Source organism: Phyllobates terribilis, unplaced genomic scaffold, assembly GCF_046119375.1.
Source record: "Phyllobates terribilis strain yellow unplaced genomic scaffold, ASM4611937v1 Scaffold_267__1_contigs__length_2608826, whole genome shotgun sequence".
NCBI lineage: Eukaryota > Metazoa > Chordata > Amphibia > Anura > Dendrobatidae > Phyllobates > Phyllobates terribilis.
Genome location: NW_027363027.1, coordinates 1,460,127 through 1,532,215, shown reverse-complemented (window position 1 = coordinate 1,532,215; position 72,089 = coordinate 1,460,127).

Here is a 72,089-nt window from a genome sequence, read left to right as displayed (position 1 = left end):
CGCACAGGCAGCGTCACTGTCCGGTCCTCAGTAATACGATTCGCTGATTGGTCGGAATCAGCGATATTGTCGCCGCGACCAATCAGCGATTTTGGTGCCAAATTTAAACACCGCTCTGCTGATTGCGCCTGGTCGGCCGCATACAGAATCTAGAATACCCGATGCGTTAGAATCGGGACACCATCTAGTACTGTATATAAAGAGCTGTGGGAGCCATCACACTATATATAGAGACCTGTGAAAAGCTAATGTGTTGATCCAGAGGAAGTCAAAAAACCCCATGAGGCAGATGCTGCTTGCCCAAAATTAGGCGAAAAATTCCTTCCCGACTCCACATATGGCAATCAGACTAGTTCCCTGGATCAACGTCCCATAACAAAATCTAGTATGAATAACCTGTAATGTTATTCAAGAAAGTCACACAGGATCTTCTTGAACTTTTTTTAGAGAATTAAGTATTACAAGGTCATGTGGTAGAGAGTTCCATAACTCACACAATAAAACATTGCCATCTAACTTCCTTTAGACAAAGCGAATTAGGAGCTTGATGCTAGAGTAGTTGAATTAAAACTGAAAAAAATTATTAACACTGCAAAAAAGAGGAACAGTATTTATTCTCCAGCCCAGGTCTCAAAACTAATGCACTAATCAGGATGAAGCAAACCATATAATAGCAGGTGCAGCTTGTGATGATATAACCCCCAACGGGTGGGGTATAGCCTCAGGGGGATCAGGTGCAGAGGATGGGGGTTGTGGTGATGCAGTGTAGACGGCAATCAGAGACAGAGTCGGGTTATGCAGTTTAGGATGTTTACTCACTGCTGATGTTGTACTGGTCACTCCAGCTTCGAGTGACCTCCCGAGCCGTGCTGCGTCCACCAGGTTCTGGATCCAGCCAACCCCCAAATAAGTCCGGAGCGTGACCCTGAGCTCTCCTTCTGTCCTTTCCTCTGGCCGTCCCCACTAGAGATCCACCCAGGTTCAGCTCCCTCGGGCCTTCTGTTGGGAGACCCTTGGCCTTGGGTTCCCTGACCCTCCACGTGGTGTGCCTTCGTGGTGGATGTGGTGGGTGGCCGTGGCAAACGCTGCCCACGGCCTCCGGTCTCTGGCTGGGGTGTGTTTTGCCCCCACCAGCTTGGGTTCCGGTACCCTGTGCCGACTCTTCACCCGGGGATTTAAGTTGGGTTCTTGGAGTCCTTTTCTTCTGTTTCCCCCTCTGGGTCTCTCTTTCTCCTCTCTCACTCTGGGTCTCTCTTCTCCTCCGCTCGCTGACTTTCTCTCTGCAACTGACCCTGTTCTTAGTTGGTGCCCACCTTATATACACCCTCTATGTGTGAGCTCAGGTGACCAGCACCCAATGAGCTCCTATCTTTACCCAGGCTGCTCCCCCTATCTGCCCCTACACTACTTGGGATGTTCCACCCCCCTCCCACTCCAGCCAGGAACAGACTCGGTCGTACCTGCACATTTCTAAGTGGGAGTACTGTCGGTCTGCTCCTCGGAAATGGGATGTGTGTAGTGCATGCAGCCTACCGAGCTCAGATCCACACTCCATCCTTACCCGGGAGTGGAATATCACACCTCTGGGTTGAGGTGCAATACCCCTGTAGCAGCCGAATCCTCAGGGTGCTACATAAACCCCCTGTCTTCTTAAGAATAAGGCTGCGAAAAACCTTCTCTTTATTGATAGTAGAGAAACCTCCATACAGTAGATGCGGAAAACATACGATGAACCCAGTATTGTACCACATAGATAGGGCTCTTACCGGCTAAGCTTGGAGCAGGCTGTGTGCACAGAGCCCAAGATACAAAACTGTAGGGATGTGGGCTGTCTTACCCTGTTCCTGCCCCTGAAGACAACAAACACCTCATGTGAACACTCTCTTGCGGTTTTATATGTAAAAGTGATATGTGTCTTATGTAATGTATAATGGTGATGTAACAGCATGTGAAGTGTTAATGCATAATGTGAGTATAGCATAAGATAAGCTTAGGATACCATAAGACATAAGTATAACATAAACCCTAAAATACAAATTTTATTAAATCTCTTTAAAATCGGGACATGCGGCATAAAGATGATCCGCATCAATATTGCACTTTATCAAGATAAGTTCCTTTTATTGTTTAGTCTTGTGATCATTTATGTCATTGATACCTCTATGGGTGATTAATTCCAGGGCTGGCTAGGGTTATCCAGGGATAGCCGCCGTGGAGCGGGGCGCCACAGTGTCAACATTAACTAGGGTGTCACCCTCCACTATAAGGCAGGTAATCAGCATCTAGGGTGTTGAACAGGGCTGATTGTAGCCTTTGTTTGGATGCCCGAATGTATCCTTTGGCTTGGAGGTCCAAAGATATTAGGAACGTTCTTGGGTGTTTTTATAAATTTGCACATTGTCACTTTATTCACTGTTGTCACTTTAATCATTTAGTACACACTGAGGATTGATTGTTTGATGTGATATCTGTACCAGTTTCTGGTAGACTGTCAGATCTTTGGTCTATGTAAGTACGAATAAGGGACTTTTAGGGTCTAGGGGCAGCTGCCGTTCAGCAAGGGTGCCATTGTCATCTATATGTAGGATGCCCATCTCCGTTGACATGCAGGTTCAGGCTAGGGTATCTATAGGGTGAGTTTTATTGAAGTACAGTGGGTACGGAAAGTATTCAGACCCCTTTAAATTTTTCACTCTTTGTTTCATTGCAGCCATTTGGTAAATTCTAAAAAGTTCATTTTTTTTCTCATTAAAGTACACTGTGCACCCCATCTTGACTGAAAAAAAACAGAAATGTAGAAATTTTTTCAAATTTATTAAAAAAGAAAAACTGAAATATCACATGGTCATAAGTATTCAGACCCTTTGCTCATATTTAAGTCACATGCTGTCCATTTCCTTGTGATCCTCCTTGAGATGGTTCTACTCTTTCATTGGAGTCCAGCTGTGTTTAATTAAACTGATAGGACTTGATTTGGAAAGGCACACACCTATCTATGTAAGACCTCACAGCTCACAGTGCATGTCAGACCCTTTGCTCAGTATTGAGTAGAAGCCCCCTTTTGAGCTAGTTCATCCATGAGTCTTCTTGGGAATGATGCAACAAGTTTTTCACACCTGGATTTGGGGTTCCTCTGCCATTCTTCCTTGCAGATCCTCTCCAGTTCTGTCAGATTGGATGGTGAACGTTGGTGGACAGCCATTTTCAGGTCTCTCCAGAGATGTTCAATTGGGTTTAGGTCAGGGCTCTGGCTGGGCCAGTCAAGAATGGTCACAGAGTTGTTGTGAAGCCACTCCTTTGTTATTTTAACTGTGTGCTTAGGGTCATTGTCTTGTTGGAAGGTGAACCTTCGGCCAAGTCTGAGGTCCAGAGCACTCTGGAAGAGGTTTTCATCCAGGATATCTGTATACTTGGCCGCATTCATGTTTCTTTCAATTGCAACCAGCCGTCCTGTCCCTGCAGCTGAAAAACACCCCCATGATGCTGCCACCACCATGTTTCACTGTTGGGATTGTATTGGGCAGGTGACGAGCAGTGCCTTGTTTTCTCCACACATACCGCTTAGAATTATCACCAAAAAGTTCTATCTTCGTCTCATCAGACCAAAGAATCTTATTTCTCATAGACTAGGAGTCCTTCATGTGTTTTTAAGCAAACTCTGTGCGGGCTTTCATATGTGTTGCACTGAGGAGAGGCTTCCGTTGGGCCACTCTGCCATAAAGGCTCGACTTGTGGAGGGCTGCAGTGATAGTTGACTTTATGCAACTTTCTCCCATCTCTCTACTGCATCTCTGGAGTTCAGCCACAGTGATCTTGGGGTTCTTCTTTACCTCTCTCACCAAGGCTCTTCTCCCACGATTGCTCAGTTTAGCTGGACGGCCAGGTCTAGGAAGACTTCTGGTGGTCCCAAACTTCTTCCATTTAAGGATTATGGAGGCCACTGTGTTCTTAGGACCCTTGACTAATGCAGAAATTCTTTTGTAAACTTGGCCAGATCTGTGCCTTGCCACAATTCTGTCTCTAAGCTCCTTGGGCAGTGTCAGGATGCCAGGTTTAATTTTACTTTGCCAATAGTTTTTCCCTTAGCCAAGATGGCTTCCATTGCCTCACTGGGGTCATGTGTTTCCTGCCTGTGGACCTACTTAAACTGCATGTGTTGCAATCATGCCTTGCCTGAGTATTGTGTGCTTGTAGCTTGCTACTCACCTGTGCTAGCCCTCTGAATAGAGTCTTGCTGACCTTGTGTTTACTCCTAGTCATCTGCTGAAAGGATTGCTGCCTGAATCCTCTGCTAAGGGGACTTCTGCTGAAAGGAACCGCTGGCTGTTGTTCACTCACGCTGGGATCTCTGAACTTTTGTCTTCCTGAAGCAAACTTCTCCTGGATCTCTACACCTCTGGTATAGTCACCATCTTGCTCTGTGTTTAAATACCCGGCTCCAGCTCTGCTTAAGACATCGCTGTTTCCTCCGCTGCACCTCCTGCATTCTTCAATATCCAGATCCATATTCCAGTTTGTCTTCTCTTCTGCACTACGTGAGTCCACAATCAACTGAGGAATGCCTACGTCTGCTTACTATCCTTATTTCTGTTTGCATATTACTGTACCTAAGTAAACTTGGACTATCGTTAACGTTTACATACCCTAATAGTAATGAAGGCCGTGCCTTACAGATTAGGTTCTAAGAAGTATTGTTTGGAATGAACTTACCTTCATAAACTGTTTGCTGTGATCTTTTGCACTTGAGTTTAAAATAGACTTTCACACTACTCTTGTCTCAGTCTCTGCTTTTGGCCCACGCCATTGGACTTCAGGGTATCTACTAACATCGTAACAGGCAGTTCCTTTGAGCTCATGATTCTCATTTGGTCTGACATGCACTGTGAGCTGTGAGGTCTTATATAGACAGGTGTGTGCCTTTCCAAATCAAGTCCTATCAGTTTAATTAAACACAGCTGGACTCCAATGAAAGAGTAGAACCATCTCAAGGAGGATCACAAGGAAATGGACAGCATGTGACTTAAATATGAGCAAAGGGTCTGAATACTTATGACCATGTGATATTTCAGTTTTCCTTTTTTAATAAATTTGCAAAAATTTCTACATTTCTGTTTTTTTTCAGTCAAGATGGGGTGCACAGTGTACTTTAATGAGAAAAAAAAAAGAACTTTTTAGAATTTACCAAATGGCTGCAATGAAACAAGGAGTGAAAAATGTAAAGGGGTCTGAATGCTTTCCGTACCCACTGTATATAGTACTCAATGGGTGTGGCCTGCCTCTGATTGAGAAGTGCCTCTTCCCGCAGTCTGAATAAGGGTCTATCGTTAGGGGTGTGACTAATTTGTTTTCACTTAGGGTGATATATGTCCCGCTTTTAATGAGATTTAATAACATTTGTATTTTAGGGTTTCTATTATAATTCTGGGATTTCCTAATTTGTTTATAGAATTTTTGAATTGCATAACACATAGGATAAGGATAATAGGTTTAGTATATGAGATAGGAAATAGTTATTGATAGAACTAGTGCAGTGGATGGGCACTAGTGTTACTAAAAAGAGGGGCACTTCCTGATAGTGTGCGCCATGTCCCATGATTTGGGAATCTTACAGACCATATTGCACTATCATTAACCCCTTCCCGACCCGTTTCACACCGTCTGTGACATGGAATTCAGTTAGTTCCCGACCCGTGTCACAGCGTCTGTGACATGGAGGGATCGCTCCCCTGCAGTGCCTGCGAGCAGGGTCGCTCAGGTGTCACAGTTGCTACTGCAACTGTGACACCTGTAGTTGACCCCACAGGTGGTGGATTAACCCTCCCGTGCCTAAAACCCCCCCAATTGGCAGTTTCACTTTCACTTTAGTGAAACTGACAATCGGAATGAATTAAATATTTCACCAATGGAAATTGGTGAAATATTTACTATCTGGGCATGGATTGATGCATATAGCATGAGCCATTGGCTGGGGGGAGTGTCACCTCTGTCCCCCCCTCCCCCCAGATCTGATTGGGGGGCTAGCGTCACATGGACACTAGCCCCAATCAGATGTGGAGGGAGTTGTTCACGATGGCTGAAACTCCCCAGCTCCATCCCGTCCCTGGATCGTCTGCTGCCGCCGTGGATCGTCCTGCTGCCGCCGCCATGGATTGTCCTGCTGCCGCCGCCGTGGATCGTCCTGCTGCCGCCGCCGCCGTGGATCGTCTGCTGCCGCCGCTGATCCGCCACCGCTGATCCGCAGCAGGTAGTATTGCCCCCACTTCCCCCCGACCCCCCCCACCTCCACTACCCCCTCCCAATTTCTTACCTGCACCCCGACCTCCGCTCCCAATATCTTCCACGTCTTCATCCACCGGCTGCTGCTCTCCTTCTGACAGCCGGTGGACTGTGATCACAGGCAGCAGCAGGCTCAGTGTAAATGCCCTGCGCCTGTGATCACACCCACCATCCCCCAGTCCCAGTGATCTCACCCACCATCTCCCCCTCCCAGTGATAACCCCCCGTCCCAATGATCACCCCCTCTCCCCAGTGAACACCCCCCCTCCCAATCATCACCCCCTCCCCCCAGTGATCACCCCCCCATCCGAGTGATCACCCCCCCTGCTGCTGCCAGCTACTGCCTGCCGGCTCCTACCCCCGCTTGCTGCTGCTGGCTCCTGCCCCCCTTTCTGCCCCCTTTTGCCCCAGTGATCACCCCCCCCTGCTGCTGCTGGCTCTTCCATCTCCTCAGCCCCCTCCTGCTCCCCGTGTGCCTGAGCGTGCCCCCTCCTGCGCCGCGTGTGCCTGAGCGTGCCCCCTCCTGCGCCGTGTGTGCCTGAGCGTGCCCCCTCCTGCGCCGCGTGTGCCTGAGTGTGCCCCCTCCTGCGCCCCATGTGCCTAAACATTGAAGCTCCCCCACAAGTGACCCCATTTTGGAAACTAGACCCCCCAAGGCACCTATCTAGATGCATAGTGAGCATTTGGTACCCCCAGGTGCTTCACAAATTGTTTCATAAAAATGAAAAAGTGGAAAAAATATATACTTTTTCATTTTTACGGATTAATTTGTGAATCACCTGGGGGTTCAAAATGCTCACCACCCATCTAGATAAGTTCCCTGGGGGGTATAGTTTCCAAAATGGGGTCACTTGTTGGAGAGCTCCAATGTTTAGACACACAGGGGCACTCCAAACGCAACATGGTGTCCGCTAACAATTTGAGCTGATTTTCCATTCAATTTGTTAGCAGACACCATGTCGCGTTTGGAGAGCCCCTGTGTGCCTAAACATTGGAGCTCCCCCACAAGTGACCCCATTTTGGAAACTAGACCCCCCAAGGCACCTATCTAGATGCATAATGAGCACTTGGAACCCCCAGGTGCTTCACAAATGTTGATGATTATGGCTTACAGCGAATGAAAACACAAAAGTCATTAACTCAGTAAATTAAAATAATTAACAAAAAACACCTGCAAAGACTATCTAAGCATTTAAAAAGGTCCCTTAGTCTGTTTCAGTAGGCTCCACAATCTTGGTGAAGACTGCTGACTTGACAGATGTCCAGAAGGCAGTCATTGACACACTCCACAAGGTCCCAGAGTTCCAATTTTCATTTGAAATCAAGGTCCCAGAGTCTGGAAGAAGAGTGGAGAGGCCACAATCCAAGCTGCTTGAGGTCTAGTGTGAAGTTTCCACAATCAGTGATGGTTTGGGGAGCCGTGTCATCTGCTGGTGTAGGTCCACTGTGTTTTTTCAACACCAAAGTCAGTGCAGCCGTCTACCAGGAAATTTTAGAGCACTTCATGCTTCCCTCCGCCACAGTATCATAGCTACCAGGGGGGCAAAGGGGGCGGTGGCCCCGGGCCCCGCGCTCTTAGGGGGCCCATCCAGGGCTACGCCAGTGTAACTGTATCTGGCATACCCCTGGTGCCAGCATCGGGCCCCACCGCCTGTCACCGCCGCAAGTTTACTGATGAGAGAGGGAGCGCGGATCTCTCTCCCATTAGTCCCTTCTGTGTCTGACGTCTCTGACATCATCACTTGGCGCCCGGCCCGCTGTGCTGAAGATGTGTGCGGGCTGGGTGCTCTGAGCAGTGAGGGAACCAGGAGGAGAGGTGAGTACTGTTTATTTATTTTTTGCCGGGAGGGGGGCGGCATTATATTACAGACTCTGCCTATGGGAAGGGGGAGGTGCATTATACTACAGACTCTGCCTATGGGGGAGCATTATCCTAAAGACTCTGCCCACAGAGAGGGGGGGGGCATTATACTAAAGACTCTGCCTATGGGGAGGGGGGGCATTATACTACAGACTGTCTATGGGGAGGGGGGGAGCATTATACTAAAGACTCTCTCTATGGGGGGGCATTATACTACAGGCTCTGCCTATGGGGGGCATTATACTACAGACTCTGTTTATGAGCAGGGGAGAGCAGTATACTACAGACTCTGCCTATGGGGGGGACATTGTACTACAGACTCTGCCTATAAGAGGGGGAGCATTATACTATGGACTCTGCCTATGAGATGGGGGGCATTATACCACAGACTCTGCCTATGAGGAGGGGGGGCCCATTATACTACAGACTCTGCCTATGAGATGGGGGGGCATTATACTACAGATTCTGCCTATGAGGAGGGGGGGGCATTATACTACAGACTCTGTCTATGAGGAGGGGGGAGCATTATACTACAGACTCTGCCTATGGGGGGGGGCATTATACTGCAGACAATGCCTATGGGGGGGCATTATACTACAGACTCTGCCTATGAGGAGGGGAGGAGCATTATACTACAGACTCTGCCTATGGGGGGGGGAGCATTATACTACAGACTCTGTCAATGGGGGGAGCATTTTACTACAGACTCTGCCTATGGGGGCGCATTATACTATACGAAGGACTATGGGGAGTGCATTATACTATATTGAGGACTATCTGGTGCATTATACTATATGTAGGCTATTTATACAGTGTGGGAGATAATGTGGGTTTTTTGAACAGTGTGGGGGCCATCATACAGTGTGGGAGATAATGTGGGGTCTTTGTATAGTGTGGAGGCCATCATACAGTGTTGGAGCCATCAGCTTGGGGGCTACTAAGGGGTCAGTATACTGTGTGGGGGTACTATACAGAGAGGGGGAATTATATCGTGAATAGGAGAACATCATACTGGTTAGAGCGGAGCTCTACATGGGGGGAGACTCAGGACATTATTAAATCTTAGGTGGGCACTTATTGTAATAGGAGAACTCAGGTTATCGTGACTGTCGAAGGGGCACTATTACTTTCTAGGGGGCACAATGCGGGCACTGTTTTCTAGGACACTTGCACACGGCATTACTTTATTTTAGAGGTTTGTTTTACCATCTAGAGGGCACACAGTAGGTGCAGTAATAGGGACACATTTTGCAGCAGAGGCTCAGTATTGGGGTATCAGCAGGATGAGAAGTTTGTGCAGGTTGGGGATAGATGTGGTCAGTGCCTGAAATGTAAGGAGTCAAATGTGTCTTTGTTGTGATCTCTGCAGACCTGAGACTCTGAGTCCTGGCTGGAGAAGTTGTCGTGTCGGTCTGGGCCAGAAGGAAAAGACGGGAAAAGTGAACAATTTAATCAGAAAGAACGTCCGCTGTAAGGTACTATATATAACTGAGGTGTGATCTCTTATATGTTCTGCAGGACTGGCATCTATCAATATATGTCACCATATGGCGGTAATATCAGTGCTGGTCTTTGTATAGAGATTATTTTTAGTAACAGCGCGGTCATCTGCTGAGGTTTTCCTACATCCACTATCTGGGTGCGCCGCTATAGTTGTAATCAGGGTTACCTGGTTAGAGGCCCACTCAGAAGTTTCGGCCCCCTGAACCAAAACCTTAGCTACGCCAAGCTTTTTGGAGATGGAAATTTCATTTTCCAGCAGCACTTGGCCCCTGTCCACACTGACAAAAGTACTAATACCTGGTTTACACACAACAGTATCACTGTGCTTGATTGGCAGCAAACTCGCCTAACCTTAACCCCATAAAGAATCTATGGGGTATTGTCAAGAGGAAAATGAGAGACACCAGACCCAACAATGCAGACGAGCTGAAGGCTTCTATCAAAGCCACCTGGGCTTCCATAACCCCTCAGCAGTGTCACAGGCTGATCCCTCCATGCCACATTGCCGCATTGATGCAGTAATTGATGTAAAAGGATCCCCGACCAAGTATTGAGGGCATTTATTGAACATACATTTCAGTAGGATAACATTTTGGATTTTGAAAACATTTTTCAAGCTGTTGTTATAAGGTATTCTAATTAATTGAAATAATGACTTTTGAGTTTTCATTGGCTGTAAGCCATAATCATCAACATTAACAGAAATAAACACGTGAAATAGATCACTCTGTGTGTAATGGCTCTATATTATATATGAGTTTCACTTTTTGTATTGAAGAACTGAAATAAATTAACTTTTCTGGTGATATTCTAATTTTGTGAGATGCACCTGTAGATGGGCTTGGCTGCACCCTGAATAAAAATAGCATGTAAAAAATATATATGATATATATGAGGTATTGGTCGATATTTTGGCCAAAATATACAAGCTCGCAACCTGCTCAAGGGTCCTCATAGTTGCGAGTCCCTACACTAACATTAAAAGCAAAGTCACAAAAACAAGGAATTAAAGTTCCCACCAAAATTCAAGAATTAACACAGCAAATACAGCAACAATAATTACAAGGATGCAGCAAACCCATATAATGAAGAAGTCAGCAACACAGGTGCAAAATATTGATGAGACAACCACTCACACCCTACCAATTCATGGAGGGGGTGATTGCTTAGTATTAAAACTGCACACAAATAAGCCTTGTATAGGGCACTGGTCACACATAGGTAGTGCACAATGTCTGGCTTACAGCCTATTAGTGAAGCCCAAACTATTAGATTAGGCAGGCTGCCCAGCACTTTTTAAGTGCACCCCATGAAGACAGACACCCTAGTTTACAAGGCCAACATTGATGGGTCTGGCTGCACCCTGAATAAAAATAACGTGCAAAAAATATATATGATATATATGAGGTATTAGTAAATATTTTGGCAAAAATACACAATCTCGCAACCCGCGTCAAAGGTCCTCATACTTGCGAGTCCCTACACTAACATTAAAGCAAAGACAAATTTATATTCCCACCAAAATTCAAGAATTAACACAGCAAGAAAAGGGCAACAGTGTTTACCTGCCTAGGTCTCAGTACTAATCATACCATATAATAACGATGACAGCAACACAGGTGCAAAATACTGATGTGACAACCACTCACATATTACCAATTAATGGAGGGGGGTGATTACATAGTATTAAACTGCACACAAAATTATATGGGATTGCTACATCCTAATAGTGCATTAGTTCTGAGATCTGGGCAGGTAAATGCTATATTAATAATTGATTTTTTGGGGAAAGTTAAATTCTCTTTTGTTGGCTTTACTTTTAATCTAACTGAAATAAACAAAAGCTTTTTACCTAAACATTAGGATCTGTGTAGAGCCATCAGCTCAAAAAGGCTTCCTCGGAGAGACTTGGCATAAGCAGCTCAAAAGGAACCCTGACCTTTACCATTACACCCCTGTACAGGAATGGAGACTAACCAAATGCTCTGGGTTGCATCTACAGAGTAGCTGCTGGCCAGAGGAGCGAGCTTGAGGCTATAACTCTAACTAAAGCTTTTTTATTACTAAATAATGGGTTCTGTCTAAGGCAATTGGCTCAAAAAGGCTTCCTCGGACAGACTTGGTGCAAGCTACTCCATTCTGCAGATCCCAATGGAACCCTGGCCTTTACCATTACACCACTGTACAGGGATAGATACTTACCATAGGCCCAGGGCTGCATCTACAGAGTAGCTGCTGGCTGGAGGAGCGAGCTTGAGGCTATAGTGGTTGATTCAACTCTAACTAAAGCTTTTTCTTCCCTAAATACTGGGATCTGTTTAAGGCTGTTGGCTCAAACAGACTTCCTCGGACAGACTTGGCGCAAGCTACTCCATTCTGCAGATCCCAAGGGAACCCTGGTTTTTACCGTTACACCCCTGTACAGGGATAGATACTTACCATAGGCCCAGGGTTGCATCTACAGAGTAGCTGCTGGCCGGAGGAGTGCGCTTGAGGCTTGAGTAGTTGAATCAATCCTAACTAAAGAAAAACCTATCTAGTGACACTTTCTTGTTAGGACCTGTCTGAGGCCTATGGCTCAAAAAAGCTTCTTTGGAAAGACTTGGCAAAAGCCAGTCTATCCTACAGGTTCCAAAGGAACTCTGGCCTTCACTTTTACAGCCCTGTACAGCGATAAAGACTTATTACAGGGCCTTGATTGCATCTACATAGTAGATGCTGACTGGAGGGGCAAGCTAGAATGGTTCAGCCAACCTTAACTATTGCTACTTTCTTAAATGTTAGGATATTTCTGAGGCCGTTGACTCAAATAGGCTTCCTTGGACAGACTTGGCTCAAAACACACCATTTCTGATGGTTCCAAATGAACCCTGGGCTTCACCTTTGAACCTCAATACAGGGACAGTTTCATAGTTTTAAGGTTGAAAGACACAAGTCCATCAAGTTCAACCTAAAAGCTAATGTGTTGATCCAGAGGAAGGCAAAAACCTCATGAGGCAGATGCTAATTTCCCCATATTAGGAGAAAAATTCCTTCCCGACTCCACATATGGCAATCAGACTAGTTCCCTGGATCAACGTCCCATAACAAAATCTAGTACGAATAACCTGCAATTCTATATTTTTCAAGAAAGGCACACACATGCCCTCCTTGAATTTTTTTTAGAAAATTAAGTATTTCAAGTTCGTGTGGTAGAGAGTTCCATAACCTCATTGCTCACACAATAAAAATTTGCCAACTAACTTCCTTTAGACAAAGTGAATTAGGATCTTTATGCTAGAGTAATTGAATTAACTCTAACTGAAATAGATTAATGCTTTTTTCCTAAATGTTGAAATTTGTTTAAATCCATCAGCTCAAAAAGGCTTTCTCGGACAGACTTGGCGCAAGCTACTCCATTCTGCAGATCCCAAGGGAACCCTGGCCTTTACCATTACACCACTGTACAGGGATAGATACTTACCATAGGCCCAGGGCTGCATCTACAGAGTAGCTGCTGGCCGGAGGAGCGAGCTTGAGGCTATAGTGGTTGATTCAACTCTAACTAAAGCTTTTTTTTCCCTAAATACTGGGATCTGTTTAAGGCTGTTGGGTCAAAAAGACTTCCTCGGACAGACTTGGCGCAAGCTACTCCATTCTGCAGATCCCAAGGGAACCCTGGTTTTTACCATTACACCCCTGTACAGGGATAGATACTTACCATAGGCCCAGGGTTGCATCTACAGAGTAGCTGCTGGCTGGAAGAGTGCGCTTGAGGCTTGAGTAGTTGAATCAATCCTAACTAAAGAAAAACCTATGTAATGCCACTTTCTTGTTAGGACCTGTCTGAGGCCTATGGCTCTAAAAAGCTTCTTTGGAAAGACTTGGCAAAAGCCAGTCTATCCTACAGGTTCCAAACGAACTCTTGCCTTCACTCTTACAGCCCTGTACAGCGATAAAGACTTATTACAGGGCCTTGATTGCATCTACATAGTAGATGCTGACTAGTGTTGAGCCACCCCCGTAGTGTTCGAGTTCGGTTCGGTTCGTCGAACACCCGTGTGTTCGCCGAACTGTTCGTCGAACTGTTCGTCGAACACCTTCGAACACCGTTAAAACCAATGGCAGGCAAACAAAAACACATAGAAACACATAGAAAACACCTTCAAAGGTGTCCAAAAGCTGACAAACTGCTCAGAAGACATAACTAACACATGGAAAAGTGACAAGTACATATAGTCATGCGAAAATAAAAGAGGTGGAGGAGTAAAAGGAGGGGGAGACACAGATATAGGCATGTCATGCCCTTCTAAAATCCAAAAAGTGAGAAGCCGACACGGCCAGTCCGCTCCTGCCCGTGCCACCTCCGTGTCGCCGGGTTTGTGCCAGAGCCGCGGTGAACCCTGATGGCCAGCCCCCCTCTCCCAATACTGGTGCCTGTCCGCTGGTGGATCGAGCGAGCCCCCCTGTGGTGGAGGCAGCTCTAAGCTTTTTAATTTAAATTGTCTCTCTAATTTGAATGAATACACTTTAAATCCATTTACAAGGATCTATTGGAGGGCAAGTCTCATGCCAGCAGCCGCGGTAATTCCAGCTCCAGTAGCGTCCACTAAAGCTGCTGCAGTTAAAAAGCTTTTATAAGGATCGAGCTCGGCTGTCCACCGCAAGGCATCCTACTGCCAGTCCCAGCCCCTATGCCTTGGGGTGCCTCCTGATGCTCTTCACTAAGTATCCCATGGTCCCGAAGCATTTCCTTTGAAAAAATTAAGTGTCTAAACTACAGGTGGTGTAGCTTGCTTAACAGCCGGGATAATCCGCTGACTAGCAGACACTGCTACTAGGCACAAAGTATTTCCTGGGCTAGATGCAGTTAAAAATTTGTAATTAGATACTCTTGTTGGATGCTGAGAAAGTATTCCATAGAGTCTCCTGGCACGCCATATATGATTCTCTTAAAAAGCTTGGGGTAGGGGTCTAGGGGACCCTTTTATAGCCAAAATCACGGCCCTGTATCGCAATACGTCACCTAGGCTGAAGATAAATGGAACTGTAGCACCCTGAGGGCTCGGTTGCTACAGACGTATTGCACCTCACCCAGAGGTGTGATATCTCACTCTCAGGTAAGGATGGAGTGTGGATCAGGACCCGACACCTGCATGCATTACACCACATTGCCGTGGGGCAGGGCGACCAATATGCCCCTGAGATGGGCACGACAGTCCCTGTCCCTGGCTGGAGTGGGGGGAGGGAACACTGAGGAAGGGGAACCCTGTAGTGCAGGAGCAGGGAGGAAGCAGTTCCTGGGTGCATTGAGAAGGGAGTATAAAAGGTGGGCACCATCTTAGTTCAGTGCAGAGAAGTCTGAGCAGAAGTGGCAGGGAGCAGGGGCTCTGCAAGAGCTCTGCTCCGGAGGCGGGCCTAGTAACAGAGGCCCAGGCCTGGAAGAGGGAGAAGGAAGGAAGAGGAGCGGAGAAGGCTCCAGGAACGAGGAATGAAGGGATCCCAGGGGTGCGGACGGGCGAGTCGCCACCGCACGCCCGAATCCACCTGCGTGGAGGGGTCAGGCCAAAGGGGGAGACCGGTCCCCGAACTAGTGGAGGCAGGAAACGACCCTCAGCTAGAAACCAGAGGCTCTGACATTTTATGTGGCGCAGCCCCTCGCTACACCCGCTAGGAAGGCACCACATAGGGTCAGGGAAACTGGCGCCAAGTTTACCAAGAGGAGGCCCGAGGCAGCCGGACAGAAGTGTTGGTAAGAAAGGCCAGACAAAGGACACACAAAGGGGGTCCTGTGAAGTGCTCCAAAGTTATCTGGGAGTTGTCTGAGCCCCTCACCTGGTGAGCACAGTACGACGTGGGCAGCCGTTACCTGCAGACGTGGTCTGGATAATAAGAACTGTGAGTAAAGGCCCTGGACTGCATCACTGACTCCGTGTCGTTACTGCTGCTGCCCTGCACCATCACCCCCATCCTCCGCATACACTGCCCTGAGGCTATACTCCTCCCGTGGGGAGTTATGCTACGCTCTGCTGCACCCACAACACCAGCCTCAGCGGTCTGCCCTGTAGCAGCGGTTCACTCTGACCGCAATCCACGGGTGGCGTAGTCGGACATTTAAACATCAAAACCACATAAATAGTTCCGCCACTGGTTTGACCGCCCTGAGCCACGGAACCGGGTCGCCGCCACGAAGACTACAACCACCAGCATCCACCAAAAAGGGTCTGGCTCCGGGTGTCCCAAGGCCCAGGGGGTGCGTCAGAACATTTTCATCACCTTTCACAATCACCAATGGGACAAGGCAGGGATGTCCTCTGTCCCCTCTCTTATACATCCTAGTGACGGAGCACCTGCTCTCATCAATTCGCCATAACCCCAATATTAGGTGGATTGAGGTGGGAGGCACCGAGTACAAGTGCTCTCTATTTGCTGATGATGTCCTAGTATATATCACTCAATCACATATATCCATCCCTGCTGTTATGGCTGAAATAGATCACTTTGTTACATGGTCAAATTTTAAAATCAATGCAGCGAAGTCTGAGGCCCTCGATGTCTCCCTCCCCAAATCCATATAGGATTCCATCCAGTCCAACTTTCCCTTTGCCTGTCCCTCACAGGGTATCAAATACTTAGGAATTCCTATTCATAGAGACCTCTCCCATCTATGTTATCTTAATTTTGGGCCCTTTATTGAACAACTCCATACAGACCACGGTTGGCAAGTTAGAACTGTAAGATTCACTACGTGAACCGCTGGTGTTTTGTGGAAAAGCACATGTACACTGCGTTCCAAATTATTATGCAAAAAGTGTTTAGGAGTGATAAGGGAAGAATTTGTTTGTTTGTCAGTTAAACTCATTGATGGTGATGTGTGTCAGGGCTCTTTATATCACTGTAAGCAATTGCAGACACCTGTGCTAATTAGTTTGGCAGGTGTGTCCAATGAAAGGCAAGACTACTTAAGAAGGCTCTCTCACATTATTAAGCAGCCTACATTTTCTGCCAAAATGGGAAAGAAAAAGGATGTGTCGGCTGCTGAGAAGCAACAAATTGTGGAGTGTTTAGGTCAAGGCATGACTACAATCAACATTGTGCGATGATCAGGATGAAGTGTCTTGGCAATCAAGAAGTATGTAGCTGATTCACAGTACACACGTGTGCGTGCTGATAAGGGCAAATTGAGGACTCTTTCCTACAGGCAATTACGTCAGGTTGAAAGAGCAGCGGCAAAAAAGCCTTGTCATAGCAGCAGACAAGTTTTTGAAGCTGCTTGTGCCTCCAACGTCCCCCGAACAACAAGATGCAGGGTCCTTCAGAGGTTTGCAGCTGTGCATACGCCATCCTGTCGACCTCCTCTATCCACTTCACACAAGCAGAAACGGCTCCAGTGGGCCAAACATTACATGAAGACTGATTTCAAAACTGTTTTGTTCACGGATGAGTGCCGTGAAGCGCTCGATGGTCCAGATGGATGGAGTGGAGGATGGCTGGTTGATGGACACCCCACGCAAACACGGCTACAGCGCCAACAAGGAGGAGGTGGAGTAATGTTTTGGGCTGGAATCATGGGGAGAGAGATTGTCGGCCCCTTTAGGATCCCTGAAGGCGCTAAAGATGAACTCCATAATGTATGTGGATTTTCTCAAACAGCACTTCCTGCCATGGTTCAAGAAGAAGAACCGTGTATTTCACAGCAAGATCATTTTTTTGCATGATAATGCACCATCTCATGCTGCACATAAAACATCTCCATCTCTGACTGATATGGGCATAAAAGGGGACAAACTTATGGTGTGACCCCCATGCTCCCCTGACCTCTACCCCATTCAGAACCTTTGGAGCATCATTAAAAGGAGTGTCTATGATGGCGGGAGGCAGTTCACATCTAAGCAACAGCTCTGGGAGGGTATTCTGTCCTCATGCAAAACAATTGAAGCAGAAACCATCCAAAACCTGACAAATTCAATGGACGAGAGAGTTCAGAAGCTCCTTTCGAACAAGGGGTCCTATGTGAAAATGTAACATCACCTAGAATAAAGTTTTGAGTTGAAAACTGTTTGATTTCAGTTTCTAATAACCTGCTAATGCTTATAATTTCAAAAATGACCATTTTTTTGGTCTTTATTAAAATGAAAAGGTTGATCGAAAAGTTTGGGGGATCTAAGAGTGTGGCAACCCAGTAGTCATGATTACTTCGAATTCTGACAATATGAGGGTCATGCTGCAGGTAGTGCAGCAAGAAGGCACTTATGTGTCTTGCGCATCTCGGAGCCCCAAAATTATTTTCCGGGCTAGATGCAGCTAAAAATTATTTTTAATTTTAAATCTGGTGGAGCTTATTATAGATGGCCTAATAGGATCATTGCTGCACACTGCTACAAAGCTCAAATTATTTTCCAGTCAAGATACAGATAAACATGATTAGTAATTTGAAAGCTTAAAACGTTTGGTAGGGTGATTTTAACCAATCATCAAGCTTTTACTCTCCCCAGGATGACACAGGGGTAGAAAAGTCGTTTCGGATCCATGATTTGTTCATCTTTATGAACGTGAGTCTGTCTACATTATCAGTGGAGAGCCGCGTGCGCTTATCTGTCAGCACACCACCAGCAGCGCTGAACACACGTTCAGACAGAACGCTGGCTGCGGGGCATGACAAGATCTCCAAGGCGTAAGTGGCTAGCTCCGGCCATTTATCCAGATTGGAAGCCCAAAAAGAGCAAGGGTCCAGTGACACAGTCCTGGCTTCAATGTTTACTTGGAGATACTCCTGTACCATCGTCTCTAGGCGTTGACTATGTGTCAGACTTCTTGTCTCCTGTGGCCTTGCAAAGGATGGGCTAAAAAAGTGGTGAAATGATTCCGCAAAATTGATGTTACCACCAGATACTGTGGTTCTGTTACGGTTTGAGTGCTGAACACTTGACGGTCCCACGGTCGGCAAGTTGGAACTGTGAGATTCACTACGTGCACCACTGGTATTTTGTGGAAAAGCACATGTAAGATTCTGCAACAGCCTCTGCAGATACTCCTGCATGCGTGCATCCCTTTCTATGGCAGGAATAATTTCTGCAAATTTACTTTTGTACCGGGGATCTAACAGTGTGGCAACCCAGTAGTCAGGATTATTTCTAATTCTCACAATTCGAGGGTCATGTTGCAGGTAGTGCAGCAAGAAGGCACTCATGTGTGTTGCGCATCCAGGAGCACCAAGTCCCTGTTGTGTTGGTGGCGAGGTAACAATCATGCTTCCTTCCTCTGTCCTCTCCCCCCAACCTCGCACAACAGAAATGTGATCAAGGTCTCCCTCATCTGATGAGTCTTCCATCAGTTCGTCCTCCACTTCTTCCTGGGCTCCTGCACCTTCCTCACTAGTTTGGCTGCTACCATGCGCCCTGGTAAAACCATCTCCCCCACCCTCACATGCCTGCCGCCTTGGTGCTGCCGACCGTCTGGACCTTGCAGATGTTAGCCCTTCCGCATACAACTCCTCCTCCTCTACTTCCTCCACCTCCTCTTGTGCCACCACCTGACTCCGAATTCTGTTTAACATGTGCTCCAGCATGTAAATCACCGGAATAGTCATGCTGATAATGGCATCGTCAGCACTAAACATCTTCGTCGCCATTTCAAAACTGTGCAGAAGGGTGCATAGCTCCCTGATCTGAGACCACTCCTCCAGCGTGATTTGCCCCACCTCTGAATCTCGTTGGCCCAGGCTATACGTCAGAACGTATTGCACCAGGGCTTGTCGGTGCTGCCACAGTCGCTGCAACATGTGCAGAGTTGAATTCCACCGGGTAGGCACATCGCATTTTAGCCGGTGAAGTGGCAGGCCCAACGACTTCTGTAGAGATGTAAGTCGCTGAGCTGCGGGATGCGAACGGCGGAAGTGAGCACACAGCGACCGTGCCCTCTGCAGAAGGCCATCTAGTCTGGGATAGTGGGCTAAAAATTGCTGGACAACCAGGTTCAACACGTGAGCCATACAAGGCACGTGTGTGACATTGCCCCGGCAAAGGGCCGCACCCAGGTTTGCAGCATTGTCGCACACGGCCTTCCCTCGTTTCAGGTCCAGTGGAGACAACCATTCATGAAATTGGTTCTCCAGAGCTGACCACAACTCCTCAGCTGTGTGACTCACATTTCCCAGACATTTCAATGTAAAAACCGCCTGATGACGTTGAGCCCTACTGCCAGCATAGTAAGGAGGTGTGCAGGATCCCTTCTGCGCAGTTAGAAAGCTTGTGGCATGACCAGACAGGCTTTGGGTGCAGGTGGAAGACCGAGAGGAGGTTGAGGAGGCAGAAGCAGTGGAGGAACTTTGACATAAAGAGGATTGACGCACAACTCGTGGGGACGGCAAGACTTGGACAGCAGCCCCTTGTTCTGCTGTCACCATAGTTACCCAGTGCCCAGTCAGCGACATGTAACGCCCCTGTCCATGCCTACTCGTCCAAGTGTCTGTGGTGAAATGCACCCTGTCACACACAGAGTTTCTCAAAGAAGCGGTGATGTTGTGTGCGACATGCTGGTGGAGCGCAGGCACACCTTTCTTTGAGAAGTAGTGCCGACTGGGCATCTGGTACTGGGGCACTGCGACGGACATAAGGTCTCGAAAATCCTCTGTGTCCACCAGGCGGAAAGGCAGCATTTCTGTAGCCAAGAGCTTGCAGATGGTGAAATTCAACCTCTTAGCTTTCTCATGGCTAGGAGGAAATGGTCTTTTACTTGTCCACATCTGAGGGACAGAGGGCTGGCTATTGTGCTTAGACGGGGTTGATAAGGGTGTCCCCGGCAAACTGCCGGTCTGTGAGGAAGATGCAGGCGGACATGTTAGGTTGCCTTGATCCAAAGGTGGTGCTATCGATGTCGGACAGCGCTCAACACCAGCTGGTGTTACCACCTCCAAAGAAAATGATGACCTGCCAATCACGCTGGCTGTTGTGGGTAAAGAGGTGGCAGGTCTGCGCCCCAAAACAGGTGTGACTGCTGTCCCCCCAGTCAGAGGATGAAGAGGCCGCGGATGCACAAGATATGGCAGACGGTGGTTGGCCCGGCCGGCTAGGCCGCATTGTAGCACACTGAGCTTCCCACTGCAACTTATGCTTCATGTCCATGTGCCGGTTCATGCATGAAGTACTCAAACTATGTATTTTTTGGCCTCTACTTAGCTTTTGCTGACAAATGTTACAGATAACACGAGTTGGGTCATCTTTATCGATCTGAAAAAATGCCCAGGCTATGCAAGGCTTAGCACCCATGCGACCTGAAGAGCCACCACGACTTGTGGTGAGAGGCAGAGTTGTGTTTGAGGATGCAGTTGTTGACCTGCTTCCAGTACTACGTCTCTGTCCAGGAAGGCGCAACCTGACCTCGTCGTCACTAGCATCTTCCTCCACCTCCTCTGCTGACCTCATCTCTTGGCTGACTGTGGGATCTCCAACCTCATCATCATCACCCTGTGCGTTATCACACCCGTCGTCCTCAGAGCCAACCTGTTCCTGCCCTGACAAAAAACTAAAGTTGTCGCTCCAATCAGGTATTTGAGTCTTATCATCGTCTTCCTCATTGTCTCCACCAACAGGAGTTACAGTTTGGGAATGAGGGTCTACATTATGGTCAGAACCTTCTGCGTCTGGTCCTGGATCCGACTCATAAAGATTCTGGACATCAGTGCAGATCATTTCCTCGTCTGGATTCACAGAAGCGCTGGAGTCGACCTCTGATTCCCAGGCTATAGTATGAGTAAACAGCTCTGCAGACTCAACCATCTGTTCTACCTCATACTCAGACGGGCAGCTGGAGATTTGGGAGCTGTGAGGAAGCAAGTGCGATTGGGGTGACACCTTTGAGGACTGGAGTATTTGTGATGTTGAAGTTGATGTGGAGGAGAGCCCACTTAAAGGAGCACTTGATATCCGTTGAAGCACCTGCTGTTTTTGTGCCTCATCTGGAATTTGTAGCGATTGGCGTGGCCGTAAGAAAGGGATCTTATCACATTGTCCGCTAAAAGAAGTAGACATTTTAGTTTGGCTGGAAGATGGTCTTTCTTCTGCAGATGTTACTGTTGCTTTAACACCTACCCCACGGACACAATCTTTTTTCCCCTCCCCAACACGCCTATTCCCCTTTCCACCAGCAGCAGGCCTTTTTCCACTCATTTTGGTGGTTAACTAATTAACAACTCTGGAGTTGTTTGCACAAAAAAACAATGGATGGGAACCGAGCAGAGCTGAGTGGCCAAACTGTGGTATTAGGCCAAAACTATTGGCTGGGTTAGATGCAGAAAAAAATTATATTCAATTTGCAACCTGATGGAGGTCAGTATAGATGGACTAATAGAGAAAGTCCCACACACTGCTAGAAGGCCAAATATTTTTTCAGAGGTAGATGCAGAAAAAAATATATTCAGTTTGCAACCTGATGGAGGTCTGTATAGATGGATTAATAGAACAAGTCCCACACACAGCTAGAAGCCCAATATTTTTTCAGAGGTAGATGCAGAAAAAAATATATTCAGTTTGCAACCTGATGGAGGTCTGTATAGATGGATTAATAGAACAAGTCCCACACACTGCTAGAAGCCCAATATTTTTTCAGAGGTAGATGCAGAAAAAAATATATTCAGTTTGCAACCTGATGGAGGTCAGTATAGATGGACTAATACAACAAGTCCCACACACAGCTAGAAGCCCAATATTTTTTCAGAGGTAGATGCAGAAAAAAATATATTCAGTTTGCAACCTGATGGAGGTCTGTATAGATGGATTAATAGAACAAGTCCCACACACAGCTAGAAGCCCAATATTTTTTCAGAGGTAGATGCAGAAAAAAATATATTCAGTTTGCAACCTGATGGAGGTCAGTATAGATGGACTAATACAACAAGTCCCACACACAGCTAGAAGCCCAATATTTTTTCAGAGGTAGATGAAGAAAAAAATATATTCAATTTGCAACCTGATGGAGGTCAGTATAGATGGACTAATACAACAAGTCCCACACACAGCTAGAAGCCCAATATTTTTTCAGAGCTAGATGCAGAAAAAAAATATATTCAATTTGCAACCTGATGGAGGTCAGTATAGATGCACTAATAGAATGATGCTATGCCCAAAAGATTTTACTTCACTAGGTGCAGTAAAAAATTGGTATTCTATACACAGGTGGTATATCTTGCAACACAGATAGGCTACTCCACTGACTAACACACTCTGCAATAGGCCAAAAAGGATTAGCTTTGCTAGATTCAGCCAAATGCTGTGAAAAAAACTTGCACAGCACTGGCACAGACCTGCCTGGCAAAAACTGATAGGAACTGATGTAACCTAGTCCTGAAAAGGACTCCAATTACAATTTGTCTTTACTCCCACAACCTATCTATTTAAGAGCACAGACCTCCCTGATAAAAGTCGTAGGAAATGCTGTAACCTAGTCCTTAAAAGGACTGCAATCACAACTATTCCCTACTCCCAAGCTATCTGTAGATTTGTGCGAAAATTGGCTTGAAATTAACAAGGTATAGCGCACACAGCAACAGCGGTGCCGTCTAACACGCAGCTGCAGCAGTGAGAAAATGGTGGCGACGGGGAAAATGGCTTGGTCTTATAGGGCAAGGACATGTGACATACACTGCCAATGACACATGCCCTTGCTTGTGTGAAAAAAAGCACTTCGCTCCGTGTGTGCGCTGCTGATAGGCTGACAGATTGCACCTCCCCACTGCAAATGCGGGAAAGAGAAAAAAAAATGGAGATCTTCATTGTTCCTGCAGAGATCCATCCCCTGCCCCTCCCCCCACCCCGCTGTACACTCAAACTGTGTATTAACATTAATTTTCATCATTACTGAGAAAAAATCCAGTTATGATTTTGGTGCACGAACAGTTATCGAACATAACCTCGAACAGCCGAATTTTTCTCAAATTGTTCGTGTTCGCCGAACAGCTCGAACACCGCCCAAAACAGCTCGAATTTGAGATTGGCGAACAGTTCGAGTAGAACAACGCTCATCTCTACTGGTAACAACTCCCAGTATCTCCTTACCATTGCTAAGGACATACTGGTAGTTGTAGTTAAGTCCTCCATTCTCTGGAAGTCCTATTGTTAGCAATGCCCTTCCTCCACCAATTGCAAATACAAAGGATCCATCCATGGGGTGAGATCTTGGGAATAATTGAATCGTACCTACATTTAAAAAAAAAAAATAAAAATCTCGTATTCTTAATAATTACCGTATTTTTCGGACTATAAGATGCACTTTTTTCCTCCAAAATTTTGGAGGAAAGTGGGGGGTGCGTCTTATAGTCCAAATACTATATTATTGTATGGCCGCATGGTGGTGGGTGTGGCGGAGCCGCAGCGGGCGATCAGCGGGGCACAGGAGGCAGCAGCCACCTACTGCAGCCTAGCTGTACCCGCTACTAAAGAAAATTAATATTCCCTGCTCCCCATACCCATGGGCGCGGAGAGCAATGAATATTCATTTCTCTTAATAGCCGGCACACTTTAGCCACAGCGCGGCTCCTGCTGCGCTCTGTGGTCAGTGTGCCCGCTATTAAAGCTCATGAATATTCGCTACAACCCACTCCCATGGGTTGTAGTGAATATCTATGGTCTTTAATAACAGGCACACTGACCGCAGAGCGGCAGCAGAAGCCGCGCTGCGGTAGAGTGTGCTGGCTATTGCACAGACTGCTCCCCATGCACAGAGTCCCGGCGTGGGGAGTAGTGACTATTCCAGCACAGCGTCTCACACTGTGTGAGGGCGCATGGCAGGGACACGATGCGTGCCCTGCCATGCGCCGCTCACACAGTGAGAGTGTCAGCAGCAGGGCGGGGCAGCGCTGGAGGAGAGAGGAGGTGAGTATGATTGTTCATTTTTTTTTGTAGGCAGTGTGATGGAGGCTCAGAGGGTGCCATACATACCAGGATGGGGGCTCAGAAGGTGCCATACATACCAGAATTGGGGCTCAGAAGGTGCCATACATACCAGGATGGTGCTCAGAAGGTGCCATACATACCAGGATGGGGCTCAGAAGGTGCCATGCATACCAGGATGGGAGCTCAGAAGGTGCCATACATACCAGGATGGGGGCTCAGAAGGTGCCATGCATACCAGGATGGGGGCTCAGAAGGTGCCATACATACCAGGATGGGGGCTCAGAAGGTGCCATATGACGCGCCCCTGGGCCTGTGTCGCGCTGCGCTGCGCATGCGGGAGCTTACCCGGAGCCGGATCTGTGGAGGGTTGTAGTCTCGTGGCGGTGACCCGGTCCGTGCCCAGGGAGTCAAACTAGATGGCAGTCCATTAGTAGTAAATGGTTGATGACTACGCCACCCGTTGAGTGCAGCCAGGGGGCTGCTGCTGCAGGGCAGACCGCTGAGGCCGATGGTGGGATTGTGCAGCGTGATAGTATAACCCCCAACGGGAGGGGTATGGCCTCAGGGCAGCCGACGTGGATGATGGGGGTAGCAGGAACCACTCAGAGACGGTACGGTGTAGTTCAGGGTCTTTACTGGTAACAACAAAAGACCCTCCCGGAGTACTTGCTAGCGGATGGGGCCTGGTCAGTCCTTGAGCAGATGGGATCTCCCCTGGCCAGGCGTAGTTGTAGGCCTCCCAAACTGACTGTACTCTTCTGGCTACCTTGCTAGGAGCTGATGTAAGTAGCCCACGTCCCTGAGTGTACCGTGTGGTGCTCACCCGTATGGCCGGTGACTCGGGGCCTTCTAATGGCTTCCGCTCCACGATGGCGGTGCTGGTCCCACGCGTGTGACCGTGCCTTCGGGCTTCTGGGCCAGAGGACCTGAAATCCCCTGCCTGACGGATTCTGCTGCTGGGCAGGAATTAGTCCCCACAGCCTCGGACTCCGGGTCCGGTAAAAAGTCTTCTTAGTCAGGGCGAACTCTGCAGCTGCCAGCCCCTGACTCCTTGTAACTGCTGTTTCTTCCTATGCTGTCTCTACTTCTTCTCTTCTTCTACTCACTCACCCTGCCTCAGCCCCAGGTTTATATAGGGGAAGTTCTTCCCCTCCCAAGACTGGGCAGGAGGTGTGGCATGCACAGGATCCCTGACTAAAGGACCTCCCACCTGCTCTCAGACATAACATTACGTTACTGTGGCAACCAGACCCCTGGGGTGTCACATTCCCCCCTAGTAAAATTTAGTACTCCGGGACTAAACACATTTAGAAAACATAACAAGGCAAAACATTAATAATACAATAAGAAAACACATAAAGATGGTTACGGCGTGTCCGCAACCGGGTGCAGTCTCTGAAGAAAGCAAGGTGTCCATTTCACCAACACAGGGAGACGTAACCAGGTAGGGGTCTGTTCTACCCCGAGTCCTTGACAGTCTTTAGTCCATCCTGGGTTACGCTCCAACTATATACAAGGATTCCCGGTAAATCCACCAAGGATTCCTAAAAACAACTAGAAATACAAAATTACACACAAGCAACTATAGACAGGTAAACATTATAAAATAGCTTAAACATTTAGATCCTCCAACGTGCGGGTAACTGGCCTCTAGTGGCCCTAGTGGACCTACGGAGCTGACTGTCTGGCCCTGAACTACAGGGTGTAGGAGCTGTCAAGGGTAAACTGGGCAGCTGTCTACCGGCTCTTTGTCTCACTAGGGGTACGGCAGGCTCACTATAAGCAGAGGGTTGATTCTCCTGTTCTACTTGTGTGGAGTCTTCTGCCTCCTGGACCGGCTGTTCTTCCAGCTCTACCCGTTGCTCCGTAGGTTCTTGGGATGATGGTTGGAGGAAGGTGAGTACGGGTACCACAACTGCACCATTGACTTGAGTCCAAGACCGAGGGAAGTCCCCGAGCACGGTACTAACCATATCTTCCCTTTCTCCCACGGGTCGATGGTCTTCTTGTTCCTCTTCAGGGTTCCTCAGTTGTTCGGGACACTTCTTCAGGTGGTCCCGGGATACAATGGCTGTGGTTTCCCCTCCGTCTTTACTGATGGTACAGACCTTCGGGTTCTCGTGGCTTGAGGGCAGTACGGTGTACGGGTCCTTCTCCCACTGGTCATCCAACTTGTGGAGCCGTCTTTTCCTCTTCAATACCTGCTCTCCGGGTACCAGGGGAACAGCGGGAGCATACTGGTTGTAAGTCTTCTCTTGTCTTTCCCTAGCCTGACAGAGACTTCGCTCCACGCTCTCCTGTACTCTCCGGTACTGCTGCTGCCTCTCTGTGTCCCAGTCTGTTTCTGGTGAAGTGTCCTCAGGTGTCAGGACTCCCATTTCCAGGTCAACAGGTAACTTACCAGGTCTCGCCCTCATTAGGTAAGCCGGGGTACAGTTGGTGGAACCTACCGGGATGTGGTTGTATAGGTCCACCAGATCGGGCAACTTCTCAGGCCACAGACTGCGTTCTTCCAGGGGCAATGTTTTTAGAAGATCCATTACCACCTGGTTCATTTTTTCACAAAGTCCATTAGTTTGCGGATGGTAGGGTGTCGTCCTTATCTTCCGGCAGCCATACAGATTGCAGAATTCCTGGAAGACCTCCGCTTCAAAGGCAGGTCCCTGGTCCGTCAGCACTTGGTCCGGGTACCCGTGTGGACGGCAGAAGTGCTGCTGGAAGGCCCTAGCTGCTGTTTGAGCCGTTAAGTCCTTGACGGGGACGACAACCAAGAACCGGGAGTAATGATCCACGATGGTTAACGCGTAGACGTAGCCACTTCTGCTTGGGGTCAGTTTTACATGATCCAAGGCTACCAGTTCCAACGGTTGCCGGGTGACGATGGACTGCAGGGGAGTCTTCTGGCTGGCCCGGTCCTTCCTTCTCAGATTGCACGGGCCACAGTCTCTGCACCACTTCTCGATGGTTCCCCTCATGCCTACCCAGTGGAACCGCTCGCGCAGCAGGAACTCCAGCTTTTTCCACCCGAAGTGTCCAGCTCCGTCGTGGTATGCCTCCATCACCATGGCTGCGTCTCTTCGGGACACCACTACTTGCCAGAGTAGTTCATGCGTCCGGGAGTTGACCATTCTGCGGCACAACTTCCCCTTGTAAAGGAATAGTCGACTCTTCTCCGCCCATAGTTGTTTGGCTTCCTCCGGAGCGTCTGGTTCAAGGCGAGCCTCCGGCCGAGTCAGCATCTCCTTCACCAGTCGGACGGCAGGGTCGCTGTCTTGCGTTTCCGCCCAGTTGTAGTGGGGTAAGGGGTTCAACGTAGCAGCCTGCTTACCCCTTACCCGGTGGGAATACTGGATAGTCCCATGACGGTGGAACGCAGGGAGTTCAACTTCTTCCAGTCCCTCCGGATCTTCTCCTTCGTCCGGCAGGTTGGGCATCCTGGACAGGGCGTCCGCGTTAGTATTGGAGCGTCCTGCCCGGTATTTGATTGTGAACTCGTAGTTGGACAGACAGGCCATCCACCTCTGCTCCAGGGCACCGAGTCTTGCCGTGTCCAGGTGTGTCAACGGGTTGTTATCCGTGTATACGGTGAACCGGGAAGAAGCGAGGTAATGCCTAAAGCGCTCGGTGACTGCCCATACCACGGCCAGGAACTCTAGCTTAAATGAGCTGTAATTTTCGGGGTTCCTTTCGGTGGGTCGCAGTTTTCGGCTGGCATAGGAGATTACTCGTTCTCTCCCCTGCTGAATCTGGGACAGTACGGCTCCTAGCCCGATGTTACTGGCGTCGGTGTAGAGGATGAAGGGCTGGCTATAGTCCGGGTACGCCAAGATTTCATCCCCCGTGAGGGCCATCTTCAGCTGGCGGAAGGACTCTTCTTCTAGCTTTTCCCATTTGAAGGGCGGCTTCTGGTTCTTGGCCTTCCGGGACTGGCCTATCAGGAGGTCCTGCATAGGTGCTGCCTTTTTGGTGAAACCGGGAATAAACCTTCGGTAGTAGCCTACCAACCCTAGGAACTGCCGCACTTCTTTTACGCTGGAGGGGCTTGGCCATCCCTTAATTGCGGTGATCTTATCGGGGTCGGGAGCCACTCCGTCAGCGCTCACCACGTGTCCCAGGTATTGCACCTTTGGTTTCAGGAGGTGACACTTGGAGGGTTTCACCTTTAGGCCGTAACTCGCCAGAGCTTCGAACACCTCCGCCAGGTGTTTCAGGTGGTCCTCATAAGTTTTGGAGTATACGATGACATCGTCCAGGTACAACAGGACCGTCTCGAAGTTTCTGTGGCCCAGACAGCACTCCATTAATCATTGGAAGGTTCCTGGGGCGTTGCAGAGTCCGAACGGCATGCAGGTGAACTCGCTAAGTCCCATCGGGGTGGTGAATGCGGTCTTCTCCCGGTCCGCCTCTGCTACAGGAACCTGCCAGTACCCGCTAGTGAGATCCAAGGTAGAGAAGAAGTTAGCAGATCTTAAAGCAGCCAATGACTCCTCTATCCTTGGTAAGGGGTACGCATCCTTGTGTGTGATACGGTTGATTTTCCGGTAATCTACACACATCCTCATGGTGTTGTCTTTCTTTTTGACTAAAACTAGTGGGGCTGCCCAGGGGCTACAGCTATCCCGGATTACCCCAGCCTCCTTCATGTCTCTAAGCATCCCCTTGGCGTGTTGGTAATGTGCAGGGGGTACGGGTCGATACCTCTCTTTTATGGGAGGATGATCTCCCGTGGGGATGCGGTGTTCTACCCCCTTGACTCGCCCGAAGTCTAACGGGTGTTTACTAAACACTCTCTCATACTCTTGAACCACCCGATAGACTCCTTGTTTCTGATGTGAGGGAGTGGAGTCAGTACCCAGATGTAGTTGCTGACACCAGTCCTCCATGTCTTTCTTAGAGCTGTTACCTTCCTCCGGGTGAGATGGAGGCAAGGGTTCCACAGATTGTATAGAATTTTGATTAGTGGTATATAATTTGGCTAGCGTGGCATACCGGGGCAGGTACACTTCCCTCTCCCCGATATTTATTATGCGAACGGGCACCCTCCCATGGCGTACATTGACCACCCCCCGTGCTGTCAAAATGGTGGGCCTACTGTCTGAGTAAACTGGTTCTACCATTGCCTGGTAATCTCTACCTCTCAGACCAATAGCTGCCCGGCACCAAATCATCATTTCACTTTTTGGGGGCATGGCAATAGGAAAAGGGTCACACATTCTTACGCTACCAATCTCACCGCCGGAGAGTTCCACTTGTTGCCGTTGCATCAGTGCCCGGATCTCTTTCTGGAGCACCCGCTGCTCGCCGGAGCTGGCGTTCTTGGCAACCTGCTGTAAAAGGAAAATCACCTCTGCAAGACAATTTTCAATTACGTTAGTTCCTAGAGTTATTTTTGGGTGACTCTCATGTTTATCAATATCTACAATGATCAGTCCCTGTGCGGCCAGTTCGACTCTACCGATTTTGAGGGTCACCTCTTTAAATCCGATCTGTGGCACGGGCTGGCCATTGCTGGCGATGATACTCAAGTCGTCGTCAGGGTAGCGGGTAATATCCGAGTCATTCCAGTACTGCTTGAAGAGCACGTACGGGATGGTGGTGACCTGTGACCCGGTATCCAGTAGGGCACTCATGGGAATGCCATCCAGTACCACAGGCAAGACTGGACGTCCTCCCACATATCTGTCGCGCCAGTTCGATGGGCCTGGTGATCTTTTTCCTGGGGGTTGGCCCTCTACCCCAGGTTGTGCCCGTTTAAAGAACAGTACCTTTCCATATGTCCGGGTTGATTGCAGCGGCGGCAGATGGGTCGTCCGTCCTCGCTGTATCGGTCACTGGGTCTTCCTCTGGCCGGTGGGGTCCTCCTTGGTCGACGCCACGGGATGTCCTCCGGTCCGGATGCCAGCTGGATCTTCCCTGGGGTGGAAACCTGTAAAGACTGCACAGTTCGGGTTAGCGCAGCAACGCTCTTAACTAGCTCTTGGACCTGATGGTGTAGGTCTGGAGCCGGGTCATTGTCCAAAGCCTGCGCATGAGCTCCCACAGGCCCTGTCGACAAGGGCGCCGCCTCCTGGTGGTAAGTGATAGCTGGGCGCCTGTGGGTCACAACGCCACCCGGTGCTGGTTCTCGGAGCACCCGGATAGCTCTCTCCTTGAACTGTGCAAAGTCCAGATGGGGATCCTGTAAGGCCATTGCCCGCAACTGGGTTCGGTGGGCATTGCAATATAAACCCTCTATAAATTGTTCAGTCAACAGCCTGTCCTCGTTTCCCACCCCATCAGGGTCGGTCTGCTTTATGGCCCTCAGGGCCTCTTGTAGGTTTAGTGCATAGTCCCTTATACTCTCATGCGCTCGCTGCTTGCACCCGTAGAATCTAAGCTTGATCTCGGCTGAGGTGCGGGTATCGAAGGTGTCCCTCAGCCGGGTTAGTATCTCTGCGACAGTCCTCCTCCCAGGTGGCCAAGATTTTACTTCTCTTTTGGCTGCCCCGGTTAGTTGGGCCACCAGGATGCTCACTTTTTGCTCTTCTGTGAGGGGGTACACCTGGAAGAGGCTATCCAGCTTTTCTCTAAAGTCATGCAGGGTATGTGACTCCCCTGAGTACTGGGGTAGCCAAGCTGCTCCCGGGATATAGGGCATGGTGAAGGGCATAACTGCAGCAGCGGTAGCGCTGGCGGGGGTTGAGGCAGTGAAGCTCTCCTCCGTATCCGACATCTTCCTCCCCCCTAGTGGACCGTGGCCTACCTTGCGATGATCCTCTTCCGTAGGCCGCGGCTCCGCAGTGGATCGTCAGGGTTGAGGACCTTCCGTCGCGCTCCTGTGACGTCGGCGTCTGCTGGGCTCCTTCCAGGACCTTACGCAACGTCCGGACGTGAGGCGGGGCTTCAGTTCTCGCGCGCTTTCGGAGTCCACGCCCCTCTTCTTCCCGCGCGGCGTCCTCAAGATGGCGTCCAATGGCGGGAAAACTCCACGGATGGCGGGAAGAAGGTCGAAGATGGCGCCGGATGGCGGGAAAACTTCGCGGATGGCGGGAAGAAGGTAGAAGATGGCGCCGGATGGCGGGAAACCTCCACGGATAGCGGGAATCTTCACCACTGGTAAGTTTGAACAGTCTTTGCTTTTCAGGCACGCAGTACCCGGTGGTTGCGGGCACGAAATCCTGCCGACTACGCCAAAGTTGACGCGCCCCTGGGCCTGTGTCGCGCTGCGCTGCGCATGCGGGAGCTTACCCGGAGCCGGATCTGTGGAGGGTTGTAGTCTCGTGGCGGTGACCCGGTCCGTGCCCAGGGAGTCAAACTAGACGGCAGTCCATTAGTAGTAAATGGTTGATGACTACGCCACCCGTTGAGTGCAGCCAGGGGGCTGCTGCTGCAGGGCAGACCGCTGAGGCCGATGGTGGGATTGTGCAGCGTGATAGTATAACCCCCAACGGGAGGGGTATGGCCTCAGGGCAGCCGACGTGGATGATGGGGGTAGCAGGAACCACTCAGAGACGGTACGGTGTAGTTCAGGGTCTTTACTGGTAACAACAAAAGACCCTCCCGGAGTACTTGCTAGCGGATGGGGCCTGGTCAGTCCTTGAGCAGATGGGATCTCCCCTGGCCAGGCGTAGTTGTAGGCCTCCCAAACTGACTGTACTCTTCTGGCTACCTTGCTAGGAGCTGATGTAAGTAGCCCACGTCCCTGAGTGTACCGTGTGGTGCTCACCCGTATGGCCGGTGACTCGGGGCCTTCTAATGGCTTCCGCTCCACGATGGCGGTGCTGGTCCCACGCGTGTGACCGTGCCTTCGGGCTTCTGGGCCAGAGGACCTGAAATCCCCTGCCTGACGGATTCTGCTGCTGGGCAGCAATTAGTCCCCACAGCCTCGGACTCCGGGTCCGGTAAAAAGTCTTCTTAGTCAGGGCGAACTCTGCAGCTGCCAGCCCCTGACTCCTTGTAACTGCTGTTTCTTCCTATGCTGTCTCTACTTCTTCTCTTCTTCTACTCACTCACCCTGCCTCAGCCCCAGGTTTATATAGGGGAAGTTCTTCCCCTCCCAAGACTGGGCAGGAGGTGTGGCATGCACAGGATCCCTGACTAAAGGACCTCCCACCTGCTCTCAGACATAACATTACGTTACTGTGGCAACCAGACCCCTGGGGTGTCACATTCCCCCCTAGTAAAATTTAGTACTCCGGGACTAAACACATTTAGAAAACATAACAAGGCAAAACATTAATAATACAATAAGAAAACACATAAAGATGGTTACGGCGTGTCCGCAACCGGGTGCAGTCTCTGAAGAAAGCAAGGTGTCCATTTCACCAACACAGGGAGACGTAACCAGGTAGGGGTCTGTTCTACCCCGAGTCCTTGACAGTCTTTAGTCCATCCTGGGTTACGCTCCAACTATATACAAGGATTCCCGGTAAATCCACCAAGGATTCCTAAAAACAACTAGAAATACAAAATTACACACAAGCAACTATAGACAGGTAAACATTATAAAATAGCTTAAACATTTAGATCCTCCAACGTGCGGGTAACTGGCCTCTAGTGGCCCTAGTGGACCTACGGAGCTGACTGTCTGGCCCTGAACTACAGGGTGTAGGAGCTGTCAAGGGTAAACTGGGCAGCTGTCTACCGGCTCTTTGTCTCACTAGGGGTACGGCAGGCTCACTATAAGCAGAGGGTTGATTCTCCTGTTCTACTTGTGTGGAGTCTTCTGCCTCCTGGACCGGCTGTTCTTCCAGCTCTACCCGTTGCTCCGTAGGTTCTTGGGATGATGGTTGGAGGAAGGTGAGTACGGGTACCACAACTGCACCATTGACTTGAGTCCAAGACCGAGGGAAGTCCCCGAGCACGGTACTAACCATATCTTCCCTTTCTCCCACGGGTCGATGGTCTTCTTGTTCCTCTTCAGGGTTCCTCAGTTGTTCGGGACACTTCTTCAGGTGGTCCCGGGATACAATGGCTGTGGTTTCCCCTCCGTCTTTACTGATGGTACAGACCTTCGGGTTCTCGTGGCTTGAGGGCAGTACGGTGTACGGGTCCTTCTCCCACTGGTCATCCAACTTGTGGAGCCGTCTTTTCCTCTTCAAGACCTGCTCTCCGGGTACCAGGGGAACAGCGGGAGCATACTGGTTGTAAGTCTTCTCTTGTCTTTCCCTAGCCTGACAGAGACTTCGCTCCACGCTCTCCTGTACTCTCCGGTACTGCTGCTGCCTCTCTGTGTCCCAGTCTGTTTCTGGTGAAGTGTCCTCAGGTGTCAGGACTCCCATTTCCAGGTCAACAGGTAACTTACCAGGTCTCGCCCTCATTAGGTAAGCCGGGGTACAGTTGGTGGAACCTACCGGGATGTGGTTGTATAGGTCCACCAGATCGGGCAACTTCTCAGGCCACAGACTGCGTTCTTCCAGGGGCAATGTTTTTAGAAGATCCATTACCACCTGGTTCATTTTTTCACAAAGTCCATTAGTTTGCGGATGGTAGGGTGTCGTCCTTATCTTCCGGCAGCCATACAGATTGCAGAATTCCTGGAAGACCTCCGCTTCAAAGGCAGGTCCCTGGTCCGTCAGCACTTGGTCCGGGTACCCGTGTGGACGGCAGAAGTGCTGCTGGAAGGCCCTAGCTGCTGTTTGAGCCGTTAAGTCCTTGACGGGGACGACAACCAAGAACCGGGAGTAATGATCCACGATGGTTAACGCGTAGACGTAGCCACTTCTGCTTGGGGTCAGTTTTACATGATCCAAGGCTACCAGTTCCAACGGTTGCCGGGTGACGATGGACTGCAGGGGAGTCTTCTGGCTGGCCCGGTCCTTCCTTCTCAGATTGCACGGGCCACAGTCTCTGCACCACTTCTCGATGGTTCCCCTCATGCCTACCCAGTGGAACCGCTCGCGCAGCAGGAACTCCAGCTTTTTCCACCCGAAGTGTCCAGCTCCGTCGTGGTATGCCTCCATCACCATGGCTGCGTCTCTTCGGGGCACCACTACTTGCCAGAGTAGTTCATGCGTCCGGGAGTTGACCATTCTGCGGCACAACTTCCCCTTGTAAAGGAATAGTCGACTCTTCTCCGCCCATAGTTGTTTGGCTTCCTCCGGAGCGTCTGGTTCAAGGCGAGCCTCCGGCCGAGTCAGCATCTCCTTCACCAGTCGGACGGCAGGGTCGCTGTCTTGCGTTTCCGCCCAGTTGTAGTGGGGTAAGGGGTTCAACGTAGCAGCCTGCTTACCCCTTACCCGGTGGGAATACTGGATAGTCCCATGACGGTGGAACGCAGGGAGTTCAACTTCTTCCAGTCCCTCCGGATCTTCTCCTTCGTCCGGCAGGTTGGGCATCCTGGACAGGGCGTCCGCGTTAGTATTGGAGCGTCCTGCCCGGTATTTGATTGTGAACTCGTAGTTGGACAGACGGGCCATCCACCTCTGCTCCAGGGCACCGAGTCTTGCCGTGTCCAGGTGTGTCAACGGGTTGTTATCCGTGTATACGGTGAACCGGGAAGAAGCGAGGTAATGCCTAAAGCGCTCGGTGACTGCCCATACCACGGCCAGGAACTCTAGCTTAAATGAGCTGTAATTTTCGGGGTTCCTTTCGGTGGGTCGCAGTTTTCGGCTGGCATAGGAGATTACTCGTTCTCTCCCCTGCTGAATCTGGGACAGTACGGCTCCTAGCCCGATGTTACTGGCGTCGGTGTAGAGGATGAAGGGCTGGCTATAGTCCGGGTACGCCAAGATTTCATCCCCCGTGAGGGCCATCTTCAGCTGGCGGAAGGACTCTTCTTCTAGCTTTTCCCATTTGAAGGGCGGCTTCTGGTTCTTGGCCTTCCGGGACTGGCCTATCAGGAGGTCCTGCATAGGTGCTGCCTTTTTGGTGAAACCGGGAATAAACCTTCGGTAGTAGCCTACCAACCCTAGGAACTGCCGCACTTCTTTTACGCTGGAGGGGCTTGGCCATCCCTTAATTGCGGTGATCTTATCGGGGTCGGGAGCCACTCCGTCAGCGCTCACCACGTGTCCCAGGTATTGCACCTTTGGTTTCAGGAGGTGACACTTGGAGGGTTTCACCTTTAGGCCGTAACTCGCCAGAGCTTCGAACACCTCCGCCAGGTGTTTCAGGTGGTCCTCATAAGTTTTGGAGTATACGATGACATCGTCCAGGTACAACAGGACCGTCTCGAAGTTTCTGTGGCCCAGACAGCACTCCATTAATCGTTGGAAGGTTCCTGGGGCGTTGCAGAGTCCGAACGGCATGCAGGTGAACTCGCTAAGTCCCATCGGGGTGGTGAATGCGGTCTTCTCCCGGTCCGCCTCTGCTACAGGAACCTGCCAGTACCCGCTAGTGAGATCCAAGGTAGAGAAGAAGTTAGCAGATCTTAAAGCAGCCAATGACTCCTCTATCCTTGGTAAGGGGTACGCATCCTTGTGTGTGATACGGTTGATTTTCCGGTAATCTACACACATCCTCATGGTGTTGTCTTTCTTTTTGACTAAAACTAGTGGGGCTGCCCAGGGGCTACAGCTATCCCGGATTACCCCAGCCTCCTTCATGTCTCTAAGCATCCCCTTGGCGTGTTGGTAATGTGCAGGGGGTACGGGTCGATACCTCTCTTTTATGGGAGGATGATCTCCCGTGGGGATGCGGTATTCTACCCCCTTGACTCGCCCGAAGTCTAACGGGTGTTTACTAAACACTCTCTCATACTCTTGAACCACCCGATAGACTCCTTGTTTCTGATGTGAGGGAGTGGAGTCAGTACCCAGATGTAGTTGCTGACACCAGTCCTCCATGTCTTTCTTAGAGCTGTTACCTTCCTCCGGGTGAGATGGAGGCAAGGGTTCCACAGATTGTATAGAATTTTGATTAGTGGTATATAATTTGGCTAGCGTGGCATACCGGGGCAGGTACACTTCCCTCTCCCCGATATTTATTATGCGAACGGGCACCCTCCCATGGCGTACATTGACCACCCCCCGTGCTGTCAAAATGGTGGGCCTACTGTCTGAGTAAACTGGTTCTACCATTGCCTGGTAATCTCTACCTCTCAGACCAATAGCTGCCCGGCACCAAATCATCATTTCACTTTTTGGGGGCATGGCAATAGGAAAAGGGTCACACATTCTTACGCTACCAATCTCACCGCCGGAGAGTTCCACTTGTTGCCGTTGCATCAGTGCCCGGATCTCTTTCTGGAGCACCCGCTGCTCGCCGGAGCTGGCGTTCTTGGCAACCTGCTGTAAAAGGAAAATCACCTCTGCAAGACAATTTTCAATTACGTTAGTTCCTAGAGTTATTTTTGGGTGACTCTCATGTTTATCAATATCTACAATGATCAGTCCCTGTGCGGCCAGTTCGACTCTACCGATTTTGAGGGTCACCTCTTTAAATCCGATCTGTGGCACGGGCTGGCCATTGCTGGCGATGATACTCAAGTCGTCGTCAGGGTAGCGGGTAATATCCGAGTCATTCCAGTACTGCTTGAAGAGCACGTACGGGATGGTGGTGACCTGTGACCCGGTATCCAGTAGGGCACTCATGGGAATGCCATCCAGTACCACAGGCAAGACTGGACGTCCTCCCACATATCTGTCGCGCCAGTTCGATGGGCCTGGTGATCTTTTTCCTGGGGGTTGGCCCTCTACCCCAGGTTGTGCCCTTTTAAAGAACAGTACCTTTCCATATGTCCGGGTTGATTGCAGCGGCGGCAGATGGGTCGTCCGTCCTCGCTGTATCGGTCACTGGGTCTTCCTCTGGCCGGTGGGGTCCTCCTTGGTCGACGCCACGGGATGTCCTCCGGTCCGGATGCCAGCTGGATCTTCCCTGGGGTGGAAACCTGTAAAGACTGCACAGTTCGGGTTAGCGCAGCAACGCTCTTAACTAGCTCTTGGACCTGATGGTGTAGGTCTGGAGCCGGGTCATTGTCCAAAGCCTGCGCATGAGCTCCCACAGGCCCTGTCGACAAGGGCGCCGCCTCCTGGTGGTAAGTGATAGCTGGGCGCCTGTGGGTCACAACGCCACCCGGTGCTGGTTCTCGGAGCACCCGGATAGCTCTATCCTTGAACTGTGCAAAGTCCAGATGGGGATTCTGTAAGGCCATTGCCCGCAACTGGGTTCGGTGGGCATTGCAATATAAACCCTCTATAAATTGTTCAGTCAACAGCCTGTCCTCGTTTCCCACCCCATCAGGGTCGGTCTGCTTTATGGCCCTCAGGGCCTCTTGTAGGTTTAGTGCATAGTCCCTTATACTCTCATGCGCTCGCTGCTTGCACCCGTAGAATCTAAGCTTGATCTCGGCTGAGGTGCGGGTATCGAAGGTGTCCCTCAGCCGGGTTAGTATCTCTGCGACAGTCCTCCTCCCAGGTGGCCAAGATTTTACTTCTCTTTTGGCTGCCCCGGTTAGTTGGGCCACCAGGATGCTCACTTTTTGCTCTTCTGTGAGGGGGTACACCTGGAAGAGGCTATCCAGCTTTTCTCTAAAGTCATGCAGGGTATGTGACTCCCCTGAGTACTGGGGTAGCCAAGCTGCTCCCGGGATATAGGGCATGGTGAAGGGCATAACTGCAGCAGCGGTAGCGCTGGCGGGGGTTGAGGCAGTGAAGCTCTCCTCCGTATCCGACATCTTCCTCCCCCCTAGTGGACCGTGGCCTACCTTGCGATGATCCTCTTCCGTAGGCCGCGGCTCCGCAGTGGATCGTCAGGGTTGAGGACCTTCCGTCGCGCTCCTGTGACGTCGGCGTCTGCTGGGCTCCTTCCAGGACCTTACGCAACGTCCGGACGTGAGGCGGGGCTTCAGTTCTCGCGCGCTTTCGGAGTCCACGCCCCTCTTCTTCCCGCGCGGCGTCCTCAAGATGGCGTCCAATGGCGGGAAAACTCCACGGATGGCGGGAAGAAGGTCGAAGATGGCGCCGGATGGCGGGAAAACTTCGCGGATGGCGGGAAGAAGGTAGAAGATGGCGCCGGATGGCGGGAAACCTCCACGGATAGCGGGAATCTTCACCACTGGTAAGTTTGAACAGTCTTTGCTTTTCAGGCACGCAGTACCCGGTGGTTGCGGGCACGAAATCCTGCCGACTACGCCAAAGTTGACGCGCCCCTGGGCCTGTGTCGCGCTGCGCTGCGCATGCGGGAGCTTACCCGGAGCCGGATCTGTGGAGGGTTGTAGTCTCGTGGCGGTGACCCGGTCCGTGCCCAGGGAGTCAAACTAGACGGCAGTCCATTAGTAGTAAATGGTTGATGACTACGCCACCCGTTGAGTGCAGCCAGGGGGCTGCTGCTGCAGGGCAGACCGCTGAGGCCGATGGTGGGATTGTGCAGCGTGATAGTATAACCCCCAACGGGAGGGGTATGGCCTCAGGGCAGCCGACGTGGATGATGGGGGTAGCAGGAACCACTCAGAGACGGTACGGTGTAGTTCAGGGTCTTTACTGGTAACAACAAAAGACCCTCCCGGAGTACTTGCTAGCGGATGGGGCCTGGTCAGTCCTTGAGCAGATGGGATCTCCCCTGGCCAGGCGTAGTTGTAGGCCTCCCAAACTGACTGTACTCTTCTGGCTACCTTGCTAGGAGCTGATGTAAGTAGCCCACGTCCCTGAGTGTACCGTGTGGTGCTCACCCGTATGGCCGGTGACTCGGGGCCTTCTAATGGCTTCCGCTCCACGATGGCGGTGCTGGTCCCACGCGTGTGACCGTGCCTTCGGGCTTCTGGGCCAGAGGACCTGAAATCCCCTGCCTGACGGATTCTGCTGCTGGGCAGGAATTAGTCCCCACAGCCTCGGACTCCGGGTCCGGTAAAAAGTCTTCTTAGTCAGGGCGAACTCTGCAGCTGCCAGCCCCTGACTCCTTGTAACTGCTGTTTCTTCCTATGCTGTCTCTACTTCTTCTCTTCTTCTACTCACTCACCCTGCCTCAGCCCCAGGTTTATATAGGGGAAGTTCTTCCCCTCCCAAGACTGGGCAGGAGGTGTGGCATGCACAGGATCCCTGACTAAAGGACCTCCCACCTGCTCTCAGACATAACATTACGTTACTGTGGCAACCAGACCCCTGGGGTGTCACACATACATAACAGGATGGGGGCTCAGAGGGTGCCATGCATACCAGGATGGGGGCTCAGAGGGTGCCATGCATACCAGGATGGGGGATAAAAGGGTGCCATGCATACCAAGATGGGGTATAATGGGGTGTCATGCATACCAGGATGGGGGATAAAGGGGTGCCATGCATACCAAGATGGGGTATAATAGGGTGTCATGCATACCAGTATGGGGGATAAAGGGGTGCCATGCATACCAGGATGGGATGGGGGGCACTTATACCAGGAAGTAGGGGCCATACATACTAGGATGGAGGATATTAACAGAATTGGGGGACATTACCCCAATACCAGTGTCAGCAGTAGACCCCCTCCCCCATAACAGGGCATCATGACCACATTTTTTGCTTAATTTTTTTCCCCTATTTTCCTCCTTTAAAACCTAGGTGCGTCTTATGGTTCGGTGCATCTTAGGCTAAGTGCCCACGTTGCGGAACTGAAGCATATTTTTTACGCTTCTCCCTGGCGGGAAAATCGCATGCGGATTTTACATGCGGTTTTCCCGCCAGGTAGAAGCGTTTGTGAGGCGTCTTTGCAGCGTCTTTGCATGCATTTCCGCATGCGGGTTATCAAGCACTTCTCCAAGTGATTTAAGCATCACTTGGAAAAGTGCTTGACAACTTGTTCACACTATATAAATCCATGCAACCGGCATGGATTTATATAGTGTGACCAAGTAATAGTTAAAAAAAAAGAATCAGAATGGTAAAAAATAAAAAAATAAAGTTTATACTCACCTTCTGATGCATTCTCTGCCCTGAGTCTTGAGCGGCTCACGCTGTTGTGTGCAGGACCTGCGGTGAAGTCATTGAGTCATGTGATGGGTCACATGACTCAATGACGTGGCAGGTTCTTCACACAACAGCGCGACGGAGGGAAAACATCAGAAGATAAGTATAAACTTTATTTTATTCTTTTTTTTACAGGTTCTTTGGCACCCAGGTCTGGATGAGAGTCTCCTCTCCTCCAGACTTGGGTACCATTCGCACATTGATTCCGCTGCGCTTCCGCAAAATTAATGAACATGCTGCGGATTTTTGACCGCAGCATATACGCTGCGGAAAAATCCGCAGCATGGGCATTGACATTGTGGAATGCCATTGGGGACCATGGGGTGCGGATATACATGCGTTTTACAAGCGTTTACGCTGCGGAAATTCCGCAGCATATACGCTTGTAATACGCAACGTGGGCACGCAGCCTTATAGTCTGAAAAATACGGTAACCCCTTTACCCCCGAGGGTGGTTTGCACGTTAATGACTGGGCCAATTTTTACAATTCTGACCACTGTCACTTTATGAGGTAATTACTCTGGAACGCTTCAACGGATCCCCCTGATTCTGAGAATGTTTTTTCGTGACATATTGTACTTCATTATTGTGGTAAAATTTCTTCGATATCACTTGCGTTTATTTGTGAAAAAAACAGAAATTTGGTGAAAATTTAGAAAATTTTGCGATTTTCAACATTTGCATTTTTATGCCCTTAAATCAGAGAGATATGTCACACAAAAGAGTTAATAAATAACATTTCCCACATGTCTACTTTACATCAGCAAAATTTTGGAACCAACATTTTTTTTATTAGGGAGCTATAAGGGTTAAAAGTTGACCAGCGATTTCTCATTTTTCCAACAAAATTTACAAAACCATTTTTTTAGGGACCACATCATATTTGAACACTTTTTTCACAAAAATGTTATTTTAGACACAATTTTTTTTATTTTCGCAGGGGTAACAGGAAAAAATACGCCAATACCCCATATGTGGGGAAAATACAGTGTTTAAGATCACGGCAGAGTTCAGAAGGGAAGGAGCACTGTGTGACTTTTTGAACGCAAAATTGGCTGGAATTGAGAGCGGACGCCATGTCGCGTTTGGAGAGCCCCTGATGTGCCTAAATAGTGGAAACCCCCCACAAGTGACCCCATTTTGGAAACTAGACCCCTCAAGGATTTTATCAAGGGGTATACTGAACATTTTGAACCCAGAGGTACGACACAGAATTTGATAACATTAATTCATCAAATTGAATAAGTTGTCATTAGTCTTGAGTGCAAGTGCTCGCTACTTGAGTTTGCATTGGGTATTCGGGTATGCACCATGTATCGTACGTGCTCGAGTGACATGCTCAAGTCCCCGCTCGCATGCTTCACGGTTATTAGACACCCAAAAAAAAAACATCCAGGGATCGCTCGTGCATGGCAGGCAATCCCTGCGAGTTTTTTTTTGGCCACGAAGCATATGGGGCGGAGACTCGAGCATGTCACTCGAGCACCCGCGATACTCGGTGCATACCCAAGCACCCGATGAAAACTCAAGTAGCGAGCACTTGCGCTCAACACTAGTCACCATATCGTCATCTTTTTTTTTTTTACTTTTGAAAAAAATCCCAAACCTGATACAACCCTAACCCCAACCCTAACCCTAGCCCAACCCTAACCCTAGCCCAACCCTAACCCCAACCCTAATACAATCCTAACCCTAGCCCAACCCTAACCCCAACCCTAGCCCAACCCTAACCCCAACCCTAACCCTAGCCCAACCCTAACACAACCCTAACCCTAGAGTTTATTTTTCACGCCGTTCCTTGTGCGGTATAAGTGATTAGACGGCTTTATTCTTCGGGTCGGTGTGATTACAGCGATACCAGAATCATATCAGGTTTTCATGATTGACAGCTGTCACACACTAAAAGACGCATTTTTTTTTAATATCTAGTTTTTGCATCTCCATATTTTGAGAGCTATAATTTTCCATATTTTGGCCAGCAGAGCCATGTGACAGCTTGTTTTTTGCGGGACGAGTTGACGTTTTTATTGTTGCCATTTTCAGGCACTTGACATTTTTTGATCGCTTTCCATTCCGATTTTTGGGAGGCAGAATAAACAAAAACCAGCAATTCCGGAATTGTTCTTATGGTTTTTTTTTTATGCTTTTCCGCGTGTGGTGAAATTGATAAGGCAGCTTTATTCTTCGGGTCAGTACGTTTACAGCGGTACCACATTTATATCATATTTCTATGTTTTGGCGTTTTTACACAATAAAAGTTATTTTATAGAAAAAAAAATTTTTTGCATCGCTTTATTCTGAGAGCTATAACTTTTTTATTTTCCGGCTGATGGAGCTGTATGGCGGCTTGTTTTTTGCGGGACAAGATGACAGTTTTCAGTGGTACCATTTTTATTTACATTCGTCTTTTTGATCGGGTGTTATTCCATTTTTTTTTGGCGGTATGATGATAAAGCATAGTTTTTTGCTTCGCTTTTTTTTTTTTTTACCATGTTCACTAAAGGGGTGAACTAGTGGGACAGTTTTATAGGTCAGGTCATTCCGGATGCGGCGATACCAAATATGTGTTCTTTTATTGTTTTTTTTGTTTTTTTCATAATAATATTTATTGATGGGTGCATTATATATATATTTTTTTGGTGGATTATTTTTTTTATTTATTTTTTTATATTTTTACAATTTTTTTTTTCCATTTTTTAACACTTTTTGGACTTTTATTCTGTTTCCCACTATGGGGCTTTCACTTTTTTTATTCTGATCGCCTGTATAGCACAGGGATGGAGCACCATCCCTGTGCTATACAGGCTGTCAACGCTGCAGATGCAGAAGATACTTTGGTCATGCACTGCGCATGACCAAAATATCTTCCTGCTGTCTGATGACCTGGATGTTGTCATGACGACATCCGGGAAGCTGCGGCAGACAGCGCTGGAGACCGGGAGAGGAGGTGAGTATTGCGATCACCTCCCCTTGCCCCTGCAATGCTGAGATCGACTTCGATCGTAGTATTGAGGGGGTTAATGTGCTGGGAGCAGTGCGGGACCACTCCCTGCACATAGTCACAGCTAATACCTGGTGCTATCAGATGACACCCGGCGGCGATCGCCCCGCACCGCCTGTGTGCGGGCGCGATGGCCATATGACCTAATAGTACGTCATTGGTCCAATCGGCCCAGGTCACCATGACGTACTATTAGGTCACACATCAGAAAGGGGTTAATTTTTAGTGTATTATTGGTTTTAATGATTTGTAATCATGAAAATTATATGTAGATTTATTTATTTCTAAAGCCTGTATGCAATTATCAATCACATCAGTGCCTATCTATTTAAAGCACTCAGCGTGGTATACATTCTGGAATCACCTGATGAAGGGGACAGATCGTCTCTGAAACGCGTTATGTGTTGAATAAATCGACTTCTCTTGCCTAACCTGGTGGTTCCTAACTCAGAGCGTGGCGACCTGTGGATCTCCACCACCCACTGTTCATTATCTTTCGCTGTATCATGGCTCCTGAGCATGATGCCGGAGAGGGCAGAAGGTGCTGCAGTGCTCCAGGACCGCAGTCATTACCGCTTAGTATCAGCTTTGTGTCTGGCATGCACACCTACCAGAGGTGAGTGGAATACCTCTCACCCCTCCATCTATATGCTGGGACATTCTTCACATGGCGCGCCTTCTCTTTTTGGTTTATTTTCTCATTTTTCTGTCTGTGAGCATAGAGCTGATGTGACTTGCCAAAAAGCACAGGTTTGTTTCATCTGTCCAAAGGACATTCTCCCAGAAACTTTGGAAAATTCCCGTCTTGCCTTTTTTCTGATTTGCTTTGAACAATGGTTTCCTCCTCCTCTTCTTCCATGAATTTCACTTTGGTCAAGACAGCGACAAATGGTGCGATCTGACACTAATGTACCCTGACCTTGGAGTTCACCTTTAATCTCTTTGAAAGTTGTTCTGGGCTCTTTTGTAACCATTCAAATTATCCATCTCTTCAATTTGTCATTAATTTACTCTTGCGGCCACATCCAGGGACATTGGCTGCCGCCTCATAGACCTTAAAGCTCTGAATAATATGTGCAAATGTTGTAACAGGAACATTGGTTTGGAGATGGTCTTATAGCATCTACCTTTAACATGTTTGTCTATAATTTTCTAATTTCCTGAGACAGCTCTCTCCTTACCTTTCTTTGGTCCATGTTCACACACCATGATACCAAGCAGCACAGAGACTACTTTTTACCCTTTGCAGGAATTGTCTGGTCCAAATTGATAAGTCTGCAGTCACTCTGTGTGACTGCAATAAGATGAAAAACTTGGCACTCAAGATGACTCAATGAATTTTGAGAATTTAATAGTAGAAAAAGTAGCACAAAACAAACGTTTCGGTCATGTAAGACCTTCCTCAGTGTACAGAAATGTTGGTAGTGGACATGAATGAGAGGTGCAGTGTCCAGCTTCTATATAAACCACTGTGTGGTATCTTATAACAAGGGTGATGGCGGTGGGAACACGGTGTCTGTATACGTCACTATCAATGCTGATCTGTGTAACATCCCCTCCATCACCTGATGTGAACCTGTTGAGTGTTGCGTCTCACATATTGGAGACTGCACCCACATTCCAACAGGTGAACAGTAAGGCTGTGTGCCCACGTAGCGTTTTTCAAGCGTTTATGCTGCGGAATTTCCGCAGTGGAAACGCTTGTAAAACGCTAGGTAATCCGCACCCCATGGTCCCCAAGGGGATTCCGCATGTTCTATGCACATGCTGCGGATTTTTCCGCAGCATTTATGCTGCGTACAAAAATCCGCAGCATGTCATTTAATTTTGCGGAAGTGCAGCGGAACTCCCGCCATTGAATTGCATTGAGACGCATAGAAACCGCGACTGTACATTTGTACAAGCGGCTTCTATGCGTCTCTATGTGCGGATGGTACCCGGTTCTGGAGGAGAGGAGACTCTCCTCCAGACCTGGGTACCATTCTACCTGTAAAAAAAAGAATAAAATAAAAATAAAGTTTATACTCACCTGTCCGGAGGCTTCTCTCTGAATGCCAGCAGCGCAGAAGGACCTGCGGTGACGTCACAGTCATGTGACCGCAGGCCCTTCACCGCTGTGTCTCGCGATATGCCGGCAGCCAGGAACCAGACGGGAACGAGCGCTGCAGCACACACCGGGGCCTCGGGGGGTGAGTATAGCTTTATTTGTTTTAATTTTTACGGTTCACACTGTATAAATCCATGGCGTTTGCTGTTTGCATGGATTTATATAGTGTGACTTAGTTGTCAAGCACTTTCCAAGTGATGCTATCGCCTGGAAAGCGCTTGTCAATCTGCATGCGGAAACGCATGTGAACCCACATGTGGATCCGCATGTATTCTGCAGGAAAAACGCATGCACAATCTGCATGTGTTTTTTTCTGCCAGGGAGATGCAGAAATGCTGCAGAAATTTTCTGCTTCATTTCTGCATCGTGGGCACATAGCCTAAATGACATACCACAGGTTAGATGTTGGTAAAACAGAAAAGTTTCTCCTGTCACCTTCGATTGAAAGTAGGTACATCCATGCTTCAACACTGTGTAGCATAAACGCTTAATGTTTGCGTTTGGGAGCTATTGGGAGATTCTTAGAAGGTTTATCCCTACCGTTAAAGGAAACCTGTCATCAGGATTTTGCTAAGTAAACTATAGGCGTTGTCAGGTTGGTGCTGTTACACTGATTAAAATGATATCTGGTTTGAAGAAATCTGTCTAGTGGTTCTTGCTTAATCTGTTTGCAGTTTAGAGTTAATGAGATGCTTGTGCTTCGAGACCGGCCTGTGGACAGGTCTTTTTTTGGTTCTCTGGCCTCATTGTCATCATTCTGGGCTTAAATGACAGGTCACTGAACCTTTAAATACTGCGCTTGCACAGATAGATGCTACTGTGCATGCACCGGCGCCATTTTGTTGGAGCCAAAAATTTTTTTTAAGACCACAATATTAAATGTGCAGTATTTAAAATAGGAGGAAGGTCATGGAAGGTTATTTAAGCCCAGAGCACGAGCATCTCATTAACTGCAAACACAGATTCAAATGATACCTGGGTTGAAGAAATCTGTCTTATGGTTCTTGTTTAATCAGTGTAACAGTGCCAACCTTTCACTGCCTGTAGTTTACTTATCAAAATCCTGAGACAGATTAATTGACCACCAAGGTCACATACACAATTAGTTCTCTATAGTAGGACAATCAGACTCTGTTCAACGTCTATAATAGCAAATCATATAGAAAAAATGACGTATAAGAACATAATTTTGCAAAAAATTCATACATTTATTAATACACATTAATTAAAAAAACATCCATATTGAAAAAGTGGCATAAATACATAAGTAGTGAGCTATAATAGAGATGCCAAGACCAATACAATCATATTATAAATAGATTAAACCTACATAGTTGAAGAAAATACGGGTATGGGTATGTAAACCACATGCCCTATCCCAGCTGTAAGCATAATATCAAAGCTTCAATGCAAATGTTAAGGTGCACAGTGCATAAATAGTTGATATAAAAGTAAATCCATTTAGCACTTGAAAATAAGTGGGAATGTACAGTACAGACCAAAAGTTTGGACACACCTTGTCATTTAAAGATTTTTCTGTATTTTCATAACTATGAAAATTGTACATTCACACTGAAGGCATCAAAACTATGAATTAACACATGTGTAATTATATACTTAACAAAAAAGTGTTAAACAACTGAAAATATGTCTTATATTCTAGGTTCTTCAAAGTAGCCACCTTTTGCTTTGATGACTGCTTTGCACACTCTTGGCATTCTCTTGATGAGCTTCAAGAGGTAGTCACCGGAAATGGTTTTCACTTCACAGGTGTGCCCTGTCAGGTTTAGCAAGTGGGATTTCTTGCCTTATAAATGGGGTTGGGACCATCAGTTGTGTTGTGCAGAAGTCAGGTGGATACACAACTGATAGTCCTACTGAATAGACTGTTAGAATTTGTATTATGGCAAGAAAAAAGCAACTAAGTAGAGAAAAACGAGTGGCCATCATTACTTTAAGAAATGAAGGTCAGTGAGTCCGAAAAATTGGGCAAACTTTGAAAGTGTCCCCAAGTGCAGTTGCAAAAACCACCAAGCACTACAAAAAAACTGGCTCACATGAAGACTGCCCCAGGAAAGGAAGACCAAGAGTCACCTCTGCTTCTGAGGATAGGTTTATCCAAGTCACCAGCCTCAGAAATTGCAGGTTAACAGCAGCTCAGATTAGAGACCAGGTCAATGCCACACAGAGTTCTAGCAGCAGACACATCTCTACAACAACTGTTAAGAGGAGACTTTGTGCAGCAGGCCTTCATGGTAAAATAGCTGCTAGGAAACCACTGCTAAGGACAGCCAACAAGCAGAAGAGACCTGTTTGGGCTAAAGAACACAAGGAATGGACATTAGACCAGTGGAAATCTGTGCTTTGGTCTGATGAGTCCAAAATTGAGATCTTTGGTTCCAACCACCGTGTCTTTGTGAGACGCCGAAAAGGTGAACGGATGGACTTTACATGCCTGCTTCCCTCCGTGAAGCATGGAGGAGGAGGTGTGATGGTGTCGGGGTGCTTTGCTGGTGACACTGTTGGGGATTTATTCAAAATTGAAGGCATACTGAACCAGCATGGCTACCACAGCATCTTGCAGCGGCATGCTATTCCATCCGGTTTGCGTTTAGTTGGACCATCATTTATTTTTCAACAGGACTATGACCCCAAACACACCTCCAGGCTCTGTAAGGGCTATTTGACCAAGAGGGAGAGTGATAGGGTGCTACGCCAGATGACCTGGCCTCCACAGTTACCAGACCTGAACCCAATTGAGATGGTTTGGGGTGAGCTGGACTGCAGAGTGAAGGCAAAAGGGCCAACAAGTGCTAAGCATCTCTGGGAACTCCTTCAAGATTGTTGGAAGACCCTTTCCGGTGACTACCTCTTGAAGCTCATCAAGAGAATGCCAAGAGTGTGCAAAGCAGTCATCAAAGCAAAAGGTGGCTACTTTGAAGAACCTAGAATATAAAACATATTTTCAGTTGTTTCACACTTTTTTGTTAAGTATATAATTCCACATGTGTTAATTCATAGTTTTGATGCCTTCAGTGTGAATGTACAATTTTCATAGTCATGAAAATACAGAAAAATCTTTAAATGAGGTGTGTCCAAACTTTTGGTCTGTACTGTAGTATTACTCACATATGTATTGTTTGTCAGTCCAGGTATCGTCACCCCTACGTGCGTTTCGGCGCTGTGCCTTCTTCTGGGGTTTATAGTATGTCTGGAACCGGTATCCCTTAAGTATTACTTATTGTCCAATGGGTGAAAGTAAGATAGGACACAGCTATTAGAATAGCCAACCGCTCATCATAATACATACATATAGAGTCACATGTGCCCCTGTATTACCACTCACATCCGGAAGTATATAGTAGGACCCCTTCGCTTCAGGACGCAATCATCTGCCCCTTGCCCCCCGTGATAACAAACCACACCTCCCAGGTCACATGAGCGGGACTTGCTATGACGCGTCGGGACACAGTCATCCGCCCCTCGCCACACATAAATACAAGCCACACCCCCCAGGTCACATGGACGAAAATCGCTGTGACATCACAATCTGACCAACGGGGAAAGCCCATAACAGGGGACATAGCGCTATAATGTGGTAAGTATACATTATAAAACGCCCAACAAAAGTGTAGATAAATGAATATAGGAAGTGGACAATCGGATCTAATGAGAAGAGTCGTGGCTAAACCACAGCTATTTAACCCAATAGTGCCCAACTAACGCAATAATGAACCAATCACAGAATAATAAGTGTGAACAGATAACATATCACAACGGAAACAAATCGCAGATCAAAAGAAGCAGGATATATCTCAGTAGATGCATAGCTGTGGGACCCTTCCCCCATATAATTGCCATCAGTAGCCAATTATAATCAAAAGACATTCTTCATATCAATTGTATGGCTAATGTTAATCCAATATTGTAACTAAATATTACCGAAAAATACTGTCCATGGGGGCATGGCGCCATTGCCCCAACGGAGAGCACCAGTCAAAAACCACAAAAAATGCGGTGTAATATGTACATATAAAAGATACAGTACACTGTGTAATGGAGAAAAATGATAGAAACATTCAACAATTAAATCCTACACAATAGGTTGTAAGCATAAAATACAAAAAACACAATACACCGCATAATACAGCTCAATATCAAGTATATCCAGCAATTAGATGAACTCATTCGTTGCGTAGCTTTTCTTTGTCCCAGTAGATGATAATATCTCTGTGACCTATTGTCAGTAGTCCAGGAGAATCATTGATTAATCAAGATGTATAAATCGTCCACAGCCATCCATCAATAGGAGTAACCAGCAGAAAGAGACACGGAAGGCAGCCGCAACCAAGGACAAAAGAGTATGTACTAAGGAAAAAATGAACATTAATTAGACAACAGAGGATAAAACAAGGGGGGGGATTATTAACATCATTAAAATACCGATAAATCTAGCGGGTGCAGGGGTGGGGGAGAGATAGAGGCAATCAGAGGAATGGTGAAAAGCTTAAGGATTCCTTGAGGCCCTGAGGATGTAAGGTTTGCAATAGCCAAATCCATCTGGATTCTTTCTGTGCAAGTAGGCGACTAGCACTACCTCCACGCAACGTACTATAAACATCATCGATGCCTTTAACTTGAAGACCTGATGGATCACAGGCATGATAGTTTTTAAAGTGTCTAGGGATTGTTCTCAACAACTCCAAATTATCCTCAGTGGCTGCTGCCATAATATCACGTCCATGTTCCCTCGCTCTGGTCTTTAACATCCTAGTGGTCAGACCTATGTATACCAAAGAGCAAGGACATGTAACGTGATAAATGACATTACGTGTTGTACACGTAATGGAGTGTAGGATAGTAAATTCTTTCCCACTAGATGAAAGAAACTTTTTAGTATGTTCGATGTTTGGACACGAAATACATGAACCACATGGGGTACAACCCACGTTTGTCTTATTTCAGCCAGTCCTATTTCGGCAATTTTCTTCTGAGTATTAGGTGTAAGGTAGCTCCTTACCAAGTGATCTCGGAGGCTCGGAGATCGACGGGCTGTGACTGACGGATACATAGGCAAATATTGGCGCAACGTCTCATCCGCTAGTAAAATGGGCCAGTGTTTCCTAAGCACATCACACATTTTGCGCCATTGTGTATGGTACTGTGTCACATCCTGACACAGTTCTCTTGTTTGTGAATTGTTGACGATTACTGTTTTTGGCTCGATTATAGGCATGCTTAATACTTCTTCGACTATATCCGTGATCTAAGAACCTGTGCTTCAATTCCTCCGCTCTCCTTTCAAAATCAACCTCTGTTGAACAAATACTCAAAATTATCAAAATCCTGATGACAGGAGCGCCGCATAAAAGCAGGAATATGCGGCTATTATGCTGCGTGGGAAACTAAGCCTAAGGGACTCCATCTTTAATTAAAAAAATCCTCGCTCCGACGTCATCCATGGGTCTTCAGCTCTGCTAGATCTTTGCCATCAGACAAATATGTCTGCTGACAGATGAGCAGGCACAGAATGACACTGGAGCACTGTTACTGTGTAGTGCAGTGCTATGTTTCTTTTTTTGTCATTTCATGTAGTGTAGAAATCTTGGGAAAAGTGTGGATTGTGCTCTGGAAGTGATCAGTTATAGCTAACTATGTTATTTTCTGCAGAGATAAGTCCTGCATAGAAGATGTGATATATCGGTCTGCAGATAAAGAACTTGTGAGTATGTGTTACCTATACATTCACACTGACACTATATACAGAGCTCCTGTGTATAATATCAATGGTGATCATTATATTACCTATACACTGACACTATATACAGAGCTCCTGTGTATAATGTCACTGGTGATCACTGTATAACCTGTACACTGACACTATATACAGAGCTTTTTTTTACATTTTTATTATTTTAGTATTATTTGTCACTATGTGGTGCCATTATGTGCTTTGGTCATGACATGACGATATTTGTCCCTTGTATGTGGTATTATTCAGTCACTATGTGGTGGTAATATGTGGTCTCATGGTGTGTCAGTATTTATACCTTGTATCTGGTAGCATTTGATCACTATGTGGTGGTATTATGTGCTTTGGTCATGGTGTGGCGGTATTTGTGCATTGTATGTGGCATTATTTGGGCACTATGTGGTGGTAATATGTGATCTGGTCACGGTGTGGTGGTATTTCTGCCTTCTATCTGGTAATATTGGTCTTGGTAGAGTGGATTGTGGTTGGTCATTTGTTTTATCTGATATCAATAAGGGGAAACCTCTTTATTTCCAATAGATATTAAATATTTGGATGTTTAACCCCTCCCTGCCCTGTGACTATTACACAGCAGCAGAGATGCAGTTACAGAGGTTCACCAGAGAAAGCCAGTTGGCATTTGGTGTGATTTTCACCTCTGTATTTATAAGACAAAACCATGACCGTGTACTGCCAACACGGGTTCCATGGATCAACATGCCCCCACCTTCCAGCACTCACCTTCCCCCACCAAATAAAAACACTGCACCTGTATTTCTTTGGATAAATTTGGCCACAGCGGCCATTTTATTAACAAACAACATTAACATATTAACAGTGTTATAAAATAAATAAGAAGGGAGGGTTCTTGGAGTTAAAATTAGATCTGGCATAAATTAAACCGAACTCGAACCACCATATTACCCTCAGCCGTCCATCACCAGCTCAAGGGCACCAAAAGCTCCCAGGGTAAAACCCCGTCCAGAGCCCAAAACCAAATGCCAGATCACCCCGGTTAATCAAGGCACTGCCTGTGATTATCCAATATTCTTTCCACCGACACTTCTGTGCCAACTCCAAGAACCCCACCCCCCGCCACCAATGAACAGCCCTGACCACCTCAGGCTCGTGAGCGCCCCAACACCGCAAAAGCCCTTTCGATCCCCTCCTGTATGGCCAATGCCCATAAATCAATGCCAATATCATTCAAATGTACGCCGTCCTTTTCCCAAAAATCTCCAACTCCCGCTTCCAGATCAAGATGCCGCACGCTTACTCCCCCGTTCCTGGTAACAAAAGCTGATATAGCTCTGTTCAACTTTATACGTGCCCTATTAATTCCCTTCAATGATCTGGCCTCCCTCCATTTTCCTCTGGGCACAATGTCAGATCACACTGTCAACACCTCAGGAAAAGATGTCCATAACCTTAACAGATCGATTTGAATGTCCCTCATCAATTCCCTGACCGGCCGAGCCCTCCAAATCATTTCCCCCCATATGCACCACCAAAATATCCGGCGCCCGATCCAAACGAGCTGCTTTATGGAATTCTGGCAGCACCCTTCTCCAAACCATCCCTCGAAAACCCAACCACCGAACCACCGCTTGCTCCCTGCTAAAAAACCAATTGCCTACCGTCCGGCCTCAAGTCCGCCCTCACCGCTCCCAATGGACGAAAGAGTGTCCTAGCATCCAAACTAACAACGGGACGCCACTAGCAACAAGACAACCAAAAGGTATTTGAATCTCAAAAGGCAAATTACCTAAGACCGCATACCTAATGCCTTACATAAGACAGGTAACGATCAGAACTCCACCTCCCAATACGTTTTATCACATCCTTGCCTAACCCCAAGCCATCCGCTTCTGATGCCGCACCAATTCTGAATGAATGTGACCCGTATACCTCAGGGCTAAGGCCCAGCTCAGCAATCCCCTTTTTAAACACCGCTATGAATTGAAAACGTGACAAAAAGTCTCCATTTTTCATGACACAATAATGGGCCCTTCCACCCTGACCAAACCTGCCAATAAGCCAATAAACATCTCCTAGGACAAAGAAAAGATCCCATAACCTCACCCAATATTACTCGTTTACCTTTGCCCAATTGATCCGTCTTTTCCCCACCTAATCCAATACCCCCATCTCGACCACTCATATCCAAACAAACCCCCAACCTTATTCCTGCTTGGTGCCACCAATTCACCTACTCTCAGCGCGCCAAAAAACGCCAATGAAAAAGCCAACCTAAATAGTGTGGCTTCAAAAACTGAACAACAAATCTTATCCAATACAAAACCCAAACGTTCCAAAATACTAAAGGTTACCGGTCTCCGTTTATCCAACTCTTTACCTCTTGTCCTAAAGCCCTTGAGAGCTTGCTTCACTAAAAAGGACTTCGTAACATCCTTCATCCCCTGCAATTTAAAACCAAACGCTAAACCTGCAACAAACTTCCCAACTTTTGAAACCGACCAACCGCTCTCCTCTGCCCTTCCCACGAGAAACAACACCGCCATCTCTCTATCTCCATCACTCTCCATCACACCCCACTGCATAATCCAACTTTGCCATACTCGCCACGATGCCTCGTATGATGCCCAGGTCTGCCTTGTGATGGACTCCCGTATTAACCGTCCCGCTCTTCCATAACCAGCTGCCACAAACGCGAAGGGCATTCCCGTCCCACGTCCTCTGCCTCTGGAGCTAGCGTCCGAAAACGATCCCACTGAAAACGAGACAAGGCATCTGCTATGGAATTTTGTACACCTGGAACATGTACCGCTGTAATCCAAGCGTTCAGCTTAAGACAACAAAGTACTAGTTCCCTCAGCAGCCTAATCACAGGCGGAGACGAGGCCGACAAACTGTTGATGACAGACACCACTCCCATGTTATCGCAGTGAAACCGAATTCTCCTGTTGGCGAAACACTCTCCCCAAATAGTAACCGCAACAACAATAGGAAACAATTCCAAAAATGCCAAGTTCCTCATAAGACCCCTCTCTTTCCACACCTTCGGCCACTCGTCAATGCTCCACCGCCCTTTCCAGTAGGCCCCGTAACCAGCACCTCCTGCCGCATCCGTAAATATCTCACAATCAAAACTGTTCAAGAACTCCTGCTGGATTACTGACCTGCCGTTATAACTTTCCAAAACAATTTCCAAACTTTTAGATCCTCCTTGTGGTCCTTATTAAGGCGAATGAAAAGATGCGGCGCGCGCACTCCTGCTGTCGCTCCTGACAATCTGCGACAAAATATTCTGCCCATTGGCATAATCCTGCAAGCAAAATTCAAACGCCCTAACAGCGACTGTAGCTCCCTCAGGGTAACCTTGCGCAACTTCCTGATCCTATCGACCTCCTGCTTAAGCAAACTCAATTTATTATCCGGTAACCGACACTCCATTCTTTCGGTATCAATTACAATGCCCAAAAAACTTAAAATGGTGCCAGGTCCTTCCGTTTTTTCTTCTGCTAACGGCACGCCAAAATGCTCCGCTACCCACACCATAGTACCTAACAAATTCCTACACAACAACGATTGCGGGGGGCCTATAAACAAGAAGTCATCCAAATAATGAATGACTGACTTAACAGAAGCCAGGCCCTTCACTTCCCATTCCAAAAAGGAGCTAAACGTTTCAAACAAAGAACACGAAATCGCACAACCCATTGGCAAACACCTATCCACATAGTACTCCCCTTCCCAAAAAGAACCTAACAACGGGATGCTATCCGGGTGAACTGGCAACAACCTAAAGGCTGACTCGATATCAGTCTTAGCTAGCAACGAGCCTGGCCCGTATCTCCGTACCCAATGCACCGCCGCATCGAATGATGTATATTCAACCGAATACAACTCCAGCGCAATACCATCATTAACCGAAAGCCCCTTCGGGTACGACAAATGCTGAATTAAACGAAACTTATTCAGCTCTTTCTTGGGCACAACCCCCAACGGCAAGATAATCACCTTGCTAATAGGCAATTCCTGAAACGGTCCAGCCATCCTGCCCAATTCCACCTCCTTAGCCAACTTCACACTAACCACTTCCGGATGAAGGGAAGCCGACGTCAAATTTTTAACTGAAAAAGGGGACCTCATGATCAGGAGGAGGGATTCTAAACCCTTCAAAAAAAAAAAAAAACATCCGCAATGACCTTAGCCTTCAACTGATCTGGATACCTACTTAGAAAGGGGGCCATCGCCTGAACCCTCACCGGAGTCACCCCTTTGACCGGTACCCACTATCGGCTTTCCCTTACCCTTCTTAAAGCATTTTGATGCTCCGTGCGAACTTCCGTTACAATGGGAGCACACATGTTTAAATTTACAGGAGGTCCCGAACTTGCATTGGCCGTCATTAAATTGCCAGCAAGTTCCCGCTTCCTTTTTTTGTGCTGTGTGCCCCTTGACTACTTCCCCCGTGTCCTGCTGACTGATTCCCGCTACTGTTGCTCCCGTGAAAGGACTGCTCATACCTCAGTGGGGCCATAACCTTCAACCACAACCCAATGTCCTATTGATCCCATCTGATCTCCGGGCGGACAGCTTTCCTCTGCCTAAATAGATCGTCATATCGTAACCACACCTGACCCCCATAAGTACGATGAGCCTCCCCAATAGTATCAATGTTGCAAAATAAACCTGAGCAATTATCCGGAGCTTTTTCCCCAATAACGCTAGCCAATATTGCAAAAGCCTGTAACCAATTAACAAACGTCTGAGGAATCAACCTCCACCTACGTTTCTCTTCTTCCTCTTTTTTACTATCGTCCTTTTTACCCTTATCCAGATTAAACTTTTCCAGCGGAAGAAGGGAAAAAATTTCAACATAGTCATTCCGCCAAACTTTTCCTTTACCTCTCTTTTTTTTTTTTTTTTAAGTGTGCCCCCAACGGCCCCTCAAAGCACACATATACCTCCCCTTTTGCCCTATCATCCAGCTTTACGGTATCCGCTTTGTCCTTCTCTGTCTGTACGCAAACCGATGCCCCAGAAGGTGTCCCGGCTGCATTCACCGCCGACCTGGCCGACTCGCTCCCCACCTGCGACAACACCGGTTGACTAGGTACCCACGCCGCCGCAGGTGACAAACCTCCTTGATTAACTCCACCACCGTCTATTCTAGCCAAAATTTGCGACATGCTAAACAAAATGTCCCTAAGACCCACTACATCTGACCCACGACCTCCCCTAGTATTTTCCCCGCTGGGCCCAGCCAACTGCCTATCACCTCCCCCATCCACTAATGACCCAGCGGGCGACAAACAATACATGGACGCATGCTCACCAAGCTGCGCAGGTGCTGTGTCCCTGCCAGCCGAACGTCCCGAGTCCTGATGAATCCTGGATTCGCTTTGATCCTCGCCACACTCCGATTCGCCAGACTCCTGCTGCTGCTCAAGGCCCGCGCCCCTGGCCTCCTCGTCACCAGGGGGGACCTGAGCGCGTGCCGATGTCCCCGCCGATCGTCCCCCCGTCAGTCCCGGCTCCGGTCCTCCCCGCCATCCGTGGCACTCCGCGACTTCCAGACCCGGACTCCCTAGCCCGATCCATGGTGGTCCGTGGGTGACTGCCAGGCAGCCCCATGCTGCTTCCCGCCGCTCCACCGCCCTGGATGTGCCGACTCGAGCCTGGCAGCAGGTCCTCGAATTACTGCTGCCTGCCCGTGCACCTGCGCTGCTGTATCCCTCGGCTGATGTTTCTGGCAGGCACCCCGACTGGTACATCGCCAGGTGCGCCTGCCGTGCTGGTGGTCCCTCTGGTCCCCTCATCCGCTCTGGCACTCCGTTTTCTTATGGGCAAGCGGCGTCGTGAATCGCCGACTCCTGCTGCGGGGGGTGTGTCCATGCGCCCACCGCTCACTTCCCGAACGCCCCTGTCACATGACGCCGGGGCCGGAAGTGACGTAGGCCGCACTTCCGGTGAAGCCTCGCCCCCCGGATGATGACGCGGCTGCAACGCGGGCCTTGCTTCCGGCGCGGCCCGGGCTCTGGTATTGCGGCGCGCCGCCGGAGCAGGCCGCACTACAGCTGAGCGGGGCACTTCAGTCGCGGACCGCGACCCGATGCTGGAGGAGCCCGCAGGCCGGCTGGGCAGATTCCTGCCGCGGCGGGCGCGCTGGCGGGGGGTTCCGCCAGCATGCTCACCGGACGCAGGGTCCCATGAGGGGCTCCGCAGCCTGCGCCTGCTGCCCGTACTAACCATCTCCGGGGAAAGCCTCTCGGGGGGGGGGGGGCTGCGTCCTCCTGCCGCTTCTTCCGGATCCCAACGGAGAATCTTCTGCTCCGGCATTCCCCAGCAATCCAGACAGCTGGGACTCAAGCCACCCTCCACGCCTGGATCTGGCAGCCTCCCTCAGCTTGGTGATCAGGGAATCAACGGTTTCCATAAGATTGGCAAGTGTACTCAAACAATGGGAAAGTTGTAGTTTTTTTTTTTTGAGTTCTGCAACTTTCCCCGCTGACTTCCTTCCTGGACTGACCGTTTTCCCGCACTTTTCCTTATTATATCTCCCCAGCCCCTTCCAATGCCCGCCCCTCCAGGCTTATAACCAATCCGGATATTGGGATTAAAATTACACCCTCCTGGCACATCCCGGTCATGTGGGGCTTCCTTCTAGTTACACTTGCTTCCAGCCCCCTTCTGGAGTGGGTGAGAAATGCATAAAACATTACCTCGGATTGCTCCACTCCTGGTTTTGTCTTATAAATACTGAGGTAAAAATCTCACCAAATACTCAAAGTGCCACAATCTTCTGACAGTGCGGATTCCACCAATAAATAAGTGATCACCTTCCCAACCTGTGCATCGCTGAGAACTTGTTTTCACCAATAAAAACCCTTTAATGCAAACTACAGTAATTGTACATCGCAGTTCTGGTGAGCGCACAGTGATGGGCAGGAGCCGCCAATATAATGGGTATAACGGCTAACAGGTATTTGCAAATAGCTGAAGGGTGGGTGGGCCCGGGTGGGTGGGCCCCTGGAGTTAATTTCCCTGGTGGGCCCCAGACACCCCAGTCCAGTATGATCTTGTCTGTGTTGTCAGAGGAGAAACAATATATTTTTTCCCTTCTTCTGGGGATTCTGAGCAGATCTTGCCTTCCTCATCCTGATCAGAATCAAGGGATTGTATGTCCTCTTCTGAGCTTAGCTCCATCTCCCATCTTGGTCTCTTAGCACGGGGACCTGGCTGAGATGTCTGTGGGGGAACGAAATTAGAGATTGAAGTTTGCACCTCCTCTCTAATCATGGACCTCATGTCAGATAGAAAAGTAGACTGTTCATCCCTGATGATTTTAGAGGTCCACCTCTCACATAGCTGTTTCCCAGGCAATTTTATACTGCAGAGAGCACATCTTCTAGATTTCCCTGAGACCTAGACAGCCCTTTTGGGTGCAGATACTGGTGCAGCAGGGGCTCCCTTGTCCTAGAATTGTAAGAATGGGGAAGATACTAAGTATACAGGATTTTTAATAGTGAGTAATTGACGCGCCCCCTCGGCCGTGGGGTACTCGGCAGCCGGGCCTCTGTGTATGCCGGTGGGGGATATCACGGTGGCTGGCCCGGTCTGTGACCCAGGGCGGTCAGCAAAAAGGGGAAATATATAGGGGATTTGGAAAGTTCGTGGAACGCGGAAAAAGGGAGCCGCCGCTGTGGAGAAGTCCTCTGAAGCTGATGTTACTGCAGCAGGGATGGTGTGGGTCCAGGGCAGTGTAGGTAGTGTAAGTTGCACTGGGCGTTGTAGTGCAGGGAAGGAAAGATGGCGCAGATGAAAGGAATGGAACGGAGGCAGTGTGGTGGAGTCATCCGAGTCTTTACTCACAGTTCTTATGACAGTTCCACTCGTTCACTTTACAGGTGTCAGCCTCCCACGTCGCGCTGCGTTCACCAGGCAGGGGTTCAGCACTTCCTCAGGCCGATTAGGAGTACCTGACAGAACCCCACTTTCTTGTGTTCCTAGCTAGACCGTCTTCACGCTGGGACTTTCTCCCTCCTGCCCTGCGCTTCCCCACTCTCAATCCCGCTCGGGTGCTCTGAAGTCCTTCCTGTCTCGTCGGAGTTCCCGGACCTGCTTGACCCTCACGGGGATTAGAACGAGGCTTCGGCAACTGACTATATCAACCAGAAGCCTCCGGTTTTCCCAGCCGAGACTTAGAGTAACACGGCTGGACCAGGGGCCGGTCCCCTTCTTGCGACCTACGATCCCTCTGTCTTCTGGCAGATTCGGGGCGTACGGGTGCTGTCCTGCACTCGCCGTACCCCCTGGGATCCCTTACTTAGAACGGAGCCTACTCCTCTGCTCCCCACCTGGGCCTCTAGGACTGGGCCCTACTTATGGAGCAGAGGTCCTAAAAAGCCTCTGCTCCCAGACTGTCCTCACTCACTCACTCCTCTTACTCCACTGCCACCCTAAGATGGCTTCCCTTTATATACCTACGGTCAAAGTGCTCCCTCTAACTACTTCCTCCACCCACACCCACTACTGGTTCCCCCTACCTTTAGGTTCCCCCCACTCCAGCCAGGGACAGGGCTCAGCAGGAAAACACATTGCATCTTGCCCTTCCAGCCGGCCTGGAGTAGTGTAGTGTTGGATGCAGGTTTTGGGGTCCCAGGCAGCACTCCCTCCTTACCTGAGAGAAGGGGATACCACACCTCTGGGTGAGGTGCAGTACCCCTGTGGCGACTGAACCCTCAGGGGCGCCACATAATCTCTTTACCAAATACTCACATGTACCAGGGTCTGCTCTGCAGGGGCATCTGATCGACCAGAATCCAAAAGGAGGAGACAGTTAAGCAAAAGGCATCAATAGGTGGGAAATACAGCTGGGAAGAGCGGAGGCATTGGAAGTGCTTCCACACACCCAAAGTACTTCAGCCTCGTTTGCTTATCGATTCAAATGCAGCTTTCTCTGTAATGGAGGAATAGACTCTAGCAAAAGGAAATACTGTACTTGTATTTGCAAGAGTTACATGTGCATATAAATAGTTTGAGGCGTGTAATCCTTCTGACAGATTCCTTTTAAAGGGTACCTGTCCTTTCAGGTGACTAGTCAGAACAGGCTGTCACTATTTCTGGTTATTATATGACTTGAATCGTGTGTTTTCATCAGTTTCCCCTCTGCAGGCTCTATCTCTGATTTTCAGTCCTCTCTGAGCTAGTGGGTGGAGATTAGCTACTATGATGTCTATACCGTACACGGACATGATGGATTCTTGCTGCTCTTGCTCTAAGCACAAAGACAGTAGCAACAGAAGCAATGTGGACATTATACAGCATTACTGTGCTGTGGCTGTAAATCCATCAAAGAGAAATACATTACCTATAAGCTGTGGCTCCATCCGCCTGTGTCTTTTTGTCTCTGCCCCCTCCTCTCCCTTCCCTCTCCTTGCAGTATAAATGCAGGTGTAACCTGACACCTCACTGTTCTGGCAGTCTATCTTGTTTTGTCCAAGACAGATTTGAGTTTGTTTTTATTCCTGAGGAGGGCAGTATTAGCCGCTAGGCACTGGAGGGCGGGTGCCTAGGGTGGCAGGTTGCTGTGGCGCACTAATCAGCTTCTTGTCCAAATGGAAGAAAACACATCTGAGTAGTAAGGGGTGTGGGATAAAGGGGTGCAGGGTGTGTGGTATAGTAGGTCGACTCTCTCAGCTTCTTAGAGGTAGATACAGGAACATTTTCTGTTTAAGTTTTCAACTGATTTATTAAAATTGTACTGCATAAACCAGTCCAAAATTAGGAAAACAAACACGGCCCTTCTGGCTCAATGGAAAACTGAAATAGGTTCAGTTCTTTTTAACATGAGCACAGCTCTGGTGCTCTCATCTACAGACACACCAAACACTGAATGAGTCCAAAAGATTCGTATTTACCTTCTGGCCCATACCCTGGGGTGGAGATATGGTGAACAGCCTCCTACCCACTCTTTAGCTGTTCACTAAACCCAGACATTAGCATGGTCGATTAACCCCTCTCAGCACTTAGTATGCTGGAGCATTTTTCCGGGTTCATATCACTGATGGTAACATCCTGATTGACACATATTTCCCCTCCAGTATTTTACCAGTGACCTTCGCACAGTTGATAAGTGTGCATGGATATGCAGGGTGTGTGGGATAGAGGGATGCAAGGGGGTGCTGTGTGCGTGAGCTAGCGGGGTGCGAGGCGGTGCAGGTTGCTTGAGTTAGTGAGCGAGAGCGGTGCAGACTTTGAGAGGGATGCTCTGCCGATATATATGACGCGCCCCCTGGGCCGTGGGGTACCCGGTGCCGGGCCGGTAGATGCTGGGGGATGTCACAGTGGCGGTGACCCGGTTCGTGATCCAGGGCGGTCAATAAAAGGGGATATATTTACAGGGGATTTTTATAGTTTATGTTAAAGTTTGTGACGCCACCTGTGGAATGCGGCTAAAGGGAGCGGCCGCTGCGGAGCAGTCCTCTGAAGCTGATGTTACTGCAGCAGGGATGGTGTGGCTCTCCACAGGAAGAGCTAGCTCCAGGGCAGTGTAGATGTTGTTGTAGGTTGCGCTGGGCGTTGTAGTGCAGGGAGTGATGGCGCTGCAAGAAACACAGACAAGGTGGTGCAGTCCTCTGGATCTTTACTCACGGTTATTGCAGTCCAAGTTACAGACGTCAAGGTAACTTCCCGTGCCGTGCTGAATTTACTCAGTGAGGGGTTCAGTCCACCCCCAGGTAACTCCGGAGTACATAGCAGGACCCCCTTCTGTGTCCTCTCTCTGGCTGTCTCCCTGAACCTCATACCAAGTGTCCCAGTCCAGTACCTGCGGGCCTTGGCGGGCGACGTCTGTTCCGTCCCCTGGGTCCTATATAGCTACCTTCCTGGTGAGACTGGTATGGAATGTTGGCTACTGGACATGAAATACTGCAGCCTCCGGTTTCTAGTTAAGACGTGCAATCTTCTACTAGTTGAGGGACCAGTTCCCTGTATGCAGCCTGACCCCTCCACCTCCCGGCAGATTCGGGCGTACGGGTGGCCTCTCGCACTGCCTGTACCCCTGGGATCCTTTCTTCTGGTTCCTGGAGCCTTCCTGCTCCCTCTCCTCTCCTTCTCTTCTTCCTCTCAGCCTTGGGCCTCACTGGCTAGGCCCGCCTCTGGAAAAGAGCTCCTACAGAGCCTCTGCTCCTGGCACTTTCCTCCTCAGACTAATCTGTCTTTCTAAGATGGTTTCTCTTTTTATATCTTCCTTCTATGTGCTCCTCTTAACTACGTCCTCCACCCACACCCCTTTACTAGGTTCCCCCCACTCCAGCCAGGGACCAGGGACTGTGCTCTCCCGTAGGAGCAATCTCGCAACGCCCTCTGAAGTGTGGTGTAATGAATGCAGGTGTTAGGGTCCTGAGCTGTACTCCTTCCTTACCTGAGAGTGAGATACCACAGCTCTGGGTGAGATGCAGTACCTCTGTGTTGACCGAACCCTCAGGGGCGCCACATATATATGTGTGTGTGTATATAATATAATGTGTGTATGTATATAATGTGTGTGTGTATATATCTATATATATCTATGACGCGCCCCCTGGGCCATGTTTGGGGAATACCCGGAGCCGGATCCGTTGGGGGTGGTAGTCCTCGTGGCGGTGACCCGGTCCGTGCCCAGGGTGTCAAACTAAGTGGCGATGTTTTTAGTGGCAGATGTGATATTGTTCGACTACGCCACCCGTTGAATGCGGTTACGAAACCGCCGCTGCAGGGCAGACCGCTGAGGCCGGTGGTACAGTTGTGCAGCGTGGGTAGTATAACCCCCAACGGGAGGGGTATGGCCTCAGGGCAGCGGACGTGGATGATGGGGATGGTAGAATTGCACGCAGGCACCAGGAACCACTCAGAGACGGTGCGGTGTAGTTCAGGGTCTTTACTGGTGACAAAGATAGACCCTCCCGGGAGTACTGGCTAGCGGTCGGGGTCTGGTCAGTCCGTGAGCAGACAGGATCTCCCCTGGCTAGGCGGAGTTGTAGGCCTCCCCACTAATTGTACTGTTCCTGGCTACCTTGCTAGAAGCGGGTAAAAGTAGCCCACGTCCCTGAGTGTACCGTGTGGTGCTCACCCGTATGGCCGGTGACTCGGGGCCTTCTGGTAGCCTCCGCTCCACGACGGCGGTGCTGGTCCCTTGCGTGTGACCGTGCCTTCGGGTTTCTTGGCCAGAGGACCTGAAATCCCCTGCCGGTCGGTTTCTGCTGCTGGGTATGGAACAGTCCCCACAGCCTCGGACTCCGTGTCCGGTGAGATCTCTTCAGCCAATGCGAGCTATCTAGCTTCCAGCCTCTGGCACTCACTCCTGCTCCTACAGGGCTCCTGTTCTTATTTTCCCTGTAACTGATCCACACCAGACCAGACTGTGTCTCTGTCTCTGTCTGTGTTCTTTTCCTTTTTCTAACCCCACCTCAGCCCCAGTTTATATAGGGGAAGTTCTTCCCCTCCCAGGACTGGGCAGGAGGTGTGGCATGCTTAGGATTCCTGACCAGGAGACCTCCCACCTGCTCACAGACGTAATATTACTATTACTGTGGTAACCAGAACCCTGGGGTGCCACATTCCCCCCTGGGTAAAATTAAGTACTCCGGGACTAAACATATTTTTGAAAACATAACAGGGTATAAACAGGAGCAATACAATAAGGAAAAACACATTAGGGTGGTCACGGCGTGTCCGCAACCGGGTGCAATTTTTGAAACAAAAAGGGTGTCCATTTCACCAAAGAACAGGGAGCCGTAACCAGGTAGGGGTCTGTCCTGCCCCGAGTCTTTAACAGTCTTTAGTCCGTTCCTGGGTTACGCTCCAAACATATATACAATAGAGTTCTAGTAAATCCACAAAAGATACCTATAAAATAACTGGAAAAACATAATTATTTACAAGCAACAGTAAACAGGTAAATATTAATAAAACAGTCTAAACACTTTAGATCCTCCAACGTACGGGCAACTGGCCTCTAGTGGCTCTAGTGGACCTACGGAGCTCACTAACTGGTCCTGCACTACAGGGTGTAGGAGCTGTTAAAGGTAAGCTGGGCAGCTGTCTACGGACTCTTTGGCTCACTAGGGGCACGGCAGACTCACTATAAGCAGAGGGTCGATTCTCCTGGTCTGCTTGTGTGGGGTCTTCTGCCTCCTGGACCGGCTGCTCTTCCAGCTCTACCTGTTTTTCCGTAGGCACTTGGGATGCTGGCTGGAGGAAGGTGAGGACGGGTACCACAACAGCGCCATTTACTTGTGTCCAAGACCGAGGGAAGTCTCCGAGTACAGTACTGACCATCTCTTCCCTTTTCTCTGCGGGTCGAGGGTTTTCTTGATCTTCTTCAGGGTTTCGTAGCTGCTCGGGACACTTCTTCAGGTGATCTCGGGAGACAATGGCTGTGGTTTCTCCTCCATCCTTACTGATTGTGCAGACTTTCGGGTTTTCATGGCTTGATGGCAGTACGGTGTACGGGTCCTTTTCCCACTGGTCGTCCAACTTGTGGAGCCGTCTTTTCCTCTTCAAGACCTGCTCTCCAGGTACCAGGGGAACAGCGGGAGCATACTGGTTGTAAGTCTTCTCCTGTCTTTCTCTTGCTTGACGGAGACTTCGCTCAACGCTCTCCTGTACTTTCCGGTACTGCTGCTGCCTCTCTGTGTCCCAGTCTGCTTCTGGTGAAGTGTCCTCGGGTGTCAGGACTCCCATATCCAGATCAACAGGCAGCTTACCAGGTCTTGCTCTCATTAGGTAAGCCGGGGTACAGTTGGTAGAACCTACAGGGATGTGGTTGTATAGGTCCACCAGATCAGGCAGTTTCTCAGGCCACAGACTGCGTTCTTCCAGGGGCAATGTTTTCAGAAGGTCTATCACCACCTGGTTCATCTTCTCGCAGAGTCCATTGGTTTGCGGATGATAGGGTGTTGTTCTTATCTTCCGGCAGCCATACAGAGTGCAGAACTCCTGGAAGACTTCCGCTTCAAAGGCAGGTCCTTGGTCCGTCAGCACCTGCTCTGGGTATCCGTGTGGACGGCAGAAGTGCTGCTGGATGGCTCTAGCTGCTGTTTGAGCCGTTAAGTCCTTGACTGGGACTACAACCAAGAACCGGGAGTAGTGATCCACGATGGTTAACGCATAGACGTAGCCACTTCTGCTGGGGGGCAGTTTTACATGGTCCAAGGCTACCAGTTCCAACGGCTGCCTGGTGACGATGGACTGCAGGGGAGTCTTCTGGCTGGCACGGTCCTTCCTTCTTAGGTTGCATGGGCCACAGTCTCTGCACCACCTCTCGATGGTTCCTCTCATGCCTACCCAGTGGAACCGCCCGCGCAGCAGGAACTCCAGCTTCTTCCATCCGAAGTGCCCAGCTCCGTCGTGGTATGCCTCCAGGACCATAGCCGCGTCTCTTCTTGGCACCACTACTTGCCAGACCAGTTCATGCGTCCGGGAGTTAACCATTCTGCGGCACAACTTCCCCTTGTAAAGGAACAGTCGACTCTTCTCAGCCCACAGTTGCTTGGTCTCCTCCGGAGCGTCTGGGTCAAGGCGGGCATCTGGCCGAGTCAGCATCTCCTTCACTAGTCGGACGGCGGGGTCACTGTCTTGTGTTTCCGCCCAGTTGTAATGAGGTAAGGGGTTGAACGTAGCGGATTGCTTACCCCTTACACGGTGGGAATACTGGGTAGTCCCATGACGGTGAAACGCGGGGAGTTCAACTTCTTCCAGTTCCCCTGGATCTTCCCCTACGTCCGGTAGGTTTTGCATTCTGGACAAGGCATCCGCGTTGGTATTGGAGCGTCCTGCCCGGTATTTGATCGTGAACTCATAGTTGGACAGGCGGGCCATCCATCTCTGCTCCAGGGCACCGAGTCTTGCCGTGTCCAGGTGTGTCAACGGGTTGTTATCCGTGTACACGGTGAACCGGGAAGAGGCGAGGTAGTGCTTAAAGCGTTCGGTGACTTCCCACACCACTGCCAGGAACTTTAGCTTGAATGAGCTGTAATTCTCAGGGTTTCTTTCGGTGGGTCGCAGTTTTCGGCTGGCGTAAGCAATTACCCGTTCTCTCCCCTGCTGGATCTGGGACAGTACGGCTCCCAGCCCGATGTTACTTGCGTCGGTGTAGAGGATAAAGGGCTGGCTGTAATCAGGGTACGCCAGGATTTCGTCCCCCGTGAGGGCCATCTTCAGCTGGCGGAAGGACTCTTCTTCCAGCTTCTCCCATCTGAAGGGCGGCTTCTGGTTCTTGGCCTTCCTGGACTGGCCTATCAGGAGGTCCTGCATAGGAGCTGCCTTTTTGGTGAAACCGGGAATGAACCTTCGGTAGTAGCCTACCAACCCGAGGAACTGCCGCACTTCCTTTACGCTGGAGGGTCTTGGCCATTCCTTAATCGCGGTGATCTTATCAGGGTCGGGAGCCACTCCGTCAGCACTCACCACGTGTCCCAAGTACTGCACCTTTGGTTTTAGCAGGTGACACTTCGACGGTTTCACCTTCAGACCGTAGTTTGCCAGGGCTTCAAACACCTCCGCTAGGTGTTTCAGGTGGTCCTCGTAGGTTTTGGAATAAACTATAACATCGTCCAGGTACAGCAGGACCGTCTCAAAGTTCCGGTGTCCCAGACAGCATTCCATCAATCGTTAGAAGGTTCCTGGTGCGTTGCAGAGTCCGAACGGCATGCAGGTAAACTCGCTAAGTCCCATCGGGGTGGTGAATGCGGTCTTCTCCCGGTCCGCCTCTGCTACAGGAACCTGCCAGTACCCGCTAGTGAGATCCAAAGTGGAGAAGAAGTTAGCAGATTTTAAAGCAGCCAAAGACTCCTCTATCCTTGGTAAGGGGTACGCATCCTTGTGTGTGATACGGTTGATTTTCCGGTAATCTACACACATTCTCATGGTGTTGTCTTTCTTTTTAACCAAGACTAGTGGAGCTGCCCAGGGGCTACAGCTATCCCTGATTACCCCAGCCTCCTTCATGTCTCTAAGCATCCCCTTGGCGTGTTGGTAATGTGCAGGGGGTACGGGACGATACCTCTCCTTTATGGGAGGATGGTCTCCCGTGGGGATGTGATGTTCCACTCCTTTTACTCGCCCGAAGTCTAGCGGGTGTTTACTGAACACTCTCTCGTATTCCTGGATCACCCGGTAGACTCCCTGCCTTTGGTGAGCGGGCGTGGAGTCAGTACCCAAATGCAGTTGCTGACACCAGTCCTCCATTTGTTGTTTAGAGCCCTTACCTTCCTCTGGATGAGATGGAGGCAAGGGTTCCACGGACTGTACAGAATTTTGGTTGATGGTATACAATTTGGCTAGCGTAGCATACCGGGGCAGGTACACTTCCCTCTTCCCGATATTTATGATGCGAACGGGCACCCTCCCATGACGTACATCAACCACCCCCCGTGCCGTCAAAATGGTGGGCCTACTATCTGAGTAGACTGGTTCTACCATTGCCTGGTAATCTCTACCTCTCAGACCAATAGCTGCCCGGCACCAAATCATCATTTCACTTTTCGGGGGCATGGCAATAGGGAAAGGGTCACACATTCTCACGCTACCAATCTCACCACCGGAGAGTTCCACTTGTTGCCGTCGCATCAGTGCCCGTATCTCTTTTTGGAGCACTCGCTGCTGGCCGGAGCTGGCGTTCTTGGCAACCTGCTATAAAATGAGAATCACCTCTGCAAGACAATTTTCAATCACATTAGTTCCTAGAGTTATCTTTGGGTGACTCTCGCGCTTGTCAATGTCTACAATGATCAGTCCCTGTGCTGCCAGTTCGACTTTACCGATTTTAATGGTCATCTCTTTAAATCCGATGTGGCACGGGCTGACCATTGCTGGCGATGATACTCAAGTCGTCGTCTGGGTAGCGGGTTATATCCGAGTCATTCCAGTACTGCTTGAAGAGCACGTACGGGATGGTGGTGACCTGTGACCCGGTGTCAAGTAGGGCACTCATAGGAATGCCATCCAGTACTACAGGCAAGACTGGACGTCCTCCCACGTATTTGTCACGCCAGTTCGATGGGCCTGGTGATCTTATTCCTAGGGGTTGGCCCTCTACCCCAGGTTGTGCCGGTTTTAAAGGACAGTACCTTGCCATATGTCCGGGTTGATTGCAGCGGCGGCAGATGGGTTGTCCGTCCTCGTTGTATCGGTCGCTGGGTCTTCCTCTGGCCGGTGGGGTCCTCCTTGGTCGGCGCCACGGGATATCCTCCGGTCCGGATGCCAGCTGGATCTTCCCTGGAGTAGAAACCTGTAAAGACTGCACAGTTCGGGTTAGCGCGGCAACGCTTTTAGTTAGCTCTTGGACCTGATGGTGCAGGTCTGTAGCCGGGTCATTGTTTAAAGCCTGCGCATCAGCTCCCACAGGCCCTGCCGACAAGGGCGCCGCCTCCTGGTGGTAAGTGGTAGCAGGGCGTTTGTGGGTCACAGCGCCACCTGGTGCCGGTTCTCGGAGCACCCGGATGGCTCTGTCCTTGAACTGTGCAAAGTCCAGATGAGGGTCCTGTAAGGCCATTGCCCGCAACTGGGTTCGGTGGGCATTGCAATGTAGACCCTCTATAAATTGTTCAGTCAACAGCTTGTCTTCGTTTCCCACGCCGTCAGGGTCGGCCTGCTTAATGGCTCTCAGGGCCTCTTGTAGGTTTAGTGCATAGTCCCTTATATTCTCATGTGCTCGCTGCTTGCACCCGTAGAATCTAAGCTTGATCTCGGCTGAGGTACGGGTATCAAAGGTGTCCTTCAGCCGGGCTAGTATCTCTGCGACAGTCCTCCTCCTCCCAAGTGGCCAGGACTTTACCTCCTTTTGGGCTGCCCCTGTTAATTGAGCCACCAGGATGCTCACTTTTTGCTCTTCTGTGAGGGGGTACACCTGGAAGAGGCTATCCAGCCTTTCTCTGAAGTCATTTAGGGTATGGGACTCCCCTGAATACTGGGGTAGCCAGGCTGCCCCCGGGATGTAGGGCATGGTGAAAGGCATGACCGCAGCAGCGGTGGTGCTGGCGGTGGCTGTGGCAGTGAAGCTCTCCTCCGTATCTGACATCCTCCTCCCCCCTAGTGGACCGTGGCCTACCTTGCGATGATCCTCTTCCATAGGCCGCGGCTCCGCAGTGGATCGTCAGGGTTGAGGACCTTCCGTCGCGCTCCTGTGACGTCGGCGTCTGCTGGGCTCCTTCCAGGACCTTACGCAACGTCCGGACGTGAGGCGGGGCTTCAGTTCTCGCACGCTTTCGGAGTCCACGCCCCTCTTCTTCCCGTGCGGCGTCCTCAAGATGGCGTCCAATGGCGGGAAGACTCCACGGATGGCGGGAAGAAGGCAAAAGATGGCGTCGGATGGCGGGAAAACTCCACGGATGGCGGGAAGAAGGCAAAAGATGGCGTCGGATGGCGGGAATCTTCACCACAGGTAAGTTTAACAGTCTTTTTCAGGCACGCAGTACCCGGTGGTTGCGGGCACGAAATCCTGCCGACTACGCCAAAAGTTGACGCGCCCCCTGGGCCATGTTTGGGGAATACCCGGAGCCGGATCCGTTGGGGGTGGTAGTCCTCGTGGCGGTGACCCGGTCCGTGCCCAGGGTGTCAAACTAAGTGGCGATGTTTTTAGTGGCAGATGTGATATTGTTCGACTACGCCACCCGTTGAATGCGGTTACGAAACCGCCGCTGCAGGGCAGACCGCTGAGGCCGGTGGTACAGTTGTGCAGCGTGGGCAGAATAACCCCCAACGGGAGGGGTATGGCCTCAGGGCAGCGGACGTGGATGATGGGGATGGTAGAATTGCACGCAGGCACCAGGAACCACTCAGAGACGGTGCGGTGTAGTTCAGGGTCTTTACTGGTGACAAAGATAGACCCTCCCGGGAGTACTGGGTAGTGGTCGGGGTCTGGTCAGTCCGTGAGCAGACAGGATCTCCCCTGGCCAGGCGGAGTTGTAGGCCTCCCCACTAATTGTACTCTTCCTGGCTACCTTGCTAGAAGCGGGTAAAAGTAGCCCACGTCCCTGAGTGTACCGTGTGGTGCTCACCCGTATGGCCGGTGACTCGGGGCCTTCTGGTAGCCTCCGCTCCACGACGGCGGTGCTGGTCCCTTGCGTGTGACCGTGCCTTCGGGTTTCTTGGCCAGAGGACCTGAAATCCCCTGCCGGTCGGTTTCTGCTGCTGGGTATGGAACAGTCCCCACAGCCTCGGACTCCGTGTCCGGAGAGATCTCTTCAGCCAAGGCGAGCTATCTAGCTTCCAGCCTCTGGCACTCACTCCTGCTCCTACAGGGCTCCTGTTCCTATTTTCCCTGTAACTGATCCACACCAGACCAGACTGTGTCTCTGTCTCTGTCTGTGTTCTTTTCCTTTTTCTAACCCCACCTCAGCCCCAGTTTATATAGGGGAAGTTCTTCCCCTCCCAGGACTGGGCAGGAGGTGTGGCATGCTTAGGATTCCTGACCAAGAGACCTCCCACCTGCTCACAGACGTAATATTGCTATTACTGTGGTAACCAGAACCCTGGGGTGCCACATCTATATATACACAGCTCATTTTCATTTTCTCTGATTTTTCTCTTTATAGGTCTATTTTTGAGTAAAATGTATATTGTTGTTTTATTCTATAAGCTACTGACAACTTGTCTCCGAAATTCAAAGCTAAAAATTTTGTATTTATTTGCAGCAAATGAGAAATCGTCAAAATAATAAAAAAGAAACAGAGAAACAGAGAACCAGTGCTGTCAGACCTCAAATACTGCAAAGAAAACAAGTTCTTATTCATTTAGAAATAACAATACTCATGTTTTAACTCAGGAAGAGTTCAGAAATCACTATTTGGTGGAATAACCATGATTTTTAATCCCAGCTTTCATGTGTCTTGGCTGCTTTCCACCAGTCTTTCACGCTGCTTTTGGGTGACCTTATGCCACTCCTGGCACAAAAATGTAAGCCATTCTTCTTTGTTTGATGGCTTGTGACTATCCATCTTCCTCTTGATTACATTCCAGAGGTTTTCAATAGGGTTCAGGTCTGGAGATTGGGCTGGCCATGACAGGGTCTTGATGTGGTGCTCCTTCATCCACACATTGATTGACCTAGCTGTGTGGCATGGGGCATTGTCCTGCTGGAAAAAACAGTCCTCAGAGTTGGGGAACATTGCCTGAGCAGAAGGAAGCAAGTGTTTTTTCAAGAATAACCTTGTATGCGGCTTGATTCATACGTCCTTCGCAAAGATTAACCTGCCCAATTCCAGCCTTGCTGAAGCATCCCCAGATCATCACCGATCCTCCACCAAATTTAACAGTGGGTGCAAGACACTGTGGCTTGTATGCCTCTCCAGGTCTCCGTCTAACCATTAGACGACCAGGTGTTGGGCAAAGCTGAAAATTAGACTCATCAGAGAAGATTACCTTACTCCAGTCCTCTATGGTCCAATCCTTATGGTCTTTGGCAAACTTCAGCCTGGCTCTCCTTTGCTTCTCATTGATGAAAGGCTTTTTTCTAGCTTTACATGACTTGAGGTCTCTAGGAGCCCGTTATGAACTGTTCTTGCCGTGCACTTCACCTCAGCTGCCATTTGCCATTCCTTTTGTAGGTCACTTGATGTCATCCTGCGGTTGCTGAGTGACATTAGAATAAGATGACGGTCATCCCGGTCAGTGGAGAGTCGCTTTCGCCCTCTGCCGGTCTGTAGCTTTGTTGTCCCCAATGTCTGCTGCTTGACCTTGTTGTAATGGACTGCCGTCTTTGAAATTTTAAGGATGGAGGCAACATGACGCTCACTGTATCCCTCTGCTAGAGAAGCCATAATTGAGCCCTTCTTTTCCTCACTCAAGACTTTTCTTTTCAACTCCTTTGGCATGGTTAAAAGTTAGTTTTTCATTCAAATTACTTTTGGGCTATT